The 72,089-nt window shown below is 30.9% G+C and overlaps 4 protein-coding genes, 1 non-coding gene and 1 pseudogene across 11 annotated transcripts; 4 read left to right on the forward strand and 2 right to left on the reverse strand.

Annotated features, from left to right (window-relative positions):
- Positions 1–31,168: 31,168 nt before the first annotated feature.
- On the reverse strand, positions 31,169–33,772 carry LOC111304097 (Ribosomal protein S5 domain 2-like superfamily protein). The gene is made up of 8 exons (XM_022900615.2): positions 33,459–33,772; positions 33,257–33,370; positions 33,069–33,169; positions 32,958–32,978; positions 32,524–32,596; positions 32,369–32,436; positions 31,920–32,052; positions 31,169–31,551 (listed from the first exon to the last, which is right to left on the reverse strand). Exons 1-8 carry the CDS (start codon positions 33,562–33,564, stop codon positions 31,439–31,441), a joined length of 729 nt encoding a protein of 242 aa, XP_022756350.2. The 5' UTR covers positions 33,565–33,772; the 3' UTR covers positions 31,169–31,438.
- Positions 33,773–37,219: 3,447 nt separating this feature from the next.
- Positions 37,220–39,075, forward strand: LOC149515397 (uncharacterized). The gene is made up of 4 exons (XM_089742430.1): positions 37,220–37,294; positions 37,447–37,563; positions 37,677–37,856; positions 38,812–39,075. Exons 1-4 carry the CDS (start codon positions 37,220–37,222, stop codon positions 39,073–39,075), a joined length of 636 nt encoding a protein of 211 aa, XP_089598556.1.
- A 4,041-nt stretch (positions 39,076–43,116) lies between these two features.
- LOC111302538 (putative glycosyltransferase At5g03795) lies at positions 43,117–45,227 on the forward strand (annotated as a pseudogene). Its single transcript, XR_016326877.1, has 4 exons — positions 43,117–43,259; positions 43,358–43,488; positions 43,704–44,052; positions 44,522–45,227. The product of XR_016326877.1 is annotated as a putative glycosyltransferase At5g03795 (transcript).
- Positions 45,228–45,596: 369 nt separating this feature from the next.
- LOC111302942 (uncharacterized) lies at positions 45,597–51,930 on the forward strand. Of its 6 annotated transcripts, XR_016326546.1 has the most exons (6): positions 45,657–46,067; positions 46,404–46,517; positions 46,611–46,681; positions 49,358–49,600; positions 51,120–51,444; positions 51,533–51,930. XR_016326546.1 is itself a non-coding variant. In XM_089741981.1 (5 exons), exons 1-5 carry the CDS (start codon positions 45,876–45,878, stop codon positions 50,689–50,691), a joined length of 612 nt encoding a protein of 203 aa, XP_089598107.1. In that variant the 5' UTR covers positions 45,597–45,875; the 3' UTR covers positions 50,692–51,008. The 6 variants fall into 6 exon arrangements, 5 of the variants coding, with proteins under 5 accessions (XP_089598107.1, XP_089598108.1, XP_022754593.2 ...); XM_089741981.1 differs by lacking the exons at positions 51,120–51,444; positions 51,533–51,930 and adding an exon at positions 50,679–51,008 and having other exon boundaries at positions 45,597–46,046; XM_022898858.2 differs by lacking the exons at positions 51,120–51,444; positions 51,533–51,930 and adding an exon at positions 50,679–51,040 and having other exon boundaries at positions 45,656–46,067.
- Positions 51,931–61,590: 9,660 nt separating this feature from the next.
- On the forward strand, positions 61,591–64,122 carry LOC111304099 (ethylene-responsive transcription factor TINY-like). The gene has a single exon (XM_022900616.2). It carries the CDS (start codon positions 62,332–62,334, stop codon positions 63,109–63,111), a length of 780 nt encoding a protein of 259 aa, XP_022756351.2. The 5' UTR covers positions 61,591–62,331; the 3' UTR covers positions 63,112–64,122.
- A 3,265-nt stretch (positions 64,123–67,387) lies between these two features.
- Positions 67,388–67,595, reverse strand: LOC149515398 (small nucleolar RNA U3). Its single transcript, XR_016327197.1, has one exon. It is a non-coding gene; the product is annotated as a small nucleolar RNA U3 (small nucleolar RNA).
- Positions 67,596–72,089: the final 4,494 nt, after the last annotated feature.

The raw sequence follows: 72,089 nt of genomic DNA on the forward strand, positions 1-72,089 counted from the left end.
AGTGAAATTAAGAAAATCCCCTTTAGAGGTATTTTCATAATTTGACTTTTTCAAGTTTCATGAAAAGCTTCAGATCTTTGTTGAATATTATTTAATAAATTTTAATGCATTTAGAATCTTGATTGCACCTCAAAGGAGTTAAATTACTAAAATGTCCTTTAAGGTTATTTTCGTAATTTAACCTTTTTATGTCAGTTTTTCATAGAAACTCCATATTATAGTTAAATATTATTCTATGGTTTTTTTTGTCTATTAAAATCATGAAAATAAAAATTAGGTCATAAGAGTTTGAGACAATCTTGAACAAAGCTTAAAAGCATTTTAAGGGTAAAATGGTTTTTTCTCATAAGGTAGCAGCACTAGAAGTCAAATTGTGTATTGTACTTTTTTATAGTCATTGATCTTAAAAGGGTTTAAGCCTTAAGGTCAAGATTGCATTGCTTGATTACTAAGCTTGAGGGAAAAGACAGAATTACTATGGCCATTAGATGGAAATTGATTGAATGGCTAAAAAATGGGAGCTTAGCCTTTAAATATATCATAAAAGGTTGAAAAAAGAGAAGAGGCAATGGTTATTGGAGGCGTGAAAACCAGGAAAAAAAAGAGTAAAAATAAAAAAATTAGAAAAAGCTAAGAAAGTGTAACTTTCTTCCCTTTCATATATTTTCCATATAAGCTTTCACATTGATTCATATAGTTTTCTTTTATCTATATGATTTTCCAAGGAGTGATAACCCTTTCCATGGTTGTTCTCTTATACATTTCTCTCTTGATTCAATAGTTCAACCTACCAAGCTAATGGTATGTTTGAAACAACAAAAAATCAAAAAGTAATAAAATCTTTGTGAAAAGTTCATGGCCTAGGGTTTCCACGTCTTGGTTGAAACTCCCTATTACTTTTTCTTGTGGTTTGCTTGCTTGGCTTGAAATATTGTAAAGTGTTTTTGGTATTGGAGATTCTTATTTTCATATTTGTTAACCATTTGATACTATATGTTTGTTGTTTGACAATGAAATGTTTTTTAGTGTTTTCATTTTTGGTAGTTCTACAAATGTTTGATAAAAATCCTTTGACAATAAAAAAAGTTTTCTAAGCTAGTTTTCCAAATATTTGAAGTATATCCTAGCAAAAGTTTATGGTTGTAGGAAAAGCCTTTGGAAGCATTCTACCAGGCTCTCCTTTAGCATAGCTGAGACTTCCATGCAAAAAAAAAAGTTTTTATGGCTAAATGTTGTCACAAGGTAACTTCTTGCTTTAGTTCTTTATGGAATTCAATGTTCTTCGAGGGGTAAATTAAAATTTTCAGAATAAGAAGATGGAATTTGTAAGAATTTTAGTGATTTTAAATTTCTTTTCCAAATGTTTGTTATAAATCCTAATATTGGGTACATTGCCTATGTTCATTGGTCAATACAAAATTACCTTGCCATGGCCTTAATGGTCTCGGCCTAGGCCTTTCCCACCATGGCTTGGCCAAAACCCCTTTCCCTTTATTGTTTCTTTCTTTTTTTTTTTGGTTAATTTATTTTTGCATAGTTAGTTTACAAAATATTTGTGAAATTGCCTTAACTATTGGTTTTCCTATTTAATTCCACTTTGTGCATTAAGTGTTTACATGTAGTATTGATACCATGTTTATTAATTGTCATGTGCATTATTCATGGGACAATTGAATAACCATCAAGCCCTAAATGATTTTCAAAAACCATGGTTTTTTGCTTTGTTTCAAAAGTTCACCTAGAGATTGGGGATTATGGTAAACCTTAAACCCTAAAATTAAACCCAAAATTCTAAGCCAAAACCTTAAAACCAAACCTTAATGCAAACCTCAAAACCAAATCATAATCCAAACCCCTAAACCCAAAGTCAAATCCTAAACCCTAAAGTCAAACTTTAAAACCAAAGTCAAACCCTAAACCCAAATTTAAACCCTTAAACCCTAAAGTCAACCCTTAAACCACAAAATCAAACCCTAAAAGGGCTTTTGGCTCATGGATTTTTGGACTCTGGGGGAAAGTTTAATCTCTAAGAAAATGTGATATCGGAGGAAAGTAGTCATTTTTAAAGCATCCCATTTTCAAATTTCTTTGTTTGGTTAGGGGGAATATGAATTTATTAAATTATGTATTTTTACCATAATATCCTTACAACCTTGAAAAAAACCTTTGATTTTGTTTTAAAAAAATGAACAAAACAAATGATGTCTTTATGATTAAATGAATGAAGAATTTTATATATTGTTATAAAATTAAAATTGTACCAATTACTAAGTTTATATAAAAAAATGCAATAATTGATATGGAATTTTAAAAAATATCTATACTCAATTACGGCGTTTAATTAAAAGAGACATCATAATTGCTTACATTTAAAAAATAACTATACACAATTATAGCGTTTAATTAAATAAAATGCCATAATTGCCTACTTAATTACTTATTTTCATTTAAATTATTTTCATTTAAATAAACATCGTAATTGACAAAGAAACGTTGTAATTAACTTAACAAAAATGGTGTAATTAACAAAAATTTTAAAATACTTAATTACAGTGTTTTAATGAAAAAAAAGCTATAATTGATTGCAAAATTTTAAAATTTTAACAAAGAAATGCCATAATTGACAAAAAAAAAAAAAAACGTTGTAATTGACTTAACAAAAATGACATAAATGCAAAAATTTTAAAAATACTCAATTATGGCATTTTAATTGAAAAACACTATAATTGATTGTAAAATTTTTAAATTTTAAAAAGAAATACTGTAATTGACAAATAAATGTTGTAATTGACAGTAAAAAAATGCTGTAATTGACAAAATTTTAAAATACTCAATTAAGGAGTTTAGACAAAAAAAAATCATTGTAATTGATTATTAATTATGGCATTTCATTATTAAAGCACTAACTTGACAATTACTGCATATATGTAATATAAATGACAATAATTTATTATAGAATATATGAAATTAAATAAAAGAAATCTACCAATTGCTATGTTTTATTCAAAAGAAATGCTGTAATTGACTTAACTAGAATTTAATTTCATTGCCAGACTTGCTTTTCAAAAGGGTAACATAGAAAATATTTTTTATTGACAACAAATGTGGAACTCGAGCAACTTTTCACCCAGAATCTTTTATTTTGGAACTATGGGCATTATTGAAAATCTAACATTTTTACAGGAATCGAATAACTTTGAACCAAACATGAGAATTAGATACCCATAATCAAGATTCTAGAGGAAATTTGTTTGATTCTTCTGAACCAAATGCCCCATAAAGTCAAGCCCTAAACCCTAATACCTTAACCCTAAACCCCAATACCTTAACCCTAAACCCCAATACCTAATCTTATACTTAAATCCTAAACCCCAAAATATAACCTAACTCTAAACCCTAACCTAACCCTAAATCCTAACCTAAACCCTAAGGTAAACCTTTAATCCTAAATCTAACCCAAACCATAAATCTTACCCAAACCTTACATTATTTAAACCCAAAAACAAGCTAAACCCCAAAACCTAGAACTCATTTCAACACCCAAAGCCCTCTATAAATTCAAAGGATTTGTATGAAAATCTCATATGAAATAATCTATTCCTGAATGTTACCTAAAGGAATGGGTACTTAGGAAATTTTATTTGATTAAGCTTTTCATATAATTCCCTAACCTAAAATAATAATAAGACTAAATAAAAAAGAAAAAAATAAAAATGGCATCTTAAGTATAAATGGTTACACCTAAACTCTACCTAGAGATTGGAGAGATGGGGGCCTCTTTATATTTAACGACCTGATTCAAATTTTCATCTCACTATCATGCATAACATACATCTGTATACATTTATTTTTAGATTTTTATTTGCATTCATTTCACACATTTATGTCTTTATTATTACTATTTATTTGTTAATCGTAGTATTATCAAAATTTTTTCATAAAATGTTTTCATGGAAAATGTTATTTAAAAATAAGGATTTTGAATAAAATTAAAATAACATTCCCAAATAAATAATTCCTGGTACTCTACTTAGAGATTGGTGAGTCACTAGCAATTATCATCTATGAAAAATGTTATCTTCATTTTAAAGGAATGTCATGATGAATTTTGGACAAAAAGAGTTATCTTTAAATTCTATCTAGATGTTAGAGAATTTTAAGATAATTTTTTAACCTAAAAATTTTCATAGTATTCCTGAATAAGGTTTTTTTTTTTTTTATCAAATAAAATTGATATTTTAGAAAGGAATTATCATTAAATCTCAAATTGAAACCCTTTTTATCTTATACCAAAGGATAACGCCTAATTAATTGGTACATTTTTAAAAAAGCATTATATGGGTGCTAGTTTTTCCCTAAACATAACCGAACTTTTGAACCCAAATTTACTTTCAAATACCAAAATATATATTTTTTTATAAACCTTAAATTTAATTTTGATTTTATTAAAAAGATAGCTTTTTAGGTGACTAATCACACTTAATAAAAAAGATTGGTGGTAGCTTTTTTTATTTTAATTATGAAATTTCACGTTCTTTGGTAGGGTTCATAGACCTGTATGTTGAGATAATCTTCAACTTTATGGATTTATGAGACAATCAATCATCGTTTAACTCATTGAAACTCTTATTTTTCATCTATCACTATTAGAAATTTGTTCAACATTGATGGAATTTTATTGATAGAATTTTTATGTCAATAGTTATGACAGATTGCGGACAAATTACTAACAAATCATAATTATAAAAGAACCAGAGAAAAACTAATGAAATTTTGATGGAATATCGATAGAATTTAGTATTCCGTAAGTAAATATGAGGCAAGAGTTTAAAAAATTGGCACGAGAATTACCCGACGGAATAATCCATCAATAATAGGTTGATATCAATATTCTTAATGGATTACTAATGGAATATTTTATCGATAAAAATTTTTCATAAAAAAAATAAAATTAGACTAAATTATGCAGTATAAAAAAAATTAATTCATAAAATTTGGTTACTAATGGAAATTCCATTAATAATCCGTCGGTAAATACTATAAAACCTAAATTCCCAAATCCCTTTCTTACTTTATCCCTCCCTCATCGAAATCTCTAAATCCCTTGAATTCATTTCTCCTTGACCCTTGTTGCTCTCCCCTTCCCTTTCCAAATTGTTGTCATGCTATTGCCAAAACAAAATTGGTGTTCCACCTAGTGAAGTCGACTGCCATCCTTCATTTTGATCCAGTTGTTGGCAGGTATATTCTCTCTCTTTTTTTTTCTTTTTTTATGTGATCTTGATACTAGAATAAAAAATAATGTCTTAATAATATATCACAATAAGACTTGGTGCTTTTTGAACTTTATGAAAATTCTAGGTTTATGTCACCGAAATATTGTACAATCCTTATTTAGTAGTTGTCTTTAAACTAGGTAGATTAGTTTAATGAACAAAGTTAATGCAATCATCAGTTTTGCTAGTTTCTTATCATAATTTCTTCCATTATTTGGTTGAAACTAACTGTTATAGAACTTTGTGTTATGTTCATTATATATAGTTTTCTTATATATTCATAATACATTTTCAAATGTATTCTAAAAATATCTCTTAGTTCAAATAATACATGGCATGAATCAGAGTAGGTATAATTGAAAAAGAAGATTAGTATAGCAATTATTTGATAATTTAAATAAGCTTTGGCTTTCATAAACAAAATCGGTGGTAGCATTTCTTGTGATTTATTTTGGTTTAATTGTTTTCATTGTTCAATGTGAGCCATAATGATTACTTGATTTGGATGTTAAGCCTAGCTTAGAATCTATTTGTCATAATTTATCACTTAAGGTTTGATTGAAAAAACTTGTAATTATGAATTCCATGATGATTCAAAATAAGAAAATGACTTCTTTTTCCTTTTTATTTATCATGTGGATGTATAAGTAATTGTGTATTTGAAGAAATTTCCATAAATTCATTTTTTCTTGAAATAAAAAAGAAAAAAGATTATGATGCGTGATTGTAATGTTCATGTTTCTATTCAATCAACTTGAATTGCTTTTTCTAATTGTAATGTGTTAAATGGCTTATAGTACATGCTTATGTTTAATAATATGTATGTATGTGTCAAATGGCTAATGGTTATAGTGTTATGTGTCATTTGGCTGATAATGATGCATGCCTGTTTGTGTCTTATGATGTATGCCTACTTGTGTCTAATGGCAAATGGTTATAGATGCTATGTGTCAAATGGCTTATGGTGAGTGATTGTGTTTGATGATGCATGTATGTATGTGTCAAATGGTTAATGATGCATGTGTACGTGTGTCAAATGGTTAATGATGTATGCTTATATCTAATGATGAGCGTACGTGTGTTAAATGGGTTATGGTTATAAATGTTATACATCAAAAGGTTGATGGCGTATGCTTGTGTTTAATGATGTGTATGTGTGTAGGTCAAATGGTTGATGGTTGTGAATGCTATATGTCAAATGGTTGATAATGCATGCTAGTGTCTAATGATGCATGCGTGTACATCAAATGGCTGATGATGCATGCTTACGTCAAATAATTAATGGTGCATGATTATATCAAATGGCTAATGGTTATGAATGTTGTGTGTCAAATAACTTATGGTGCATGCTTGTGTCAAATAGCTAAAAGTTTGTGCTTATGTTTGATAATACATGCGTACGTACATATGTGTGTGTGTGTCTGATGATCTTTATTATCCCATTAATTATGAAATAGCTATGTGAGATGAGCAATGTTTAATATCAGGTTTGGTTATTATGATGCTAAAAGCTTGCTCTTAGAATCATTTTTTGTATATCTATTTACATATGTGAAACAAATACTTTTTCCCTTTGATTCTCTTTCTCAAATTCATATATTTAGGAAAATCATACATGCTTTTCATTTTCATTTTAATGAATATGCTTTTTTTCATTCATTTTCATGGTACTTACTTTTATTATTTTCCATTTAATTGATTTTGAATGTAGAACAAGCTTTAAAGAAGTGTCTCAAAGAAAATATCCTACAGCACCTCGAACTACGTTGAAAAGTCTAGTATTTGAGGTATTCTTCAATCATTTAAACCAAAAATATATTATTTTTGTGTTAAACATTGAACTTGGTTGTAAGGTGTTGTTTTTAATATGCACGATGAATTTTTTAAAAATTTTTGTGCCATTGATGAATTATTTGTTAAAATAAGCCGATAATTACCTCATCTTATCTTTTACATAATATTGTAAAGTATACCAATAATTGCTAATATGGTTAACCAATAACAAGGTTGAACACTTTATAGGACTTCAATTATTTTTATTTCAATTTAAAAAACTAAAAGTTATGTTTTTTGAACATTTATGATGATTCAATTAGGGTTCAAAATGGACAATGATCACATTTGGATGTATTCTTATTTAGATGTAGATGGCTACATTAGTCAAAACCTCTATGATGGTCTGGAAGAATTTAAACCAAAAATATATTATTTTTGTGCTGAACATTAGACTTAGTTGTGAAGGTGTTGTTTTGTAATATGCATGATGAATTTGTAAGTTTTTTATGCCATTGATGGATTATTTGTTAAAGTAAGCTAATAATTACTTCATTTTATCCTTTAGATAATTTTGTATGTATATCAATAATTGCTCATATGGTCAACTAATAAAAACGTTAAACACGTTATAGGACTTTAAGTGTTTATATTTCAATTTAAGATACTAAGAGTTATGCTTTTTAAACCTTCATGATGATTCAATTAAGGTTGAAAAAATGGACAAAGATTGTTCTTAGATGTATTCTCATTTAAATATAAATAGATATGTTAATCAAAACTTCTATGATGGTGTGGAAGAATTTATTGGATATGCTTTTTTTCAACCATACTTTGTAAGTAACGAGAAGATTAGGTGTCTTTATACCTAATGTGAGAACAAAAGGTTTTTAATAGTAGACACTATGTATGAGCACTTTTATTATAAGAAGTGTACTCTTGGTTATACAAGTTGGGTCTTACATGAGGAGCCAGAATGATTATAGATGTTATCTATCCTGATTTTGGATGGATGCTTCTCATGCAAGTGAGTTAAAAATTAATGAGAAAGATTTGAGTGTAGATGCGACAAGCTTTTATTCTTTGTTAAATGATATAGATGAACCATTTTGGTCAGACTGAATAAAGCATACAATCTTTTTTGCTATGTCGTAACTTTTAAATTGTAAATCAAAGTTTAACATGAGTGAGTCATATTTTAATCTTCTGATAAGCATAGTGAAGGATATGTTGCTAATAGATGATAAATTACCAAAAAACTTCTATGAAATGAAAAATAATGACAAAACTTAGACTTGGTTATAAGAAAATTCATGTATAAGAAAACAATTACATGTTATTTTATAATGAAGCAGCAAATTTAACATATTGTTTGGTATGTGGTTATCCGTTATATTTAGAGAATAAGTCTAGTGGTGAACAAAAAACAAATTCTTTATAAAATCTTACATGTATGCCACTAATACGGAAGCTTTAAAGACTTTATATGTCAACTAAAATTGCTAAATATATGAAATAACATGCCTATAACCAAAGTCATGACGATGTGTTTCGACATCTTATTAATGGTGAGGCTTAGACACATTTCAATCGTAGCCATGAATCATTTACACTCTAAAATGTAAGACTAAGATTTTGAGCAAATGGTTTTTATCCATTTTGTCCTAGTGTGAAACCATACTCTTGTTGGTCAGTAATGTTAGTGGTAGATAATTTACCACCATAGTTGTATATGAAATGAGAATATATATATTTGACTATGGTCTTTCCAAGAAAGAATAGTTAGGGGCGAAATATAGATGTTTCTTTAAGATCTTTAATAGGTGAGTTAAAATTATTATGTTTGAATGTTGTTATGATGCATCATGCTTATAAAAAAAAAACAAAAGTTTTATTTAAGGATAGCTATTTTATAAACAATTAATGATTTTCCTGCATATGGTATGTTATTTTGATGGAACACTCATGGAAACTTATCATGACCTTATTGTATAGGATGAGAAAAATCTTTTTGATTGGCTCATGTTAAGAAGCCTTACTTTTTCGATTGTCATTATTAGTATTTGCCTTTTGATCATCCTTCTAGAAAGCAAAGATATAAATTTCAAGAACAAGTTGAGTGTGACTTCCTTATTGTTCCATTATTAGGTAAAAAATTTTTGGCTTGGTTAGATAGCTTTCATGATATCATATTTGGCATGAAATGTAGTGATCAGTTGTTAAATGATTTTGGTGATAGTCATAATTGGGTGAAAAAAAGTATATTTTAGGAATTGCCCTATTAACATACTAATTTTATTTGGTACAATCTTGATGTGATGATATTGAGCATAATATCTTTGACAATGTCTTTAGTAAAATGATGATGTTAATAGCAAAACCAAAGATAATATAAAGGCTAGACTAGATATGAAGGTGTATTGCAAGCAATCTAAGTTGAAATTCGTTGAAAGGAATAAGAAAGTTTTCATGTCTAAAGCTTTTTATACTTTAAACAAAAAGTAGAGAAAAGATGTTTATGCATGGGTTAAAAAATTAAAACTTCCTGATGGTTTTGTATCAAACATAGCTCGGTCCGTAAATATAGCTTATTGTAAGTTTTATGGGATGAAAAGTCTTGATTACCATGTTTTCATATAATGATTGCTCCTAATTGCCTTGCATGATTTGTCTAACTCTATTTGGGATGCAATTACTAAGTTATTTCATCTTTTCAGATTTGTGTTTTATTGAAATACATGTAGATTATAGGAAAATATTGAAAAATAATATTATACGAACAATTTGCAAATTAAAAAAGATTTTTTTTCTCTAGGTTTCTTTAATTCTATAAAACATTTATCGATTCACTTGCCTAAAGAGTCAAAAATTGGTGGACCTATTCATTATCGATAGATGTATCAATTTGAGAGTTAATATAGTTTAGTTGTTAGTCATTAACATTGATTTAATTTTCCTTCAATAACATTTACATTGTGCTATGATGATGACTAGGTTTCTTCATCATCTAAAAAAAAATGCACCAATCAAGCATTTGTTAAAATATCTATATGTGAGGCATATGTTATCGATGAGATATCCATTTTTTGCTCATTCTATTTTGATCCATCAACAAGATTGAATCGAGTTTCATGTAATAATGATAGGAGAGTCATGGAACCTAGAGGACATTTTTCAATTTTCACTCATCCTGACCAAGCATTAGGTCCACAAGATAAGTCTCGATGGCTATTAGTGGATAAGCATACCACGACACACTTATATGTTTTATTAAATTACGAAGAGATAAATCTTTACATTAAGTATTATGTTGACTCTATAATATATGTTGCTAGTAAATTGATAATTTTTTCTAATTTTTAATTGACAATAATAAGATATTTAATGACTCAATGAAAAGAGAATTTATGTATATAAGTGATGCAAAAGTAGAGAAAGTACATTGTAAACACCCCATTTTGTCTGGGGTTAATTTTTTAGGATTTGGCTTGGTTTTCGTTAAATTAAAAAAAAAAAGAGTTTGATTTGGTTTGTTGTCTAGTATTTTAATTGAAAAATGGAATATATTGATCTGAAAGGTGGACTTGGATTAAAAATCTAATGTTGAATTTGATTAGGAGATTCAAACAAAGAAAACATTTTCCTATTGTAATTTGTATTAGAGTCCTATAAAAAGGTCCCATTAGGATGAAATGAAAACAATACCAAAAAAAAGAGGTAGAAAAATCATAAAAGAGTCTACAAGAAAGTTGGCAAGAGGCAAGCAAAAATCGTGGGTCAATTGGCATGAAGTTTCTGGCAGTATTGCTTTCTTGTTGATTTTTTTTTTTGTTTTGTTGTGAAAAGTTGTTATTTAGACTTTAGGATTAGTTAGGAATTAAAAAAGGTTTAGATTTGGAGAAAACAAAAAATAAAAAGAAAAAAACAACTTTGTTTTTTTCTTCTGGGTTTTTTCTGGGAAAATATGGGATTTTCTAGGTTGGTTTAATTTTTCGATCAATTTTTTGGTGACTTTTTTTCGAATTCTAGAATTTTTTTATCATGATCTGGGTTTGCTTAAAGTTTCTGACTAGTGTTCAAACCAGTCTAGAGAGAAGTTAGAGGGCAATTTTTTAGAGAGAAAAAGCTAATAAAAAAAGTGAAGCAAAGAAAATATTTTGAATTTTTATACCTTCCCTAAATAGCACCATTTAGGCTTAAAAGAATTTTGAGAAACCATGCCTGACCTATCTACAACCTGCAAATGGACCCAAGGTAAGGTCTAACCTATTTACATGACTTTCCTTTTCTATTTTCTTTGTGTCTCTATTTTTTTTTCTTTCTTTTCTAATTTGATTATTTAGTTATTTATTTATTTATTGTAATATTTACATATTTGTTTAATTAATTTGATAAACAAAATAAATTATTAGGGATTAATAAAATTTCAGCTAATGATGAAATTTTAAACAAGTTAAGGGAATGTAATTTTCTTAAAAATTTCCAAGTGAGAGAACTTTTTCTAAATTCGATCAAGGCATTGGAGGATTTAGAAATTGATTTCAATATAAGAAATTTTATTTATTTTTAACTTGAAAAATTAAAAGTAGGAATAAATTTTGATGATTTTATGATTGATTAAATTGTAATTTTGATTATTGTACTTTTATTGATTTGTATATTATATTAAATTGTGTATATTACTATTTTTTTTCATAAAATATTTAATAAATCTAACAATAAAGCCACTACAAGGAGATATGCATGTTACTTGAATGCTCTTGAGGTGAAGAATAATTTTAAGAGATCGACCGAAGTGTTGGACAAAACCTAAAAAAAGTCAAATATTTAAATATTGAAACTAACAAAAACACATAAAATAAATATTAGAAATAAGTTAAGACCATTGAATTAAGGCTAAAAAAATAATGTGAAATTAATTGGTACCATTTTAGGATGGGCATTATGGGGGTGCTATAATTTTTCTTACATGTAACCGAACTCGTGAACCCAATTTTGCTTAGAAAATCAGAACCTAATCTTTTTAGGGACCTTTAGTCGAGCTTAAGTTCTCTTTAGAAGGTATAGCTTCACTTAGGTGGCCAATCACACCTAGATAAAAAAATATTGGTGGGAAGTCCATGTTTTGTGTTTAACATGTTGGTTCAAGGACTTACACATTATGATAATTTAGTGACTCTACTAGAAACTTAGAGAGTCAAGTCAATTTTTAATCTTAGATTATTTTAAGCCTTATGTGAATGGTTTTAATGTACTTATTTTTATTATTTTTCATGTTTACTAATTTGTTTGTTCATTTTGTTTTATCTATTTTTTGAACAGGAAAGTTTGTTTAATTAATTTTATGTTCCTTGACACACATTGCATGCACTTCATGCATTAAGCTCTCTACTTGAGTTTTGTCTTCTTTTAGGAGGGAGTAAGCACTTATACTTTTGCAAGGTGATAATTTCTGTGTGAGCTAATGAAAACTCCCATTCAAATTAAACCCTCTCTGTTTAAAGCCTATCATGTGTGAAGATTTGGGTGCCTTACTAATCTGTAATGGACGATGATAAAGGAAACAATTTAGGACCTTTACACTATCAAAATATCCAAAACCTGCATATAAAGTAACCTAAGAAGCCTCCCATAAGATAAAGCCATGCCTATCCATTTGTCTAGAAAAACCTAAATTAGGACAAAAAAAGGAACATCCTAACCTTTGTGTTTGTTGTAGTTATTTCACTTGATTCTTTTTAACATGCATTTGCATCATTTAAATGTCATAACGAGTAATTGCCATATAACAATTTCTTAACAAAAAGTTCTCACTTACATCCATGGACCACCTAAAGCAATTTAAGTTTATTATTCCACCAAATGAGTCTTTAACCAACCTGAAAGTTAGATTAGAAGAAGTTCAACATAAAGAAGGTGATCGTTTACTAGCTAATTACAATTTTACCATCCCAAAAAGAGTTCACCTTGATCTCATGAAAATTAATCTGACTAACCTTACTAATATTTAGAAGCTATAGGATTGCACAAAGAAAGAAGTTTTCCAAAAGAAATATAATTTAGCGTTACTTCTACAAGTAGCTATAGATCAACAGCTTATTAGAATCCTGATGCAGTTTTGGGATCCTTCTTATAAATGCTTTACATTTAATGAAGTCAACATGGTACTAACAATTAAGGAGTATTTAGTTTTGCTTCGTTTTGATTACCAAAATTTTAACAAGGTGTATTAGAAAAACAAGAAAAGTGGGTACTATAAAAAGCTCACTTATATGATTGGTGAAGATGTACAAACCATTGATAACTATGTGAAAGAAGTAAGGGATGGTAAATTCATCCCTTTGAGTGTTTTACGAAATTTCATTTACAAGCACTATAATGATGAAAAAAGGCATGAAATTAGTGGCCTTAGCGATTTATGGGTTAGTGATATTACTAAGAGCTATTGGATATATTCATGTTGTAGTAGTGGACTTCTTTAAACAAGTTGAGTACTATATAACTCCCTCTCCTGCAATATTGGTAGATACACTGAGATCCTTGAATTATTGTTGATGAAATGGGAAAGGACACTTTTTTAGAAGTGCACAATTATTGATTATTTTGGCTAGAAGTCACTTAAAGAACAATGAGGGTAAATTTTGTAAACCATACTTAGCTTTCAGTATTCTTGTTAAGGAATTTGTGAGAACACTTAGCCTGAACAAAAATTTAAAGAAGAATAGGTTTCATTTTTGTGAAAGCTCACAAGTCAAGATGTAGTGCGAAAAACAGCATACATGCCGTATAAGTCAGAACTATATGGTTGCAAAGATAAGCTTTGGGTTCCTCTCTTAGGTTTTTAGGGAGCGATTAGTTATTCTCCCATCATAGTGCAAAGATAGTTTGGTTATGAATAATTTATTCCAGCAACATTTGGGCTCAATGCATTGGATTTTTCATATATTGAGACTAGTGCTTCAATGAAAATATCCAAAACTATTCAAGCCTAAAAACAAACCAATAAAGGAAAAACAAGAAAATGCATAAATGAGACTTCCCTAGAATATGTTGTATGGTTTATTAGGCAAGGAAAAGACATTGTGGTTCCTCAAGAATGAAATCCAAGTTCCCCACCAGTTGCCAAAAGAAAGCTTTAGTTAGAAAAGAATGATTTAGAGCATGAAAACAAGAAACTTAAAAAAGAGATAGAGGTTGCAAAATGATCTAAAAAAGCAAGATGAAAAGATTCAAAAGGTTGGTCGAGATCATGACATACGAAAGGAATTTTTAAAGATTTAGATGAGATATCTTTCTTTGTAATCTCTGACTTTGAATGCTTCAAAAAAGAAAATGAAAAGTTGTAGCTAGAGCTACAAAAATGGAAAAATGAGCATCTTAAGATCAAGGAACATAATGACTCACTTTTAAATACTATTGTAAACTTGAAAGATTACTTATAAATCAACAAAAGGCCATGGTAGAACTTAATAAAGAGTTTGAGCAGCTTAAAGTGTATGCAAGATTCAGAGAAAGGGGTGAACAATGGAAGAAAGCATATCTAAAGAAGTAAGAACACTTGAAGCACCTATTCATACAAATTAGAAAAGCTATCTACAAGGCAATAGCAATGAAAGAAAGGGTCAAAAATTTAAAGATAGTTGTACAACCAATTAGGATGCATGGATAATTTTTATTGAACTTTTTAAAAAAGATACAAAATCAACTTCAACAAATCAAGAAGTTTCTTTGGAAGCCAAAACTTTAGAACATCTTTATGTAACTAGGAATTTTAGGAAGTTTTCTTATGCATTAATCAATATAAGTAGGCTAGGAAATTTGTTGTTTAGTTTTCTTATGTTTTTATCAATGTAAGTAGGTTAGGAAACTCTGTTCTTAGGACCTTTTCATGGATGTTACATTGGAAAAATAATTGAGAGCCTAATGTTAATGATTGTTATGTGGCAATTACTCAAATGCATGCATTCTTACATTTCATACATTCATATGCGTAATAAAAAAAAAAAAACTCCTTCAAAGTGTTGGGATGATTTTATTCTCCAAAGTATTGGGATAATTTTACAATCTTTTCCTAAATAATAAGATAGCATCCTAATTCTAAAAATTATGGTAATCATGATTAAAAGATAGCTTAATCATAAAAAAATGTCCAGCAACCTACTTGCCACAACTATAATACTTGTACTTAAACAAAACTTGTGGAGCAAGAATAGGGTAGTCAAATTAAAAAAAATGGAGAAAGCTCAAATAGAGATTAAGGGGGAGTTAGAAGAAATCATGGACATGTTCAATAAAATGAATAAAGAAAAGGCTACATAGAAAGCTCCTACTTTGCAAGACCGCCCATCCCAATATGTTGTGGACCCTTTATATCCACCTGGGTATAGTCCATACTAACCTCAAACTTTTCAAAGGGCACAAGGACAATAGCTTCTTTTTTTTGGGACATATCTATATGCTTATCCAAGATTGTCAAAAGCTGTTCCTTAAAGAACATTTCAAGCTTATACTAATCCTACATTTACTAAAAAAGTATATGATCCTGTTTAATTTCTTGATTTAAATGATCCTAAGGAATAAGAAAAGTTGAAACTAAATGTCTCTAAGGTAGTAGAAGACTCATTTTCTCAAAAGATAAATCTATTAGAAAAAAGACATTAGGCTATTGAAGGAATGGACTTTTATGGGTCTATGGATGTTTCTAAATTATGTCTGGTGCCTGATGCGGTGATCCCTCCTAAATTTAAAGTTTCTAAATTTGAAAAATATGATGGAACCAAATGACCTCTAACTCATGTTGCCATGTTTTGTCACAAGATGGCTACACATACTTGTAATGAAAAGCTCACAATCCATGTGTTTCAAGATAGTCTAACAAGTTCTGTTGCTAGATGATATGTTTAGCTTGATAGAACTCGCATTTGGTCATGGAAAAAGTTAACAAGGTTATTCATTTCTCAATATCACCATATCTTGGCTTCTAATCGACTATCCTTATAGAATATGGAAAAAAAAGCTACTAAAGGCTTTAAAGAGTATGCCCAAAGGTAGAGGGATGTTGTTGCTCAAGTTCAACTACCTCTTACAAAGAAAAAAACTATTGTCGTATTTGTCAGTACCTTGATGACTCCATACTATAAAAAGATGATTGGTAATGCTACCAAAAATTTTACTAACATAGTGATCTCCAGCAAAAAAATAAAAAATGCCATTAAACATGGCAAGCTCGATGTGGGTGAAACAACTAATGCAAAAAAAGGTGGTGTACACAAGAAAAAAGAAAGTGAAGCTCAAGCTATAAGTTATGATAGACAATAATACAAAAACTTTACCCATTATCCTCAACCAATGTATCAAACACCTTATCCCACTATAAACACTATAGCATCTATCTTTTATTCTTACCAACCCATGCCATAATCATATTTTCAACCCACTTTTCGACCATCCATACTAAATCTTACCAACGCACCCTCCCCTAAACTAGTTTTAAGCACTAACAAAACAAGTGGTCAAAAAGGATTGTGAGAAACCTAAGAAGTTACCTTCGATCTAATTTCTATAACTTACACAAAATTTTACCCATAATTGTTAGAAAGGCACTTGACATCACCTTTTTATGTAAAACCTTTGAAACCACTATACCACAAGTGGCACAATCCCAATGCTCAATGTGATTATCATTATGGCAATGATGGTCATTCTATAGAAAATTGCACTACCTTGAAACATAAGGTAAAAAAAGTGAGTAAAGATGGATTGTTGAGCTTTAAAGAAAAAAGAGTGCCTAATGCCAATGGAAATCCATTGTTGAACCATACTGACGTAACCATTAATGCTTTGAGTAATGACAAAGCTTGTTATTTTAAGCTGAGAGTGGATGAAATAAAAACCCTATTAGCTCAAGTATGTGATATTTTGCTCAAAGCTAACATGTTTCAACTTGCAAACCAATGCACCTATTATGGAGAATATGATTCAATTTAGGTTCACCAGTATCACATAGAAGCTGTAGGACATTCTATCTATAATTGTGATCAATTTTGACATGAATTGCAAAAGTTGATGAATTCTTCTCAGATTAAGTTCTATAAAGAGTGTATAGATTATTGGTTAGTATAATAATTAATGAATTTGCATCAGGCACAAATTCAGCTTTGATTCCAAAGCCAGTGACCATTTTTTATGAGAAAAAGACAAGCCTATGGTAGAAGCCCTACCTAAAAGCTAATTGTCACCTTTCATGTGCCTTACCTTTTTCCTTACAAGAATGATAAGGCGGTTCCATGAAAATATGATTGTGATGTGGTAGTTTTAGGTTAACCAAATAAAGATATTAAGCTAGACACTGTAAATATAACTGAGATAGAGGACATGACCCAAAGTCAGAGGTGTTAAACTCTCAAAATACTGAAAGAAGTGAGAAAAAAAAAGCAAAGGTTAAAGAAAAAAAAAGGAAAAATAATCCTATGCCAGTTCCTGAAGTAGAATATCGAAAGCCAATTTAAAAAATAAGGCTTGTGAATTCCTAAAGCTAAATAAACATAGTGAATATAGTGTAGCTGAACTCTTTAGTAAAATGCTACCCAAAATATCATTGTTATCATTATTGTTGAGTTCAAAACCCCATTATAATGCCTTACTTAAGGTTTTTAAATTAGCCTTTTGTATCACATAATATATCTATTGAAGATGTCATTCATTTAGTTGAAAATTTGGTGGTTGTAGATTACACAGCCTTTAATGATGATGAGATTCCTCCAAAGGGAAAAAGAAGTACTAAGGCTTTTTACATCACCACTAAATGCAAGAGTTATACCATGGAAAATGTTCTTATTACTAATGGCTTTTCAATTATTGTAATGCCTATGTCGACATTGGTTAGACTGCCAATTGACATCCCTTATATGAAAACTAGTTAAATGGCAGCGCAAACCTTTAATGGAGCTCGAAGAGAAGTTATGGGGGGAATCAAAATACCATTGCAAATTGGTCTTTATAGCTTTGACATCAAATTTCAAGTGATGAATATCTCACCATCGCACAGTTATCTATTGAGACAGTCACGGATTCACATAGCAAGTGTTATGCCATCCTCACTATACCAAAAGGTCAAGTTTATTGTGAATGATCATCTTATTTATGTATCTAGTGATAATGACTTGCTTATAACCAAGTCAATTACTATTCCATATATAGAGGCTGCAAATGAGGTTATTGAATGCTCATATAGAGCCTTCAAGCTGGTTAACATTGCTTATGTGGGTTAGGGGTCTAAGTTGTATTTTTATTGACTGTATGCAACTACTGGAATGGTTGTCAAGCAAACTATTAGAAGGGGTTGGCATCCTAGACTAGGGCTTGAAAAATATTTTTAATGGATCAAAAAGCCACTAATGATAGTCAACAATAATGAAAAATTTAGGTTGGGATACAAGCTGATGAGGTTGGATAGGAAGAAGGTGATAGAAGCTAAGAGAGATAAAAAAATTGCTAACTTAAAAAGATGTCAACCAGGGCCAGAATGAATATCAATCCTGACATGCCAGAAGGTGATGTTAATGAGTTTATAATGAGTTTGAAAGAAGTTTTTGCTAACCTTTCTATTCGGATGATAGAGGGTAAAGTGACTAAGGGTCAAAATGAATATCAGTTCATGTATCTATGTCTTTCAAGCAAGGAATTAAAGAATTGGAAGATGATAAAGTTGCTAGTTATCCTTGAATTTTCTAAAAAGTAATGTAGTGAATGGAACCCTAATTGTCAACGTCCAATGGCATTTAGGGAATCTTTTATGTATAGGCTACTTTATTCTTTATCATTTTAATAAAAATTAGGAATGATACATTTCATTCTTTATCATCCTTTTCATGCCAATGCACTTTGCCAATAGACTTCTAATTTTTATCCATTTTAAGGTTTCCAAATAATAAAGATAATGATGATAATAATCCAGGGTTCAATTTTGAAAATCCAATTTAAATTGGTGAACTTAATAATGAAAATGACTCATATGACTATAACTTGCCTCTTGATTTACTAAGATTAATAGAATAAGAATGAAAATCAATTAAGCCTCATTAAGAGGTTATAAAGATGATAAATTTGGGAAATTCTGAAAATGTAAAAGAAGTTAATTCGTTTCCTTTAGCTAATAGGTGAGGACAAGAAGAATTACTTTGTAAATATGTTGACATGTTTATGTGGTCATATCAAGACATGCCTAGGCATAGTACTGAAATTGTTGAGCATAGACTACTTTTGAAACTAGAATGTAAACCAGTATAATAGAAGTTTAGGCACATGAAGCCAGAAATGTTGTTGAAAATCAAATAAGAGGTGAAAAAACAGTTTGATGCAGGCTTCTTAAAAGTGACCAAATATCCATAATAGGTAGCTAATACAATTTCAGTGCCTAAGAAAGATGAAAAAGTTCATATGTGTGTAGATTATCGAGATCTAAATAAGGCAAGTCCAAAAGATAACTTTTCATTACCACATATTGATACTTTTATGGATAATACTCTAAGGCATTCCATGTTCTAGTTCATGGATGGCTTTTTCGGGTATAATCAAATCAAAATGGCCAACTATGACATGGAAAAAACCATATTTGCAACAATGTGGGGCATGTTCTATTACAAGGTTGTCTTTTAGATTAAAAAATGCTGGTATTACATATTAAAGAGTAATGGTAACTCTCTTTCATGATATGATGCATAAAGAGATAGAAGCGTATGTAAACAATATGATTGCAAAGTCTCAAGAAAGAGAAGACCACATTGTCAATCTCATAAAATTATTTGAGAGATTAAAAAAATTTCAGCTCCAACTAAATCCTGCTAAATGTACATTTGGTGCCATATCTAAAAAACTGCTAGGCTTTATAGTTAGTAAAAAAAGAATTAAAATTGACCCTGACAAGATACAGGCCATTCAGAACTTGTCTCTTCCTCACACATAAAAGAAAGTACGAGAATTTCTAAAGAGATTGAATTACATTTCCCATTTTATTTCTCAACTCACCCACAAATGTGATCCTATTTTCAAACTCTTTCGTAAGAATAATCCCAATGAAAGGAATGATGAATGTCAAGAAGCTTTCGACAAAGTGAAAGAATACTTGTCAAACACACCTGTGTTAGTGTCAACTATTTCAGGAAGGCCAGTGATTCTATATTTGACAGTATACGAAAATTCAATGGGATGTACACCTAGACAACAAGATAAAACCAACAAAAATGAATGAGCCATTTATTATTTGAGCAAGAAATTTATTGAGTACGAGTCCAAATATTAGCCAATAGAAAAGATATGCTGTGAATTAGCTTGGACAACTTGTAGGCTTAAACAGTATATGTTATACCACACTACTTGGCTTATTGTAAAATGGGATCCTCTCAAGTACATCTATGGGAAGCCGTTATTGTTTAGGAGGATTACAAGATAGGAAATGATACCTTCTAAGTATGATATTATATATGTAACTCAAAAAGAAACTAAAGTTAGTGAAATAGCTTGAGTTCTTAACAGAACATGCTATTGATGATTATAAACCAATAAAGCTGGGTTTTCTTGATAAAGATTTGATGAATGTTTTTCAAGTCGACGAGGGGAAATTCTCAAGAAGTCATGCAAAATGTATTTTGATGGAGCTACAAATGCTTTGGGTCATTGAATTAGGGTAGTTCTAATATCTCCTTATAGAAATTATTACCTAATTACTGCAAAACTAAATTTCAATTACACAAATAATGTTGCTAAGTATGAAGCTTGTGTTATAGGTTTACAACCAACAATTGAAAGAAAAATCAAAGTCTTAGAGGTTTTTGGATATTCTACCCTAGTTATCTATTAGTTGCAAGAGGAATGAGAGATAAGGGATTTAAAGTTAGTTCAATATTGCAAGTACACTTATGAGTTGATCAAGCAATTTAAAAAAATTCAATTTGAACATTTGCTTGGAAAAGAAAATCAAATTGCTTAAGCACTAGCTTATTTGGCTACTATGATCAAGTTAGATGCCAATATAGAAATCCAACCATCAAACTAGTGAAAGATTCAGTAGCACATTGTTTCAATGTTAAAAAAGAAGTCGATGGAAAATCGTGGTACCATGATATCTTACAATATATTAAGAATCAGAGTTACCCTAAGCATGCAATTGAGAATGATAAAAGGATTATTAGAAGAATGGCAATGAGATTCTTCCTTGATGGAGAAATTCTTTTAAAAAAATCGAGATCAAATTTTTTTGAGATGTGTGAATACTATTAAAGCTAAAAAAATCCTTAAGGAGGTCCATAATGGAGTTTGTATGGCACACATTAATGGTCATATAAGGGCTATGCAGATTATAAAGGTAACCTATTACTAGTTAACCATGGAAAATGATTGTATTGACTATAAAAGAAAGTGTCATAAATGTTAGATCTATGTTTTCAAGATCCATGCGCTACCAAATACTTTCCATGTTTTAACTCCTTCATTGTCATTCTCTATATGGGGTATAGATAGGGATGGCAATCCAACTCGTCTCCGACGGGTTCCGACCCGACCCGACCCTATGAGGTCGATTTTTTTTTAATTCGGGTTTCGGGTCGGGTAAGGTTAGGAAACAATCGGGGTCGGGTCGGGTTCGAATTTTAGGCAAACCCGACCTGACCCGATATTATATAAAAAATTATTTTTTAATTAATTATTTAATTTTTTATTTATATATATATTTTTATATAATGATATTTTTAAATATTTATATTTAAAAATAATATTTTATTAATTTTGGGTCGGGTTATGTACAGTTTATATAGTATTGGATCGAGGTCGGGTTTGGGTATGAAAAAACAAAAAAAAATTTGGGTAGGGTCGGGTTCGGGTTTAATAACGCATAAAGTCGGGTCGGGTTAGAGGCGAGCAAAACCTGCCCCAAACCCAACCCGATGCCAACCCTAGGTGTGGATGTTATTGGACCTATTGCTCTGAAAGCTTCAAATGGGTATAAGTTCATTCCTATGGTGATTGACTATTTTACAAAGTGGGTGAAAGCTGCATCATATACTAGAGTGACACAATCAGTAGTTTGCAAGTTTATAAAGAAAGAAATTATTTGTAAATATGAACTTCTAAAAAGGATTATTTTTTATAATGCTAAGAATTTGAATAATAAAATGATGTAAGAAATGTGTGTCCAATTCAAAATTAAGCATCACAATTCAGCACCATATCACCTAAAGACTAATGGGGCAATAAGGGCCACAAATTAAAATATAAAGAGGATTCTGGATAAAATGACTGATACCTATAGATTGGTATAAGAAGCTACCTTTTACTTTGTATGCTTACAGAACCTTAGTTTGTACTTCTACTAGAGCAACCCTATTCTCACTAGTGTATGTGTTGAAGTTGAGATTTTTTTTCTAAAAGTCTTTAGGGAGGTTGAATTAGAAGATGCAAAATAGGTCTTAGAATGCTATGAACAGCTAAATCTCATTGAGGAGAAGAGGCTTACGACACTTTGCCATGGTTAATTATATAAAAAAATGATTAGAGCTCATGATAAAAAGGTTTGCCTTCATCATTTTCGAGAAGGTGAATTGGTTTTGAAAAGGATTCTCTCAAGTTAGCATGATAGTAGAGGAAAATGGACATCAAATTGGGAAGGACCATATGTGGTGAAAAAGTATTTTTATGAGGGGCATTAATCTTAGCAAAAATGGATGGTAATGATTTACCTAGCCAAATAAATTTTGATGCTGTGAAGAAGTATTGTGCATGAAAACAAAGAAAAAAGAAAAAAATAGAAGACTCAAGGTGAAAACCCAAAAAAGATAGTTTGAGTCAAAAGAAAGATGTCTAAGTTGAAAACCTAAAAAAGTGGCTTAGATAAGGAGAAAGTGTAGCATCAATTGGGAATATCAAAATATAAGGCAAGGATGGTTTAATGGGCTCTGAAGGATTAAGACCATCAGTTGGATGGGCTTTTAAGAAAGAATCTTGGATTTATTTATCATCGTTATTGATTTATTTGGGAAGCTGTCCCTATTCATACATTTACATTTGTTGCCTTATTTTTCAATAAGAAGCATTTTTCTTTCTTTATTCCATTTCCATGCCTTTATTTTCTTATCTTTTATTGATTACTTTGTTTCTACCCATTACTAGATTTGTTGCCATTTCTTTCAATAATAAGTATTTTTCTTTCTTTATTCCATGTCAATCCCTTTGCTTATCCTTTATTGATCAGAAAAAATGGATAATTGCATCGCATTCATCATGAAATTATAATGATAATGAATAAATAAATGATAACATAAAGGATCTCTACATTACTTTGAAAAAATATAGAGATAAAGGCAAAAAGAAAAATGAAATGAAAATAAAAGGCCTGGTGAGACATTGGTACTCAAGATGTTTAAGCTTTTGAAAGAAGAGATTATGAATAATGAGATTTAGATTAAATAGAGATTGTGAGGCTATTATGATTTCATAAGAGATTAAAAAAGAAAGATTTGGGAACTCGAAGAATAAAGGCATTAGAATAATCTTGAAAACCTTTTGCCACAATAAGAGTTACATTCCTAAACATTGCATTCATAAGCATTGCACTCATGTAATTTGTTTGATAAGAAATTGTGATCTTGAATCTTGGAATAATGGGAGTGTGAAATGCTTTTACTTGATTTTTTTCCTTGGTAGGGATAATTTTCAGAGATAAGATTTTGATTCCTAATGGAAAAATTTTTTGAAAAACAAATATAGTAGTGATCATTGATTAAGAAAATATTTTTTGCAAAAATAACATCTTTTGATGAGATTTTGATCTTCGTATGAAGAAAGCCTTATGAAGATAAAGTTTGAAACCTTTGGATGAAGAAAATGACTTTAAGAAAAGTTGGTAAACTTTGGTTAAAGAGCTTTTCCAGTTTTTAAAATTTCATAACCTTTGTTTAGAGGAGCATTTTGTGTTGAGATTTGTAAGACTTTCGAGTGTAATCTCTAAATTCTCTGGGTAATATTTGTAAGTTCTCTAGGCAGAATGTTTAAATTTTTAAAGTTGTTGAGATTTTGTTTAAAGAAGCATTTCAAGATGAGAATTATAAAATGGTGAGGCCTCTATTTAGAGAAGCCTTTATATTTTTTAAAAGTTGCTGAGCCTCTATTTAGAGGAACCTTTTATATTTTTCAAAAGTTATTAAGCTTTTATTGAGAGAAGCATTTTATATTTTTTAAAAGTTGTTGAGCCTCTATTTAGATGAGCTTTTTATATTGTTCAAAAAGTTTGATTTTTTGTTTAAAAAAGTATTTTAAAAAAAACAACAAAAAAGCAAAAAAAAAAAAAAAAGTCAAGTTGATTGTTTGGATATGTAGGCTATTTACATCTTTACGCAATTTTTATTTTACAAAAAATGCCTAAAAATGCGCAACTATAAATACTCCATTTTATCTAAAGTTAATTTTGTAGGGTTCGACTTGGTTTTTATTAAATTACCAAAAAAAAAGAAAAGAGTTTGATTTAGTATGAAGTCTAGTGTTCTAATTGAAAAGGGGAATGTATTGATTTAAAAGGTAGACTTGGATTAAAAATCCAAAGTTGAATTTTATTAGGAGATTCAAATGAAGAAAACATTTTCCTGTTATAATTTGGATTAAAGGCCTATAAAAATACCCCATTAGGATGAAATGAAATAAAAAAAAGCAAAAAATTCATAATAGAGTCAACAAGAGAGTTAGTAAGCAAGCAAGCAAAAACCGTGGGTTAATTGGTATGAAGTTTCTCGCAATATTATTTCCTTGATGATTTTTTTTTAGAAAAGTTGTTATTTAGACTTTAGGATTAGTTAGGAATTAAAAAAGGTTTAGATTTGGGGAAAACGAAAAAATAAAAAAAAAAACAATTTTCTTTTTTTCTTTTGGATTTTTTCTGGAAAATTTTGAGATTTTTTTGGTTAGGTTCAATTTTTCGAACACTTTTTTGGTGACTTTTTTCCAACTTTCAAAATTTTCTGTCGTGATCTAGGTTTGCCTAAAGTTTTTGACCGATGTTCAAACCAGTTTAGAAACAAGTCAAAAGTAAGTTTTCTAAAGAGAGAAAGCTAATCAGAAAAGTGAACCAAAAAAATTTTTGGTTTTTATACCTTTCCTAAACGGCACCATTTTGGCCTAAAAGAATTTTGAAGTCCCGCTCCTAACTCATTTGCAACTCGCGCATGGACCCAAAGTAAAGTCTGACCCATTCGCATGATTTTCCTTTTCTATTATTTTTGTATTTTGATTTTTATTTCTTTCTTTTCTATTTTGATTATTTAGTTATTTATTTCTTTATTATTTATTTATTGTAATATTTATATATTTGTTTAATTAATTTGTTAAATAAAATAAATAATTAGGGATGAATAAAATTTCGACCATTGATGAAATTTTAAGCAAGTTACGGGCATATAATTTTTTAAAAAAATTTTTAAATGAGAAAAAATTTTTTAAATTCAATCAAGGCATTGGAGGATTTAGCAATTAATCTCAATTATAAGAAATTTTTTTTATTTTTAATTTGGAAAATTAAAATTGGGAATAAATTATGATGATTTTATGATTGATTAAATTGTAGTTATGATTATTGTATTTTATTGATTTGTATATTTTATTGAATTGTGTATATTACTATGTATTTTTTTCATAAAATGTTTAATAAATCTAACAACGGAGCATTTTCAAGGAAATGGGCATGTTACTTGAATACTCTTAAAAAGAGGAATATTTTTAGAGGATTGACCAAAGTGTTAGGAAAACCTAAAAATATATCCAATATTTAAATATTTAAATTTAAAAAAACACATAAAATAAATATTAGGAAAAAGTTAGGACCATTGAATTAAGGCTAAAAAAATAATGTGAGATCAATTAGTACCTTTTAGGATGGGTATTGTATGGGTGCTATAACCTTCTCTACATGTATTCAAACTCTCGAACCTAGTTTTGTTTAGAATACCAGAACTTATTCTTTTCATGGACCTTTAGTCAAACTTAGGACCTCCTTAGAAGGGATAAATTCACTTAAGCGACCAATCACACCTAAGTAAAAAAAATATTAGTGGCGACTCCATGTTTTGTGTTTAATAGGTTAGTTTTAGGACTTACACGTTATGACACATGTGATGCAAGATTTTCATTATGGTTAAGACAATTTGTAAGTTTAGAGCATTATACCATATATGAATATGAAATATATTTTCATATAAATTTAAACAATGATTAATTTTAATATTTTACAATTAGATTGGTTAAAGAGCAAAATGACGAAATTGATTGTCGTCTGGTTGAGATAACTTATGGCCCTGGATGCTTGGTTAAGTGTTTCAAAAGCTACTTTGAGAATGGTTTTAAGTTTCATATAGCTAATAATGGCCAAACTCGTAAGACGATGAATTATAAGGTATGTGTGAAAAAAAGTTGTTACAATGATTATAAGCGTGACTTTTATGGTATCTTGAAAAATATCATTGAGTTAGAGTACTTTGGAATAAGGAATAAAGTTATACTTTTTAAATATCATTGGTTTGACATGGAGAAAGGTGTATGGGTAGATCCTCATTATGATCTTGTTGAAATTAAACACAGTTTAATGTTTGCTAGCAAAGAACCACTTATCTTAATTGAGCAAGTACATCAAGTTTCCTATACAAACTATCCTTTTAGAAGAAAAGATTAAAAATATTGGTGGGTAGTGTTCAAAACAAAAGCCAAGAGTACATATCAACTTAGTAATATTAATAGAGATGAAGAAAAAACAACTTATTCAAATAAAGATGTGTACCAAAAAATTGAAGTTTTTATTCCATGAAAAATTATTATCTCAAAAGAACTTGATAATCCTACAATCCTTATTGTTGGTGATTATGAATGTATAGCTTTATTATAAGAGATTTGAAAAGAAAAAAAAATGAAAAAAAGAAAAAAAAAAAGAAAAAGATGATGAAAATAATGATGATGATGTGACGCTTTTAATCTCACATTAGAAGAATATGTGAATATAGTATGATACATATATAAAGATTTAAACCAAAATCTGTAAGGTACCTTTTGTAAGATAAAACTATGAGAATTTTAGTCAAAACGAACAATACCTAGCAGGTTGGGTGTGAGTTTCCACAAATGGTATCAAAACGGCTATCAATCAATAGGCATTAAGTGATACATTAAGTGCTACACGATGTGGAGTTACCTTTAGAATCTCAATATTTGGTGTGATCTTGGTCCTGTGATTAAACTCAACTTGACAAGGCCGTCAAGTTTTAAGGAGAAAGATTGTAATACCTCTAATTCTACATTGAAAGAATGTATAGATATGGTATGATATATATATAAAAAAAGAGAGATCTAAACCCCAATCTGTAAGGTGCCTTTCATAGGACAAAACCTTGAGACCTTCAAGTCAAAGCGGATAATACCTCACAAGTTGGATGCAAGTCTTCATAGATGATGATGAAGCAAAAGATGATGATAATGATGATGAAACAAATGAGTTTGCTTATTCTAGTAATGATTGATGTATTTAGTGTAACTTTTAATGTTATATATAATATTTATTTGATTTGGTGAATATATGTAACATTAAATATAATATTTGTTTTGGCCTATTTTAATTATAATAGTTTATATGCTTATTTTATAGTTTTTGCTTAATTCATCTAATGTTGAAATAACATAATATTAAATATGTTTGTTTTTTCTGTGTTTTTAGAATACTTATGGAATGTTTTTGTTCTATATGATAGTTATAATGGGACATAGTGGAAAGAGCTTTAACACTTGAGGTGGATATGTAGCAAGATCAATCAAAATGATACATGAATCGAGTCATCTTCAGCACCAATAATAAATGATCTACCTATTGGGTCATCTATAGCACTAATAATAAATGATCCTCAAACAGACCATGAAGTCAATCCATCACTCATTGATGAACCACTTATTAAGAAGTCAATAAATGGCAATCTTAAAGAAAAAGAAATGATAACAAGACAGAGGACTAAAGGGCAAACAAAGGTTTACCTTTGCCTATAGATTTAGACAAGTGAATGTGAATTACTTCGATAGAAATTATGAGATATACTTTTTACTATTAATTTTTTCTTATCGTTATATTTTTTAAAACAATACGTGCAGTTTAATTAATCTTAGTAACAAATGGATATTGATAGTCGTTTTGAGCAATAATTGGTTAACTTTACCATTTCAAACATAATTCAAGAGAATTTTATTGGTATTTAGCCGACATGGGTTAAAGTTCCTACTTTAGTGAAGAATTTAATGTTTGATAAATCTAAAATAGTAATTGGACATTTCTTTTTTACATATATTTATTTTATTTGAATGAAAAGTTCATATTCATGTTAACTGCTTATTATACTCTTATTTATTACGTTAGGAACAATGTTAGTAGGTTGAATTAGATAATGCTCTAGTTCAATGTGCATAAAACAATATTTTCAAGAATCGATTGAAAGACTTGTTGTCAAACGGGAAAGAATTAACGATGAAAGAGCATGGAGTTGATAACATCATACATTGTAGAGGGATGGAACAGAGGTGGATCATTGCTTCGATTTGGGATACTCTTATTAAGAATATATAGAGCACTCTAAAGTGACAAATATATTCGCCAAAGCCAAAGCAAATCATCGAACACAAAAAAAAAAGTATTACGAAGCACATTGGTGGTTTGATTGCATTTTCTGGTCATAGAACATGAATGGTATGATATTTTTTCATGAATTATTTTTATCATCACATTTCAATTTTATATAAATTGCATTGTTAAATATTTCATTGAATATGTCTCTAAATGAATACAATCAATTGAGATGCAACAAGAACCCACATTTAAAGAATGTTCAATCGCACTTATAAACATTTAGAAGAACATGGTGATTTCATTAACATGTCCAAAGTTGTCAGTGTATGTGACTTTGTAATGACTTTGTTAATGCTTTCAAGTTGCCTTGCTTTATTGAACTAGATAATGTCTTGTGTGTAATGAGATACATATATTGAAATTATCAGATGGGTTAAAGCTACAGGCTATGGCTTTAGATTTTCAAATAGATCTAAGTAGCTACTTTACTCCAGTCAGTCCGATGTTGTAGCAACATCTAACTTAATTTGTGATTTATCATTTGTACCTCTTCAACCTTAGATACAACAACAAATTGACGAGTTAAGGCCTAAGCTAAAGGTTAGGCTTAGGTTTTTCTTGAATCAGATTATACAATTGATGGGGTGTAGACAATTTCCTTTAACACAATCAAATGTAACTTCTAAACCTGATGACAATAATGTAGATTCAAGATAAGAAGATATAGGATAATGACATGTTTTTTAGAACTTGTATTATGATGATTTTGGTTGTTTTCAAATACTATTTTATGGTTTTCAACTTTATAATTTGGATTGTTTTAGAATTTCAATGGATTTGAACTTTATGATGTGAATTTAACTTTATAATATGTAGATTTGATCTTTATGCTTTTAATGACTAATAGATAAATAATAGACTTTTAAAAGAATCACATATGTTTTATTTTTAATTTAAAGGTTTCTTAAATAATTACAAAAGGAATTAATCAAATTATCGATAAAATTTAGATTTTACTTTTGGATTTTATCAAAGTAATTCTCAATTTATTGATGAAAATCAACCTTTACTAATGGATTACCAAACAATTACCGATGAACTACCTACAAATTACCTACAGATTATTATCAGATTTTTGACAAATTACCTACAAATTACCCATGAATTACTTATAGATTACTGATGAAAATCATCCTTTACTAACGGATTACCAACCATTTATTGACAGATTATTTATGGATTACCAATGAAATTTTATCTTTTTCAATTAAATTTTATGGCTTTTTTTAAAATAATATTTACTAATAGAATAATTATATTACCGATGGAATTTTAAATTTACCGACAAAATGTTATTATCAACTCACTTATTATTGACAAAAAATTTCAATTGGTAAATATTTTACTAACAAAAATTAATCTTATACTGACAATTTTTTATTGGTAATACCCTAATTTCTATAGTGTATTTGCACAACAAGTTTAAGTTCTTTATTTTTGACTTGGAACAAGAATACCGCAATAATTATAATTTTTTTTTGTTTATTTCTACAATTAATAAATAATAATTTTATAAATAACATTTTATTAAATTAAAATATAATTATGAAAATAGTAATTCATCACTTATCTATAAGTATTTGGGATATTTTAAAATTTACAACAGATGAGAATTTTTATTACTTAAAATCAAGTGATTATAATATTTTCTTTTTCATCACTCATCTTCGTTTCAATGTGTTATTTATGTAATATAAATCAATTTGTAATTTCAATTGATTAAAACAAAAAGTGCCTACTTATTTTATGCGTGTAAAACATTTTTGTAGTGAAATTTCTTACCATGGTCCATATTGTATAATGAATTTTATGCATTTTTTCACCGTACTTGCTCTATGTCATCATCAATTTCAACTATAGTGTTGCATTCTTTGCAAGCATACCAAGGTTTCTATGAAAGGAAATTAAATTTTATAGTATTCCAAAATAACAATTTGATAGCATTAAAAATTATAATTGTTTTTTTTTTATTATTATTTTTACATTTGTAGCTGCAAATGATATAGATCACTGATTTGTTTTAAAATAACTTTCGATTCTTCTATTTTCTTCTCAGACATTATGTTATCACATTTTTTACTTTTATAATAAGATATCCTAATAAATAAATTAATTTTTTACATTAATTAGTATAAAATCATAATTTTTAATTCTAGAATAAGAATATTAGAGTGCAATACATTTAAAGAAAATAAGAATTTATCATTCTCTTAATTTCTTTGCTTTTCTTATTGAAGATTAACCATGATGGACGAGATAATGAATGTGTCTAATTAGTTGATAGGCACCTGAAAAATATCCAGTAAGGAAATGATAAGTTTTAGAAAATTTAAACAATGTTAAAAAATTTAAGTTTATATATAGTTAGTAAATGATAAGTTTTAAAAATTTTAAGCAATAAGAATTTAGTAAAGGTAGGCTATCAATCTAAGATCAAAATTTATCCTCTTAGGAATATCACATTCATTAATCAACAACAGTACTGACAAGAACACGGGAAAATGGCAATATCACAATTCAGAAACAATCAGGGCAGAAACTAAATTCTTTACATTAAGTTTCTAACACAATTTGCTCAGAAAGGCTGTGAAAGTATGTAGGAATGAGAGCTAGAAATCAGAACAACAATGGCATGAAATCGCACAAACTGGTGTGATTCCGTAATTGGGATTTATATGCCTGAAACTCCTATTCACAGTCACCCAGCTTTAGATGTATCAGTTGAGTGCTGTTGCAAGCTCCTCCTGAGAAAATCAGACAACTTGACACTCGCAGCACGCCCTCGGTCTAGACAGTAAAAATAATCATCCACTGGAACAAGAGTTCAAATAAGAATCTATTAGAATGAAATATGGCATCACACATGTTTCAAGCCCAACTAATACTTCAAGCAGCCAAAGACAAGATTGTAAAAGAAAAAACAAAAAGATCACAGTTGTTAAAACACCCTAATCACATCTAAGAAATACTTCAAAGGCAAGCAATTCTATTTAATCCAAGATGGTACTAGCATTTACCAAGTTCTTGCTCCATAATGGTAACCAGTGAAAATGATACATTCTATTTTGACAGCAACCTTATATTTCCATAAACATAACAATTTTTTCAATTACATGTGATTCCACAGCCACAAAGCAAAATTAATTTGGAAAGGATAGGCTAATAGACTGAAAAAGTACCTGACATTGTGCCATGAGTAACAGATGTAATAATCCCATGTTCTATGGGTTCACCTTGTACACTTAGTGATCCTTCAGGAAGGACTGAATGGACTGAGTTTGGGAAGACTAAATAAGCAAATGCCTTCATTTTCTGCTATTATGAAAGACAAGAACGTAAGAAGATAGGATAGAAACAAGATTTGTATCTGTTACACTCATGTCAGCAGCCAACTACTCTAGATTCATTTGTCTAAAGCTGCACTCAAATATTCCAGATGCCAGCTACTGCTGTCAAATTATAGTTTCAGTGCAGGATATTTGAATATCATTGGATAATTATCTAGGGGAGAATTTATACTCTTTTCTTTTCCTCTTTTTGGGGTTTAGAAGTTTCACACATGAGCTAAATTCTATTTAGAGAAGAAATTTATAAGAAAATAAATCAAAAAAAGGAATTCTGTAATAACCTGCTCTTCTAGCTTGGTGGGATCCAATATAACATATCCACTCTTGGCCACACAACAACATATTGCAACTGCACTATCCAGCATAAAATCAGTAAGAAATTAAGTACTAATTATTAATGAAAACTTGAATATGACCACATCTCTGCATTGCTTACTAGCAAGATGCTTCATAGGAATTCCTGCATCTACAAGGGCCAAACATGCTGCATTTATGGCACTAGGGAGAAGCTATATGAGATAATATCAAGGATTACCATGATATCGTCAAGAAGATGCATGATATATCTCTCACTATATACTATCAACATTGGTGTGGAGGGGGGGGGGGGGGGGGGACCAAACAATCACTGAACTATAATTTTAAGCAAAAGTTACTCATATGAAATCCCTAACATGAAGACTCTATGGGGCAGCATCATTGGCTCATTAGAATCATAGTTTTCTCTATGTAAATTCTAAGTGTATCCTAACATATATCAAACAAATATTACACTATAAACACTGGAAGCCTAATCTTTGGAAAGCTGCAAACTAGGGAACAATGAAATGAAGTTGTAAAACAAGAGTAAGGGAAATGCATAAAGGATACAGCACCGTCATCATTGACAACCTGCGACAGAAAACATAAAAACTCAATTTATGAACAATTCGACCATAAACAAAATGGATTTTTTTACAGAGAGTTAATCAAATAGCCTACCTGAATTATAATTGATGTTGTAGTATTTGGATTAACAGTCAAAATACAAATGCTCAGCAGAGTTCTCTTCAATATCATCTCATATTCCTTTTCCTGTTTCCCTAAAAGCCAATGGAGATATTCCGGAAAATTCCCAACGTACCACACTTCAAACGCAAGAATAATTAAAAGGGGTTTTAAGAAATTACCTGTTTGTCCTGTTTTAGGCTTCCAAATAACTTCAATGCAAGCTTTCTCAGGGTTCTCATTCTTTTTAGTTCCAGCTTTCGGCCCATAAACAGCAGCAAGTACTTTCGTGTCTCCTAATTAAAATAAAAAAAAAAAAAAGCAAACAGATTTATAATCGAAATACTATGATTTCCCAACAAAACTTTTTATAAGAGGAAGTACCTTGAGACCAACTGGCAGAGCCATGAGCACGATGGAGAATGTTTCGAGAACAGGCGAGAGGTCTCAACTGGTTCTGAGTGCGTCCGTCTTCTCTATCGACCTCCATTGTTCTATCTCTCTCAATAAACAAGCTTGTTTATCTCGAATTTTACTTTAATTAAGTAGAGATTAAGGAAATGGAATTTCGAATTGCACACACGTCCAACTGCGAGAAAATTTTGTTGTTTGTAGAATTAGGGTTACGGATTTAGAATTTGGGTTTTTTTTTGGTTAGCCGCAACGCGTCGGGCGGTCGGGCAACGGGTCAACGGAGATAAATATTCGACGTGGTTAAAAGTTTTTTAATATGGGTAAGCTATGAACCGGATTGATTTTAAAATATCGAAGATCAAAATTAATTTAAAAAAATCAAATCAATTAACGTATTTTTAATAATGAAAAATAACTGAACTAAAGTCGATGAAAAAGTCAAAATTTTTTATCATTCTTTTATCATTAAAATTGAACAATAATTTTATAATAATTTTTACTTAATAAATCTCAATTTATAATTTTGTTATTAATATCTTATTTTTATTTTAAAATATAAATAAAAATATTTATATATTTTTTATATTATATAATATATTTAAAATTTGATTAAAATAAATTAATTTTGATTATTAATTTTAAAAATAAAAATTAATTGAATTAATTAATTCAATTATTTTATTGATTAAATTATTTTACTTAATAAATCATTATCTAAATCAAATTAATTATAATTTAATCGAATTCAATTGACTGTGGTTCTTATTGGCAACGCTTATGCTCACTAGTTAGAACTTTGGCAAGTGAAAACATGAAAAAGGAGGCATGTGGGGAAAAGCGGAAACAAATTCCTACAGTTTCGTCCACTTATTGATTAATCAGAGTGTCTCCTGTATTTGTAAAATGAAGATAAAACAAGAAAACTGAAATATGGGAATTTTCTTTTTTATCGTTTTCCATCGAAACAAACAGAATTTAAGAATCCGCATGGACAAGCAGTAAAAATTTAAGCCTATAATCACGCAAATCAAACCTCAATGGGCCTCAGAGATACAGGAAAACCAGTAGGGCTTCCTTTGTTTCTTGGTATGGTACTTATTACAAGGAATCAGCAGCAGGTTCGAATCTTTCCTAGAAAACTCATTTGCCGGTCCATGTTACAGGTTAGAGTAAAACAAAAAAAAAAAAAGGCCACTAGCCCAACAAGGAAGTCCAGTCCAGTAGTCATTGGTCGTTTAGTTTTGGGGATGTTTAAAAGTTGGTTAAGAATACCTCAGTAATGTTATTATCAAAGTGATTAGTTGTGGGAGAATTAGTTATATAATGTTGAGTCGTGGAGAGTATTAAGGAGGATGCCATCGTTGTATGCAGATAATTTTCATTTTCTAAAATTCAAGAATATTCCTCTTCTCCCTTCTATCTTTTTTCTTTTATCTCTTTTTTAGCTCATTCTTTGCATTTCACTATTTATTCCTCATTCTTATTAGTTGGTCGTATCATTGGTATCAAAGCCAGTGGTTCTGGCCTGGTTGACGGAGTCTCGACGTGGTTACAGAAAAAGTGGGTCATCTTCAAAAGGAGGTCGACAAAACTGATGCCAAGTTAGAAGCTGCTGCTAAGATCCAGGAGAAATTGAGTGTGGATATACAGTTGGGTATGGAGAAAATGGAGGCACGACTAAAAAAGATGTTTGACCAACTGGCTACAAGCTTGAAAGGATCCCAAAAAGGAGCAGAGATTAATGAATCTTGAGAGGAAGTTTCTTCCGTGGCCAAACTAAAGGAGATCTAGGATGTGAGTACCACCAAACAGTTTACATCTCAGATGGACCTTCCCTTACTTCCTAGAACACATACCAAGTAATCCAACCTTGAATGCCCCCATTTTGATAGAAGAAATTTCATAGGTTGGCTGCTTAAAATCGAATAGTTCTTAAAGGCATATCATACCCGAAAGCATGACAAGGTCAGGATTGTGATGATGCATCTAGATGAGAAGGCTCTTCAATGGCACTAGCATTATGTGAAGAGTAAAAGTAAATTTACTGATCTTCTTTGGCACCAGTATGTGACTGAATTGCAATCTAGATTTAATGAAAATTAATTCACAAATCCTATGCTTAAACAGGCTAGTTTACAACAAACTCAAATCGTAGAGGAGTACTATGATGAGTTTAAAGGATTGTTGAATATGATACAATTGTCGGATGATCATGGTTTTAGCATATTCATTAGCAATCTAAATCTAGAAATATCTATGTCTGTCAGAATATTTTATCTAAAAACCTTGACACATGCCTACAATCTAGCCAAACAAATGAAGTCACTACTATTTAACTTACCTTTTACACCTTACAAAAATTCCTTGCCAACTTCTTCTTTACAAAACCAGGTGCATGACCCTTCTAAACCATCTTACTCCCCTTTATTACCTACACCAAAGTCCTTTTACTTAAGCTATAGCCAACCTGCTAAGTATGCGACACCAATTAACACTTATAAACCAAATAGTATCAAACTGAAGCCGATCTCAGCTAAGAGCAATAAACTTATTGTTAAAGATGAAAGGGATGAAAGGAGGAAAAAGGGGTTGTGTATGTGGTGTGGAACCAAGTTTTTATCAGGCCATAAATGTATTTGATTTCAGTTGTATCAGTTACTGGTGGATGAAAGGGTGAATCCATTCAATGAGCAGGAAGAATTTGTGGGCTGTTTGAAGTCTCTAGATGAAACAAATCCTAACTTGTTTGAAGGAGTGAATAGACCCACCATATCGTCGCATGCCTTAAATGGTAAAGTAGGCCCACAGACTATGAGAATGCAGGGTAAAGTAAAATATCAGTCTTTAGTGATTTTGGTGGACTCATGAACCACTCATAATTTTTTGGACCAAGCTATAGCTAAAAAGCTGGAGTGTAAAGCTTCGCCTATAGAAAGTGTAAAGGTAACAATGGCTAATGGGGATTAGCTGCTAGTCACTCAACTCTGCAAGGGTATCACTTAGCAAGCTCAAAGACTACTTTAGTGTACTGACTTCCTAATTTTACCTTTGAGGGGTTGTGACGTAGTGTTAAGGGTTCAATGGTTGCAGACACTAGGTCCCATTGTGTGGGATATTACTAACCTTACTATGCAGTTTGAAATGGGGGCAGTTGAGTACAGCTTACAAGGATTGATGGAAAGAAAGAACCAGGTAGCTACTAAGAAATAGGTAGCCAAGCTGAATTTGAATCATAACAGTGCTTGCTCGATATGTTAATTGGTATACAAGCAACTCAAATGTCGCAAGCTACCTGTGACCCTAAAATGAAACTTGAGTTACCAATAGAGCTATAGGAGTTGTTGACTATTTTTCATATGCTATTTGAGCTGCCTCAGGGGCTACCACCAAAGAGAACTCATGACCACAAAATACCCTTGAAAGATGAATCAGCTATTCGAATCAAAGCATATAGATATCCTTTCTTTCAAAAAATTGAGATTGAGAAGCTCGTTGAGGAAATGAAAAAGTCTGGCATTATTAAGGACAACACTAGTTCCTTTGCATCCTTAATGGCCCTAGTGAAAAAGAAGGATGGTTCATGATGGCTGTGTATCGATTATGGGCAGCTCAACAAGTTCACAATCAAGGATAAATTTTCTGTTCCTCTAATGGAAGAGCTCTTGGATAAATTGACACGTGCTAGTTGGCTTTCAAAGCTTGATCGTAAGTAAGGATATCACCAGCTACGCATGGCTGAAGATGACATTTATAAGACCGCTTTTAGAACTCACCAGGGTCATTATGAGTTCTTGATATGCATTTTGGTCTAACTAATGCACCATCCACATTTCAAAACGTTATGAACAACATTTTCTAGCCTTATCTATGAAAATTGGTACTGGTCTTCTTTGATGACATTTTGGTGTACTCTGCTAACTGGAAAATTCATTTGAAGCATTTTCAACTGGTGTTTCAGGTATTAGGGAAGATTCAGTTTTATATGAAGCTGTTTAATTATGAATTTGGTGCGACTAGAATTAAATACTTGAGGCATGTAATCAGCCAGCAAGGTGTGGCCATGGATGATAAAAAGGTTGTTAAAATGTTAGACTGGCCAATCCCAAGTAACATTAAGGAATTGAGAGGCTTCTTAGGTCTGACGGGCTACTACCAACAATTTATCAAAAACTATGGTTCAATTGCCAGCCTTCTGACAACATTATTAAAGAAGAATTTTTGTGGAGTGAAGCTACTACAAAGGCTTTTAAGCAGCTGAAAAAGGCTGTAGTAACAGTACATGTACTAGCATTACCTGACTTCAATTCTACGTTTGTGGTGGAGTTTGATGCGTCTAATGTTGGCATTGGAGCTGTCTTAAGTCAAAATGTAGACCTATTACCTATTTCAGCAAGGCATTGTCTCTCAAACATCAGTCTCTTTCTGCTTATTAAAAAGAGATGCTGGTTATACTAAAGGCTGTGAAGAAATGGAATTCATATCTAATAAGTAAACGATTCTAGATCAAAACAGACCATAAAAGTCATAGATTTCTTTTGCATCAGAAGACTCATACTACAGCTCAGTAGTTATGGATAGCAAAAATGGTGGGGTATGATTTCAAAGTGATCTTCAGAAAGGGTGTAGCTAACAAGGCGGCTGATGCATTTATCAAGGAAGTCTGCAACTATGTTATGTGCCATGACAGTGATTTATAGTAGATTATTGGAAAGAATTAAGCACTCTTAGGTAGAAGATCCAAACATTATCAAAATACTTCATAAGGTACAGAAGGTTAAGGATTCTACTTCTAAGTACACATGGCAGAATGATCAGCTAAGAAGGGAAAGAAAATTGGTAGTTGGGAAGGATATTGAATTGAGGCAAGATTTGTTAAGTTATTTTCATGATTTAACGGTTGGATGGCATTCAAGCATGGAAGCAACTATGAAAAGTTTAGCCAATGTTATATATTGCAAGGGTATGAAAAAAGAAGTTCGTCAGTATGTAAGGCAATGTACAGTTTGCCAATGATACAAGATGGATACAACGGCCATGTCTGGGTTGTTGCAACCATTACCAATACCTGAGAAGGTATGGACTAACATTTCCATAGATTTCATTACAAGGTTGCCAAAATCTTTTAGCAAGGAAGTTATTATGGTGGCGGTGGATAGACCGAGCAAGTATGCTTATGTCATTGCATTGGCTTATCCATATTGAGCTTTCACAGTTGTTCAATCTAATTTGGACAGCATCTACAAGTTGCATCGTGTACCGCACAGTATAATGTCTGATCGTAATAAAGTGTTCACCAGACTTTTTTTGGTGAAATTTGTTCAAGTTACTTGGCACTGAGCTCAAGATGTCCACCGCTTGTCACCCTCAAACTGATGGCCAATCCAAGGTAGTCAATAGGTGTCTAGAGACATATCTCAGGTGCATGACCGAAGAGAGACCCAAGGATTGGTCAAAATGGCTTCCTTTGGCTGAATGGTGGTATAATACATGCCATCACATGTCAATACAAACTACTCCCTATGAGATTGTATATGGTCAACCTGCTCCTATACACATGCACCTTATTTGCCTGAAGATGCGAAGGTAGGAGAAGTAGACAGGAATTTAAAGGCTCGAGAGATAGCAATTCAACTCATGAAGTTCCATCTAAATAGGGCCAGGAATACAATAAAGCAATAAGCAGATAAACATCGTTTTGACACGCAATTCTATAAGCGTGACTATGTGTATGTCGAACTACAACCTTATAGGTAGATTTCAACTGTCAACTGAGCATGCCTTCAGCTTGCAGTAAGATTTTTTAGTCCCTACAAGGTGCTGTCACTAATTGGTCCTGTAGCTTATAGACTGGAGCTATCCTTACTGCCCGCATTCATCCAGTGTTTCATGTATCTCAGCTAAAAAAACATGTTGGGTAGAAACCAACACAATTTTAGTTGCTTTTACTCAATGAAGTGGGTTGTTAGTTAAAAAGCAAGTCTATAACCTTACTCGATAAGAGGATGAACAAGAGGAAGGGCAAACTGGTGAGAGATGTTGATCTATCAGAGTAATTGTTTTCCAAAAGACTCCACATGGGAAATTTTGTTAATCTACAGCAGAAGTTTCCTTCTTTTAACCCTTAAGGACAAGGATTTTCTACAAAGGAAGTGCAATTTTACAGGCCAGAGTAAAAAAATAAAAAGGGCCACAAGCTCGACAAGGAAGTCTAGTCCAATGGTCATTAGTTGCAGGGATGTTTAAAAGTTGGTTAAGAATACATTAACAATGCCATTATCAGAGTGATTAGTTATGGGAGGATTAGTTACAATGTGAGCTGTGAAGAGTTTTAAAGGGGGTTGCGATCATTGTATGCAGACAATTTCCATTTTCTAAAATTTAAGAATATTCCTTTTCTCCCTTCGATCTTTTATCTTTTATCTTCTTTCTTTTTCTAAGCTCATTCTCTGCATTTCACTATTTATTCTTCATTCTCATTAGTTGGTCGTGTTAATTCACTTCTATCCTCTAAAATATGCATTTAAATTTAACTCTTCATTCTTTTTCTTCATTGGGTTTATGTTTCTTGATTCCTTTGAATTAGGAAATTTCTTCTCTTTCTTTATTTCATTGTTCGTTTTGTTGCCCCTTTTAAGATGCTTGCCCGTATTGATTACCACTTTCTCTAGTAGTCTAGTTTATGGCTATTAAAGCAGAAGGCTTACCTTACTGATGGCTATTACACTTGCTCTAGTTTTAGGAGTTCAATATTTTAAACTTCCATACACTGAAGTTCTTACATCTCTCTTTGTTGTTGGCAAGAATGGCAGCTAATTTCCAACCGGATGGTCATCATCGAAGTCTGGGATGGTTGATAACGTGACACTTTCAAAGGGTTTAAACTCTACTCATACTTATGCAATTATGAGACAGAATAGTGTAGAGGTCTCAAATATAGACAAAGAAACTGCTCAAGGAAATGAATTTGAAGAGAAAGACAAGAATAACAAGAATGTTTATGTATCAAAAAGCAATGCAGGTTCAAATAATTCTTTTGGTTTATTATTTAATGGAGCTCCATCATACAAACTTATAGCACCAAATATAAGCTCCATGTTGGAGAATGGCGACAGTGTAGTAAATGGTCCTCTCGTACGTGCAGCGCCAGAACAGAATGTTATTAAAAATTATAATACTTCATCTAATAGTGGAAGCTTTGGTCATCATTTCGCACCACCTGCATCAACATGATAACTCCATAAAATAGAGTTATTTAAAATTGTTTCTAGTGCTTAATAAATGGTTTTTGCTTAGTTTTCAGCTAAATTATGATCTTTTTACTCCTAACGGGGCTTAATTTTTTGTTTTGTAGAAATCTTGAAGAAAAGAATGAATTTTGAAGAATCTTGATTGTTTTCAATCAATTTTGGATGATTCTTGATCATAATATAGATTCTTGAAATGTTCTCATCATGTTCTTGATGAATCTTGATTTTCTTGAAAATTGTGGAGTTGAAGAATGGGAAAAATATTCAAGATTGGTTTTGTGGAATTTAATGGAGTTGAATTTATGCAATCTTGAAGAAAAACAAAGAAAATTCATTCAAGATTCAAGTTAGGTATTATAATGGAGAGAAGAATTGTAATTTTGAGTGAATACAAGTTCATGATAACTTATATAGATACACATGTATGAGATAACTAATGAATGATATGACAGCAAGTCTTTTTTTATTGATTAAGAAAGATGACTTAAAAATGATGTGACATGATCAGGTGATAATTATAATTGGTTTTTCTACTTAGATTTGGATTTCCTATTCTTAGTAGGATTTGTTATACCTAATTCTACTGAGAGTAAGATTTGCATGAAGCTGTGAAAAGAGCATAGAATAGATGGCATTAAGGAAGAGTTCTACATGAAATGAAGCTATAGTTTTCTCCAAAATTTCAAATCAAGCCATGGACTACAAGAACCATTTAATATTGAAGGAAGTTTCCAGAAGTTTATACAACATAGCCGAATGCACTTTCTTTGGTATGCAAGATTTGGTTTTAAGCTTTATTTTATGCATGATTTGAGTTGATATATGATGGATATAATCTACAATACAAGAATGGTCTATAAGTTTTCTTTTTAAAAAGTTCTTGTTGAAGCTAATCATAATAAACATTCTTGAATTCAAGAGTTCTTGTTCAATCGAAAGTGTGCAAGCTACTTCAAGGTTCATCTTGACCAAACACTCTAGAGTTTTCTTAACTTATAAATACATCTTTTAGGTCTTGACAATGAGATACAAGGGATTGGGTTGACAAACCAACCTTATTAGCTATCTTAGATTTTTTTTTTTACTTTTCTTGCCTTCAAAACAAATTCAGTTTTAAGTTTCTTGGTTCTTTAAGTTTCTGTTTTGTTTAAGTTCAGTTTATGCACATTCTTTTCAAGTTTTAATTCAATTAAATTCTATTTAAAAAACCTTTTTTCAATTCGGTTTTGCATATATTTGATTGATATTAGGTTGAAGATTGATTTTGCAATCGGTTTTGGATCTTGATTTATAATTTGCATTTTTTGCTTTAATTTTTGTTTAATTGGTGCGGTTTGGCTACTGTTTTGATTTTAATCATTCAATTGCAAGTTTCAATTATATATAAGCTGTTGGTTAATGATTTTAGGCTTAGATTTAGTTTATGTTTATCCTTGCTTGCATATTTTGCATGTTTAGGGTTTTAATCTAGTTGATTTGCATAAGTTTTTGCATGTTACATTCAGTTTTCCTGTTCTGCTATTTAAATCAGTTTCTGTTTTGGTTTTTAGGTCGATTTTAAGTTTGATTGTTGCATCTTTAATATTGGTTCATATTCGGTTTAAGGTTACTTGATTAAAGTTTATATGCTTTGTATGAAATTAGGGTTTATTAGTTTCAGTTTTTACATATTGGTTTAATTTCGATTCTGTTTTGGTTTATTTTAATTTGATTGCATCTTCTTAGATTAACTTAAGTTTGATTATAGTTTAATTGCATGTTTTAATAACTGATTAGGGTTAGATAAGTTTAAATTAAATTTGTTTCAATCCTCTGTTGTTTAATTTAATTGGTATCGATTAGGTTTGTTTTAGTTTGGTAAGTTTAATTCTTACAATTCTGCATGTTATTGAGTTTGTTTAGTTTATATTATATTATATTTTTGTTTAATTGCTTTATATTGCTTTCCATTCTTATTAGTTTGATCAGTCTTGCATGTTTAATTGGTTAATTAGTTTTTGCATAGCTCTATAAGTTATAATCACTTGCTGTTGGCATTAGCTTTAGTTTGATTTCATATTAGTTTATGGTTATTGCATGTTTTAGATTTAATTTGCTTAGTTTATATTTTGTTTTACATATTTATTTGAATTCTCCAAGTATAGGTGTGAGTGAAATAATTTTGGTATTTATGATCTCATATACATAATCTTTGAGAAAACGATATTTTTCTTATCATTATATTATTTGTAAGATTCTGAGCACTCAACACTAATTGTTTCACCATCCATTCCGCCAGATACAAAATTAAGAAGCTCTATATCATCTTTGAACACATCATCAGTGGGCAAAAATACCACAGTTATGCTTAAAACGGATAAAGATCTCGATTTGCTCGATAACATTCCTTTTCCATCTGGAAATGTTTATTCTGAAAGTACAGTTCCTGCAGTAAGGGAGAAAGGATCCAAGAAGCCACCACAGATTGTTGTCTCAATATTTGAGATGAATTATCTGCTGCTGCAGAGTCATGCTTCACTCAGTAGTATGTATAGACTTATATCTGAATTGATCAGGTCGGCATTGAAGTCAATGCCAAATTCTTTTTAACTTACTTTATTTCCTGATATGTATTGCCTATAGGCGCCACCAAGGTCGTCAAAAGTACAACAGGAAGTAATTTTTGCAAAATCACAGATTCTACATGCACCTTTTATGGCAAATGATTCTGGACTTTACCCATGTCTGTATCGTAACGTTTCCATGTTTAAAAGGTATGCCTTGCTCCAAGTTTTGATAGGAGAATTCCCTTTTTTTTTTTTTCTTTCACTCAGTTTTGTTTTGTCAAATACATAAGAGAAGTTTATCCATCTCTGTTTTTTACTTTGTTGAAGACTAGGATGAATAATTGCCAATAATTGAGAAGCTTTGTCAACCCTATATGTTAAATACATTTGTTTCATTACTAAAAGAATGTTATAATTTGCAGAAGTTATGAACTTATGGACAGTATGCTCAAGGTTTACATTTATCAAGAGGGAGAAAAAGCCAATTTTCCATCAAGGAATACTGGAAGGAATATGTACATCTGAGGGATGGTTCATAAAGCTCTTGGAAGCTAATAAAAAATTTGTCAATAAAGACCCCAAAAAGCTCACTTATTTTACTTAGCATTTTTTTCGTGGTTGTTAGAATTAACACTTTATGTACGCAATTCACACAGTTGAAGCAACTTTATTAAGTACATGAGAAACTATGCGGACAAGATTGCAGCAGAACATCCTTTCTGGAACAGAGCCATTGGAGCCTATCATTTTCTTGTTGGATGTCATGACGGGGTATGCTTTTCCCATTCTTGTTTAAATTACCGTTCAGTTATACTTATAGGAAGCATCTTGACACCTCATTTATCGATATTACCCCGGCTTGTATAGTGTGCAATATTTAATGTTTTTCTTATATGCATAAATGGCTATCTGAAGGGATAGGAAGTTTGCTTCAAACATGATGGTTTGTTCACCTCATAAAATATAATTGATGATCTCCTACATGCATTTTCTTTTTTAGAGATAACATCTCTTTTCTAAGAGTTGGCTATGTTTCTAGTCATTATTATTTAATAAAGCATGAGAAACTTTTTTATGCTCAAACCTAAACGTTTCTAAAAGTTGAAAGACCATCAAACATAAAAAATGTATAGTTTAACATGGAATTGAAAACTACGTGGACAAATTATTTCACATTGCATTTTTAACTTTTATCCCCCCTTTTAAAATGGAAACTATCTAAGAAACTCTATGTTCTCAGTCTCCAGCTGAAACAAGGGAAAGTTTGCACAACAGCATCAGAGCACTTTGCATTGCTGATATCGAAGTTGGCTTCACCTTAGTTAAGGATGTTTCTCTTCCAGAAACATACGTAGGCAACCCTCCTTGCCACAGGCATATCCTTCGTTTCTTTGCAGGAAACATGCATGGTTATGTGAGACCAATTCTGTTGAACTACTAGGGAAAAGACTCTGACATGAAAATCTTTGGCCTCATGCTTCGTGATGGGCACCACAAACTATATTGAGCATATGAAAAGCAGTAAGTTATGCCTATGTGCAAGAGGTCACGAAGTGAATAGCCCACGAGTTGTAGAAGCTATATTCTATGAGTGCATCCCGGTTATAATATCTGACAACTTTGTGCCACCCCGTTTTGAGGTTCTAAACTGGGAATCATTTGCTGTTTTTATCTTGCAAAAGGATATTCAAAATTTGAAGAACATACTCCTTTCCATTTCAGAAGACAGGTATATGAAGATGCATAAAAGGGTGAAAATGGTGCAACAACATTTTCTCTGGCGTGCCGAGCCTGTAAAATATTATTTGTTTCATATGATTCTTCACTCCATTTGGTATGATAAGTGTTTTCCAAGTAAGAACCGCATAAAATTGTTGTTTCCTGTTCTGACTTGTTAAAACTTGCCTGCTTGTATAATTACTTTCATGTATAATATAGAGTTACCATCTGAGTAAAAACAGAGCAAATCTACTTGTTGATTTGCTTTTTAACAGATCTGTTAATCTGGGATTTTTTATTTTGGTTTCTTCCTCAGACAAACTTTGTTTCTCTCTTTTTTTTTTTTTTTTGATAAATTCATGAAAAACATCATAAATGGATACTTCGAAACGGCAGAAGATTTTCTGCTTTTATAATACCGGGTTTTTGTCATTGATATTTTCGATAAGGTCTAAGATTTTTTCTAGCTAAACGCAAAACTTTCCACCACGTGTCCCAACCGAACACTATCCAACGACGTGTCCCAACCGTCCGTTACATGGAAGTTAGTGCAGAGGATAAATATGTAAATCTATAGAAACGGTAAGAAAAGAGAAGTCCTCCCTTACGTAAACCTCATGAGCATGTGAGAATTGACAACCTTAAAAAGCCGTTAAACGGCAACAACCAGCTGAAGTTTCAACTTTCAACTTTTCTTTCTTCATATCTACCAAATTTGTTTGCTTTTCTTTTTTTAACATTTAATAATTTAATAGGCCAAAAAATAGTAAACAGATTCTTCAATGGAGACAAGAAAAAGAGGGTAAAAGAATTGATTAGATCAGGTTAGCAAATTGGCAAAGAATTGAAATCTGAAACGTAAAAATTTTCTAGAAATGACCACAGAGACAAAGGCCAATTTAGTTAAGGTCAAGACCGGTGGTCAAGATGGTTCTTCAAAGGGTAAGTTTGATGCTGCTATGAACAGGAAGAAGATTGAAAGCTCCAGCAAACAGCTTGTTGATGCAAAGCAAAAATCTGTGTCAACTGTCACGACAAAAACAGAGGTGCCCATCTCAAATTTCCTGGTTAAATTATATTTATTTGGATTTGTTGGTTTTTATTGATTGTTTCCCGATTTGATGATTTGGGTTTCACTTTTTGCTAGTGAATTGTGAATTTCTAAGATTGGTTTGCTTATCTATAGTAAATTTAATGTAGGTTTGATTGACCCGGCTTTGGCATGTGCTATAAAATGGGTTTTTTGGGTCAATGAATTTTATTAATCTGTGATGAATTGGGTGATTTGGCAGTCTATCTCTATGTATTTTGGTTGTGGACATCTAAAGGTTGTCTCTTTTCTTTCAAGATGTATGAATTTCTTCTTTTTTTATTTTTTTCCTTTCTTTTATCAAATTTTTAAGGTAAAATCGAAGACAAGTTCAAGTTCATCAAAAACGGCTACAACCACCAAAACTAAAGTTAGAGAGAAGAAGGTCTATACTTTGCCTGGCCAGAAACATGATCCTCCTGAAGAGGTTGTCCTCATACAATCTCAGATCTCTGCATTTTTCCAGAAACATGTCTCTAATAATTGGTGTTAATGCTTTTTTTTTTTTTTTTTTTGACAGAGAGAGCCATTACGAATATTTTATGAGTCTTTGTTGAAACAAATACCAACAAGTGAAATGGCAGAATTTTGGTGAGGCTTCCTTCTTCTAGTAATACTTCTTGCATATTATTTAACTTTATAAAGAGCACAAGAAATGAAAATCTGCAGTTCTAGAATCTGGAACTTGTTTTACTGCTCAAGTCTTAGATCATGAAGGTCAGTTAGGTTTCTTTGCAGTAACTGTTTGAAGTTTTATATGTTGGAGAGTGTCCCTGACTCCCGACTAACAATGTAGGAAATTTTTATTTATTAGAAAGGGAATCCTTGAACCAGTTTCATGTTGCTCAGGTCAAGCCTAAGACATCTTCTTGATCCCTCGTGAAGTTAAGGTCATGTTGCACTCATCCTCTATCTTTTGATAGTGGAAGTTAGTTCTTTTATGTGATGATTTGTGGGTAACTTTAGATGGAAAATATTCTGGTTAACCAGGAACTAAAGTTATGGACTTTTCTGTTCATATATTCACTGGCTTTTAAGTGCCAAATTGACTTGTGATGCAGGTGAGAAGAGATAACAAAAGAATGGAAGTAGTCTATGTAAATCTCTCTCTCTTTTGTTATTAATAAGTACCAAGAAAAATAGTTTTGTTTCTTCTTTCCTGTATCACATACTCAAATGATGATAATTTTATTACTTGTTTTGATGTCCATGCTGAGAGCGGGAGATTTTGTGCAAAACTACAATACGAAGGTCTCTGGTGTCATGCCAATTTCAATCTAAAGATTTTGAGAGGGAAAAGTGGCACTTGGTTTAGGAAAATATGAAATATGTTTTTTTTTTTCCCTCACTTGGAGTCTTTTTAAAATAGATGAGAGAAAATTGATGGTTATCATTCTCTTTTTGGTACTTAAGGCTGCTAAGATTTGAACTCTGGTCACTGGAACAAATAATCCAGCACTCTAACAAGAGACCAAGTGGCTGTTGGCGATGGTTATCATTCTCCATGGTACAAAAAGGGAATATTTTTTCTTTTGCGCTGATAGAAAGGCCAATTACTTCTCTGTCATGGAAAAGTGCTTCTTAGATCCTTCTAGATTGGTCTATGGTTGTAGAGATGATTACACAAAGGTTTATGTTTATCTTCAACATATACACAAAGGTTGTTGGAGATGATTACACTGGTCATGACAGCATTGCTTGGGAGTATAATGATCAGCCTTAAGCCTTGCAGCTGCATTCTTCTCTTCTCTTTCGAAAAGAAGAATTGATACTAAAAGTAGCTTTCACATATTAAATCAAATCTGAAGCTGTTCTCTTCGATATAGGCATTCTCTTGCTATGCCATGCTTCTCTTTTGTTTGCTAACATCTAAACAAATGAATTATGCTATTGCACATTGCTTTACCTTATCCATTTTTGCATTAGCAGGGTTCTATTCTCTGACGTAAGATAGATTCAGTTAATTGTCATCATTATATTAGTCTTAGTAGAAAGAAATATAACATTGTTTAAGGTAGAGAGACATGGATTGGGTTTCAGGTCCAACATCCCAGAATCAGAGCTGTAACCACCTGAATGGATGAAATGTTCTGAAAATGGTCATATTATCTGTGAAAGGGTCAATCTATCCTTATCAAAATAGCCTTTTCTGACGTACCATGAATCCTCAAGGAAGAAAAAATTGCATTGCTTCAGGGACCAGAGAAGTAACGGCTCCAAGCTTTCTAGTAAAACAAAATTTACCATCATGAAGGTTCCTGCCATAGCAAGGCTTTCTGTAGGGCAGGCCTGTCGCCATGATGGTTCACTGTGCCTTTTGTAGCTATGATGCTATCTAAACAAAGATATGTCATTTAAGCCTAATTACTGAACAGTATTGGTGCCATCATTGACTTTTTATAGCTTAAACTTGTAGTATGTTTTCCTGAGCTTTGGTTTTGCCATGCAGTTGCTTCGTTCTTGTTAGCCTTAAAAATCAAAGGGATAGCCTATTTCCACATCAAAACTTGAGATCTATGTCTGTACATATTATCCTCACTTGTATTGGCAGCAGATGGGGAAAACATATTGTAACCTTTCCAAATTTTCCTCATATTTTCTGGGGCAAACTTTCCACTCAGATAATGTACATATTCTATGGTTGCTGCTTAAGACATGAATTATCAGAGGAATTTTACTTTTCCTTTTTTCCCCATTGATCCCTGACTCCAGCATAATATTTACATAGATCTAACATTTTCTCTAATAGCATCTTTTTAGTTTGTTGAAAATAAGGCCACAATTTTGTTGGATTACCATTTTTGCAAGGAACGACATAAAGTGAGCAATGTTTCTGCTCCTGCCCAACAATGTTACTGTAATTCTTTTTGTCTTGTAATTCCTTGGGTGTTAGATATGGAGAATGGATAAAAAAGGAGCTCATCTACCAGATACCAACTGGTTTGAGTTGACTTTAGTTCCCTGGATCCAATGTACAGTAGATGTAACATTTGCTATGTAGTTAGTTTGTGAAAGATACGTGCAAATATTGTGTTAGATTGCTCATCTGTAAACTGCATTCTTGGATTTTGATTGCCTTCGACATGAATACACCACCAGAAGATTGGTCCTACAATAGAAGGACTCTATTTACGCTAAAGGTATTTCCAAAATATACATTGGATGAAGCATCCATGAGTATTCAAAAAATGGGCCACTCCTTTTTGTTTTTCCAGCTTGTCAATAGAACTTGGTTAAATAGAAGAAGTAACATGGTTCAGTTTGCAGGATGATGGAACATGGCTTATTGTCCCTTGAAAAAGCCAGAAAAGCTTATGAAAAAAAGCAGAGGAGGCAGAAGGAACTTCGGACTGGCACTCCAATTAAATCTTCAAAACCAAGCAGCAAACCTGAGAGTTCACAGAAGCAGCAGCTGGCCTCAAACAATGGAGATGTAAAAGCCAAGAAAAGAATCAACAATGCTATTGATGATGATGATGACTTCATTTTAAGTCCCAAGAGAAGGAAAGGGTAAGAGAAAAGCTCCCCACTGTCTGTAGTGCTGTATTTCTAGGAATAACTTCATTTAAATTCCTTTTACAATTAACTGCAAAAATGCGGGCATTGTGATTTGTGAGAACACTAAAAATAATAGAGTAAGACATTCTTTATGTTTTCCGACTTATGGAAATAATAACCAAAGACAATTTACTGACATGTTTGATGCTTGCTTTTGTGTTTCATGATGTGAAGATCTGATTTCATGTTGCTATCATACTGAAGGAAACAAAGGCATCAAATTATGCTTGCATTTCACTGTAATTAGTAATTTTTAAATGCATTGAGTTTGTTGTCATTTTAGGACACATTTTCATGGTTAACTGTGAACCTGACTGAGAAACCTCCCCCTCCAGTGCTAGCCATTTAATCTGTCATAGGAAGAAAAACAAGCTTTATGGTGGCTCTGCCCCTTGTATGCATGTATGCATATAATCCTGGTCATTATTTTCTGTAGGACTATTAATGGAAGATGAGGGGATTGTCACATGACAAATCTGGACTTTCTATGGAAAAAGATCCTCTCCTCTGCTAAAATATAGTGAAAATGTCCACAACTTACATTATACTGCACACATTCTTTTAAACAAATCTAAGGTCAAAATTTGTCTGACATCATTTGACCTCTCTTAATTAATTTTGATCTATCTTTATATTTAATTTAAGGCCACTAAAACTTCAACCATAGATTAATTTCAAAGTACATTTATTAACCTACGATGAAACAATGGGCATCTCCACTACTTTTTAGAAGAGGATCATTTCCCTTCTTTTATTCCCTCTGTGATGAATAAACCCATTTCTACACCTCTGAAAGATCAGTAACATATGCTACGATAATTTCTGTAGATTAATTGAGGTTTAGTTTCTGGAAAAGACTTCTGAAACATGGTTTGCTAGCTAAGCGATCATAGTGGATAAACTAGATGTGGTTCATTTAATTAGTTAGACATTTGAGTAGAATGAACAATATATAATAAATAGGACATGATCAATAATATCTTTGATAAGTGGAGGACAGATGACTAAACTAGACTAAATTTGACAATAGGATAAACTACTGAAAACTATTGGACTGCAAAGCCCCTATTCCATGCATTCTGGCAATGTGTTTGGTGAGGATCATCATCTCCACTAGCTCCATAATGCTGCTTGTGGAGTGAAGCTCCAAGTTTCGTAATGCCACACTGGCAGGTAAGACAGATCAGTCATGCTTCAAATTGAAGAGTGTACTGAGTACAACCACATGAATTGAACGTAAAAACTAGAGAAATTAAAATTATAAATGAAGAAACATCTTGATCAGGTCTCACGCTTGATATATATATGATGAATGTGTAGATTTTAAGCTGCATATTCTCCATGTATGGGCTGCGTGTATTCATAAACACCAGCCTGCACAAGTCTGCTTGCACATGAGCAGCATGTGAATTTACAGATTTGTTCGATATGAAGATTACAATGGAGAAATAGCTGATCTCGGTTTATTCAGGTCCAACTTACTATGCAGGAATTAATGAATAGAACAAACTTATAACTTGAATCATCTGTGAATGGGCAATGCATGTGACAAACAATCGGTGAAGCTGCTGATTCAGATCATGGACGTTGGTGTTCTCTCTACTGTCTCTATTGAAGTGCACCAGCCATTAAAGATTGCCAAAAGTAGTAAGCATCTTTTTACTGTTGGATGCAAAGCGATGAAACTTTTCTGTGCGTGATTTTTTTAGTAGGTATCAGGTTGGATGGTATATTGAGTGATCTGGTATACAACTACACCACGCCAGGTGAAAAGAAAATGACTGACTACATAGAAGGTGAACTAATTTATTAACTATGTTCGGATACTCCAAGATTTTGTTGAACAATTATGAACATAAATACGACTGAATACTTCATTTTTAGGATACAAGAATTTGTGGGATTTGACACTCCAGGCTGGTTGAGTGGCTGTCAATCCTGAATGAATATTAAAAATTATAGGGAAAATGTATTCCCTGGAAAAATATCTGAAGAAGAAAGGAAGCATCACACTAATGAAGGAACCATGAATTAATGTTCACCAATGGCAGACTGGGCAGTAGAATGCAGCCGATTAAAGAAATGGTTTTGGGGGTCCAAAACACCAACTCAAGGGACAACTAGGGCTGCAAATACCTGGTTTGTGGACAAGAAAACTTTTGTCGTCTATTCTGATTATGGCCCAAAAATTTATTAGAACTGCACAGGTAATGCTGTTATTTCCTTTGATCATTGACTACCCTTAGAGTTGATACAACTTGGCAACAATTTCGCCACACTCACTTCTTACCTCTTCAGTTTGACGCTGCCAATCTTTCTTTATCAAAAAGAAAAAAAAAATGATTCTAGTTTTGGGGAATCCTGAATGAATGGTTAAAGTTAGCAGATTCATCAAACTTTTGTAGGTTTGCAATGTTTTCACGATGATCCTGCTGCTGTAAAAAAACAAAAGCTTCTCTCCTCCGATGACAAATATGAAGCAAACAAGATGCTTGGTACTGTCGACTTTTCTCAAATTATTACGCTGATTTTAACTTGTTCATTCAATTTCTTTTCTGCATAAATACTCGGAAAATTATAAAAAAAGGAAAAGAGAAAAGCAAAATACAATGGCGAAAAAAGAGAAACCCTTTGATTATCCAGTGTACAGACCATGACATGATTTTTTGTCTCATAGAAACAAGATAATAAAATAAGCAATGGACACAATCGGAATTGTGCTGTCCTTGTGGTAATTAAGGTTTTACAAAGTCTTCCTGTCTGAATCCGTAATCCATCAACATGATCATCACCCCACCAAAACATGAACATCCGGCCAGAACTGGTTTCTCCAGGCGCAGTTTTGTGCTAAAACAGTTAATGTACTGCAAAATTCAATCTTTCTTACTAAAAGATCAATGTCTGCGGTACATGCCTGTTGATCATTAATTAAATCTGCGTGTGATGGCAGCTGGTAAAAATAATTTCAAAGTTCACCTTCCTCGATCTCTCTCTTTTCAGTTTGGCAGTGGAAAGTTAAAAAATGAAAGCCCTGCTGACTTGATGGGTTTTCGTCGTTTTCACATTCATTACCAACTCAGCTTTCTCCTTTCAATTATTGATGTTTTGTTATGATCCAAGCTTGCCAATGCCTCAAATTTTTGGTGGCCCTATTTGTTCAAATTTCACACAGTTTTTACATCAGTTCATGGAAGATAGAACAGCTTATCAGTAACGTACCAAGAAAAACCCAAAAAAATTGAAGTCATAAATTCATGTTCATCTTAATTTACATATTAGTATTTTGCATATTTATACATACACAAGCTAGTACCTTAAAACTATATAATAATAACAAAATGAAACAACCAACTTTTTCCATATTAATTGTAATGGGTAGATATTAGGTGCGTCAATTTTTGTTCTTGGTGCACAGGGCAAGATTTTGCTGTACGCAACCACCGGTTTTAGATGCATTTGATCCGTATAACCAACCGTCCTAATGACAGGTGCGGTCTGATGAGTACTTTCTCTATAGGTGTTTAGGCCTCCAAATCTCTCTCGTGTGACTGCTCTCCGATCAAAATAAAAGTAAAATAGCTTAATTGGTCTAAAAATGCTAGTAACCATAGACTGAGAAGGTAGTCCATTATCACTTCAAAGACAATTATATCCCTGACATATTAAAATGGAGTAAATTTCACCAATAGTCATTGAACTTTGATCATAATCTCAACTACATCACTGAACTTTAATTTATCTCGTTAAAGTCGTTAGAGTTTATTTAATATACCGGATTTAGTCACTTGACAGCTTCCATCCAAATTTATTGATAAAAAAAAATGATGTGTCCAACATATTTATGGGCACATCATCTGTCATATCTGCTAATTAAATACCTCTAATCTGAAAAAAAAAAAATCAGTTTGATTTTTTCTTTCTCTCTAACTTTCAACTCTCTCACTACCTCTCCCAAAAGAAAATCAAGCCACAACCATACAATCGGCGGCCATCATCCTCCACCACTCCGATCATTGTCCCTGATTTGCATTCATCTCCCAGGTATCTTCTTCAAAGTCGTCGATGTAGGGAGTTTTGGAACCTTTCTGGGAAGCTTGGAACAAACAAGGAGTCCTTGGACTCTAAAGATTGAGCGCACATTTTCTGGCAACAGTAATTTAAATTTCATACGAGATTTATTTAAAATTTGTTAATATTGATGGATAAGAAGATTTACAAAAAAAAAAATTTTAAAACAAAAAAGATTTTTAATAGATAAATTAATATGTTTATAGATAGAGTTTTTATAGTATAAAAAAAAGATATAAGAGAATTATAAAATTTTATTAGATAAACATCGTATATAACTATTGAAAATTAACGTTTTTATTTGTATAAATATATATATATATATATGAATGTTTACGAATGGATTAAAAGAAATTGAAAGGGTTCACATAAGAATGATGATTATTTTATTTAGGTGAACTAAAAAAAATTGAGATGATTTACATAGGTATAGATGTACATGGATATGTATTATTTTGATTAAGAATACTTATTGAATTAAAAGAAATTGAGAAATTTTATAAGTATTGATTATTGAGTACTGATTGATATAAATTATACATTTGTAATTATTTACAATTTATGAATCTTTTTTTCATCCATAGATATAAGTTGGTTAGACTTGAATATTTATGAATTGAGATTTTTTGACCTAACATATTTAAAGGGTTAAAAAGCATAGGAATGTGCAAAAAGTATCTTTGACTATTAATTTGTAGAGATAGTAAGAATTGCAACAGGTTATGTGTATAATTTTTGCGAAGTCAAAATGCAATAGATTATATATGCAAGAATTTTGTATATTTTGTTTGATGTTTTGCAAATTAGGATACCGACATTCTATTTTATCTCAATGGCCCAATAATCACAAAATCAATCAAGAAGGTAATATCTGAGAATAACTTGAATTAAAATATACCATATTCTTTCGTTTCTCTCGTTTTTGGTTAGGATAGCGTTCTGAGAGCAACCATGAATTTTTTTTGGTTTCATATTTTCATCTGCTTAATGAACTCCTTGTTTGTACATGGCAAGGGATTACTCTTTCTTCGGTAGAAATCAACGCAGTAGGCAAATTTTCAAGATAAAACAAATTTGAAAATCTTATTTGTTATTTATTTTCACTCTGACTCAATTTTAAGGATTTGTCAATTTTTGCAAATTTAAGGATTTTCTTAGATGTTTTTGATGTTTTAACATTGAAACAGAGGGAAATTGATGGAGGAAAGGATTTCTAGGTTTGATTCAGTGTTGGTAGAGGCCAAATAGAGTTCGAGGGGAGGATCAATTGGGTTTCGGATTAGATCTAGACTAATCTAACTCTTTTTGTAAGAATCCAACATGAAGAAGGGAGAGAATAGATTGAAAGGAGTTTGAAAATGAAATTTGGTGACGTATGGGCGTCTACGAGCGGTGGAAGACAACGAACAGAGTGTTGGAGGACGATGGCTGGTGACTGCATGCTGGTGGTCAGATTTTCTTTTAAGAAAGGGTAGTAAGAAAGTAGAAACTTAGAGAAAGAAAAAAATCAAAATGATTTTTTTTTCAGATTATAAATATTTAATTAGTTAATATTTCAGATGATGTGGCAATAACTTGGTAGCCAGTTGTTTTTCTGTCAACTAATTTAAATGAAATCTGTTAAATGACTAAATCAAGTATATTTAATAAATTTTAGTGATTTTAATAAGATAAATTAAAAATCAATGATAAATATGAAATTATGGTCCAAGTTCATTGACCATAGGTGAAATTTACTCGGAAAAATGAATTAGCTTTTTACCCCCTCAAAGATAGCTTTATTTAGTCGAATTATGCGAGCATCTCCAAGCAAAATCTGGAAAAATCAGCACTAGGACATTAAACACTCGTAGGTGGTGTAGCTCGTTTCCTGGTAGATACGACATATAGGCCGGGTCGCATTCCCCTAATCCGGATACGTGGCCATTGATTCATATTCCAAATTAGTCGCATGGTGGATGCACCTTTTGTGGTACGGTGTTTGTGCACATTTTAAAAATTAAAAAATAATAAAATTTGAAGAAAAATTTTGTAGACGCTTTTAAAATTTTTTTGAATATCTTTAAAATTAGAAACTAAAAAATTTAAAGTAATTCTTTTATGAACATTCTTTTTATCGATAAAATTAATAAATTTATTAATAGTTTATATATATAATAAGTGGATAGTTCAAAAAAATTTTAAATACGTCATTAATTAACTGAAAAAATATATAAACCTACGTGTAATATATATATAAGTGATCAATTGAGAGAAGAAATTAAAACTGATTATATGTTAATGTCTGGGTCCATGTTTATACCAATCAACAGCTCAGTTGTGTAGGAACATTTTCAACTTCTTTTGAAACTACACCGTTCGGAAAAACAAAAGAATGTAAGCTAGTTAGTACCCGGCACTCACCACATTTATTACAAAAACCATACCATAAAACTTTCTTGTACTACATATCTGGAAACCTGACCAAAAAAAAAATCAACAAGGCTAAAAGAAAAAAAAACCATTCTTCTGGCCCTTCTATTCTATAATGCCACATTGTGACTTTGAATGACAGGCTCAATGAAGGGAATCGATCCACTACAGGCTTTATGTCAGAATTTGACAATTTTAGGCTTTAAGTCGGTAGCAAAGAATCCTTTTGGGATTGGATCATGAAAATATCTGCGGGAGTTTGATGTCCCTTTCAACTTGATTTAATTTGTCTGATCGAAATTTGATGTGTGAACTTAATCTTCTTGTTAATGAAAATCGGCACTTGGCATTTCACTTGTGGAGATGCATTCCATTGCAACTCAAAAATATAGCCATAAAATCGACTTGAGAATTTAATGAGAGGAGAACATTTAGTTTATGCGTGGCAAAATTTAGTTGAAGCTTTAATTGGCTTGCATTTCCCTGTTATATATTATTCATTTTAATTATGATAGTGTAATATTTTACAATTATATCATCAAATATAATTGATATTTTAATTAGAATAATATCTAAAATTATGATACAATTATGAGACTGTATGTAATATTTGTAATTAATAAATTTTCATGTATAAATATAGTAGATCTGTGTAATATTTTTCTCAAACTCATGAATATAAAATTATTTCTCATTTAAAATGGTATTAAAACTTAAATTTTATACTATATAATTACAAAATATTTCAAAATATTATATTAACAAATTAAAAGTATCATATAGATAAAAGTGTAGCAATGAAATTATTAAATTGTTTTAAAAAAAATGAACCAAGCTTATAAAATTCTGTTTTGAAATGTTCTAATCTATATTTATGGTATGAATTTAACTTCAAACATTGTTCATTCAAGTACGTAACTTCAATAACTTACTAGAGAAAAGCAAGTCAAGGAATAAGAAATTTTATCATTTGCGATAATACCTACCGTATTAAATCATATGAATCACAAAGGTCAGTTGAGGGAGGCTGGCTAGTTTATCTATAACTACATGAATTTCGATGCCAAGGAAGCAGGCTGGAGCTCGAGGAGGGCTCGATCACAAAACGTAACCAATCCTTAGCGATTCCATGTGGGGAAGGGACCCCTTGATTTGCCAAAGAGAAGTCATTTTTAACATGTGGAGCTCCTTCATTTAATTTAATAAAACAGTTAAAAAGCATTTTTTTATTTTTCAAATAATAACACGTTTCAAGCCAGCAAGGTGGTAAATCGTCCCGGACCCAGATGATGTGGTGTGACTCGACTCTAGTGGCTATCAACTTAACTACACCACCAAACTATGCATGATTTGGACGATCAACCATGAAACTTTTGGGTCCCTACAGCAAATATAAGAATGATCTCTTTCTTTTACCAGTGAATCGAATGTAATTTCTTTGCATAAATCATTGATAAAAAGAGATTATAAAAGTTTTTCTTTATTGGGTTAATTTATCACTTTAAATATGTGCTACAAAACAAAAGTATGATTATCTCCTGCCTTTTTTTAGTAGATATCGAATTTTATCCGAATATTTCATATTAAAATTAGTAAATAATAATAATAATAATAATAATAATAATAATAATAATAATGATAATATTGATTAAATAATAAAATAATAAATAATAAAATTTTTTTAAAAAAATTAAAAAAGAAAAAAAAACAAGACTAGTGTACGACGTCGTTGTCATCTCTGACCAGCCAACCTACTGTTATCACCTACTCACAACCCTATAAACACTCCAACCCTATAAAACGTCCAACTTTCTCCCCTTCCAAACTCTTGGACACCCAAAAATTCTATTTAGCCATTACCAAGAGACAAAAACCCAGAAACCCTCAAGTACCGATCCTTCTCACCCTCATTTGACTCTCACTAGGCTTTCAAACATCCACACTCCACAAACCCAAGCTTACCTAGTGCCACACAACCACTCCCTACACCCTAAACCACCATACTAGCACCCTCGAGATACCCATTCAAACCGAGTTTTTTCCCTAACCTAGTTCCCTTTCAAATAGCCACAAATATAAACAAAAAATACTAAAAAAAGAAAAACACAGTCCTTGCCGTAGGTGATGAACCCAATGCCAAAAAGGTACTTGCAAAAAATATATATCAGTTGTAATTTATAAAAATAAAAAATAAAAAAAAGACAGAAACTTTAAGCTCAGATCTATGTCGATCAAGGCTATTTTCTACGAAAAAGAGATTGGATTTGAAAAGATCGCATTGAGGTGAGCTTCTGGAAGTTTCTTAGTGTTTTTTGACCACCGGCGGTAACCATCGGCAACAGTTGGCATGATGACCTGCGTAGCGACGTAGGAGATCGGACGCCGACAAAGCCCTTGGAGTTATCCCTGAAGCTTTGACTTTTTTTTTAGGCAAAAGGGGTAAAATAAGCTAAAAAAAATTTGGTTTTATATAGAAGAGTAAAGCCCAAAATGACGTCGTTTTAGATCAAAGAGGATATGCACATGGATTCGGATCCGACCTGAGGTCCACACACTTGACCTAGTAATCTATCCTTCAGCTAACCTTGAATCGGTATGATCGAACCGCTTGCCGAACTGCCTCCATCCAGTTCAATCAGATCGAACCATCGAATGACCCAGATCGGCATTAATCAGACCGTTGATCGGTCTGGTTCAAGCTTTTTTTTTTAATTTTCTATTTTTTTATATTATTATTTTTATTATTTTGAGTTTTTATTTTTTTAATATTTATGCATGATAAATTTTTAAATTTGTTAGAATAAATATTTGATTGTTTTAAATAATAAAAAAATAAAAACAAAGTAGGATAATACCTAAAAAAAAAATAAATGTGCTAAAAATAATATTAATAATCTAAAAAATAATAAAAATTGAATAAATTTTTTTTTTATTTTCGCTGCCTAGATGTTGGAGGGAAAAAAAACATGCTTCTACAAATAATTCTGCCTAAATGTTGTGGAATTATTATAAAAATTAAACTGATTAATTAAGAAAAAGGTATAAAAAGGATAATAAATAATAAAACAATAATAATAATAATAATAATGAATTTTCATAAAAAAGGGAAATATATGAAAAAATTTTAATTAATGTTCCAAAAGTATGAAAATCGAACTTATTCTGAAAAGCTACCTAGATATTGGAGTTTTTAAGGATGTTCACATTTTCTTTAACCTTAAAATCCAAACCTTAAATTTCTAAACCCTAAATCCCTAAAACCCCGAAATCAAAGCCCCAAACATTGAAAACCCTAAAATCAAAATCAAAACTCCAAACCCTTGAAACCCTAAAATTGAAACTCTAAACCCTTTAAACCCCAAAACTAAACCCTAAATTTTTTAAACCTTAAAATGAAACTCTAAAACCTTTAAACCCTAAAATGAAACTCTAAAACCTTTAAACCCTAAAATGAAACCCCAAACCTCCAAACTCTAAAATTAAACCTTAAACTCTCGAAACCTTAAAATCCAAAGCTTAAAAGCCTTAAAACTCAAACCAAAACCCCAAAATCAAAATCTTCAAAATCCTGAAACCCTAACCTTTAAAACCTCGACTTAAGCTCTAACCAAGACCATCCCAAAATCCTAAGGACGCACATGATAATTTCACTTGAAATAATTTGTTTTCGAATGTCGCCTAGATAATGGAGTATTTAAGAAATTTTATTTCATTAAGTTTTTCATGCCAGTCCTTAATTCGCTTTAACAATAAAATGATAAGTTTTGATAAAAAAATATAACAATAAAATGGGATCTTAAATATAAACAGTCATACCTAAGCTTTGCCTAAATGTCGGAGAATAAGGGTGGTTTTATTATATTCAAGAACCTTACTTTAAAATTATATGTCATTACTTTACGTAACATCCATTAACATATATACATCATCATGTTATTCGTGTTGCATTTCTTTGTCTGTAGTTTTATTTACTATCTGACAATATCATCATTTATTTTCTCATATGAAATGTTTTACAAAAAAGAAATAAATATTTAAAAAAAAATTTGATATTATAAAATAAAATAAAAATAACATTTCGAAAGAAATAATTCTCAATACTTTACCTAGATGTTGGGGAGTCAACAATAATTATCTTTCACTAAGAATGTTATTTTCATTTATGGAATATTACGTTCAATCTTGAGCGAAAAGAGTTTATTTTAAATTCTACCTAGATATTAGAGAATTTTAAAATAATTCTTTAACTTAAAGATTTTTTTCGATATTTCTAAATAAAGAATTTTTGTAAAAATGTTTTTAAAAAATGAAAGGAATTCATATTAAATTTCAAAACAAAAACATTTCATCCAACATCAAAAATAGCGCATGATTAATTGATACTAATTTATGAGCGTGGTAGAGGTGCTAATCATTTTCCACACATAATCGACTTTCGAACCCAATCTGATTTTTATAAACCAAAATTTATCTTTTTAATAAACTTTAAATCCACTTTTATGATTTTATTAAAAAAATAATTTTTTTGATAATCAATTATATTTTAAAAAAGATTGATAGTGACTTTCTTTTTTATTTTTTTTATTTTAAAATTCTTTATGTCTTACTATTTTAAAATGAAGATACCTTTGAATTTAATCCATGTGATCACTTTAACCACCGAGGCTTTCCCTATTGATCTCTGTATCGAAGCACCTTCAGTTTTCGGTTTCTTCATTTTCTTCTTGTTTATTTTTTTCCCATCTAGCTCTTTCACTTTATTCACATGCAATGGTTCGCTTCCTAATGTCTTGACTCTTCCATCGGCATTTTTTCTACTACTTATTATAGTATTTGATACATTCATTTACTATCATTGTCAAGAATGTGCTTTAATCTGCCTTGCACCCAGGCCTCACGATATTAATTATAATAGTAAATGACCTGAAAATCAATGATTCATAAAAGAGGATGAAGCAAATTCTGGTAATTTTTCTGCACCATTTATTCATCTTTCTCTTTTTTGAGTTTTGCGTTTTCAAAAACTTAGTTAAAAAGGATTAAATAGACTTAAACATTTCGATTCATTGGGTGGCAAAAAATCAAGAATAGCATTTATTCTTTAATTGGCCGATCGGACCTTTTGAAGATCTGTTTGAGGCTGTTCTGCTGCTTCCAACCTGCGACCCCAATTAAATGTAGGCCTCAAGTTTTTGTATGCAAGTTGATATTAAAAACAGAGTTTAGTTACCTTATCAAGAATCAATTATCAGAGGAAAAAAAATCTATATAATTTTATAATGAAATAAAATCATGCAATATGACCTGACAGCACTGTAAACCCTAGATTGCCATCTCACAAGATATATACTTTTATGAAATAGTTGCATATATATCCTATGCTATTCCTACCAAACAAACTAGGGGAAACTTGCGATGGAGAGAGATGTGTGAATTATTGAGACAGCAGATAAGAGAAGGGTGATCATGGTGATGATGGTGTAACGAAGAAGAAGATAAGGGTCGAAATGAACATTGAGAAGGGGTGAAACTGGTAAAGATAGTTGAAAACAAATTAAATTACGGGGGTTGCGTGGTACTAGAGAAGGGGACCCCATTGTACCATAGGGTCTAGCACGGTGACCCATTTCTGTTGTGGGTCATAGGCTTACTCTGTCAATGCTTATAAGTGTCGTATGAGTCATTGGGAAATGGTCGGACAAAAGGCTTTGGTTGATCGGGGAAATAGCAAGATGCATGACCCCCTCCCATCCGTCTTTCCTTGCTTGGCTAAGTGCTAGCTGTCTCATCTTCAAAAGCCCACGCTCTTCATTCAATATTTCCACGACATTTCTCTCCGCAGAGAAAGAACAAAAAAAAGGACAGGTACTTCCCATTGGGTTTTTCTTCTATTTTGCTTCCATACAGAAGTCATTCCCCATCACTAAACATCACTCTCCATTAATCACTTTCCTTTCAATTTCTCTGTTCGGCAGTAAACAACTACCACTACCCCCCCCCCCCCCCGGTACTCTGTTTTTTGCCTGTCCTTAATTTTGCTTCCAAAATAAAGCCTCTTTGCAGCCGCCCCCCCCCCCCCCTATATTACTACACGCACTCTCTCCCTAGTTATAGTGTACTTTTCCTCCGCACGTTTAAAGAAACAATCCGTGGCGGATTTTGTTATAGCTCCAGTGGCTCTAACTCACCGATAGGGAAAAAAAATGACTGAGGAGCAAAATTCAGAGACAGAGAGCAGCTCCAATTCATTCTCTTCTCCTCCGACATCACCCTTATCTCCAGGGTCAACTCATTCACCTCCAAACTCAGCCCCTAGCTCAACGACCGCTTTAAACGGAAAACCTGAAACCACCTCAGGTAAAAAGATCAAAAGAATGAGGGATTCAAGCAAGCACCTAGTTTACCGTGGCGTCCGAATGCGAAACTGGGGCAAATGGGTGTCCGAAATCCGCGAGCCACGCAAAAAATCCCGCATTTGGCTCGGCACTTTCCCTACCCCTGAAATGGCAGCTCGTGCACACGACGTTGCCGCTTTAAGCATCAAAGGCAACTCAGCTATTCTCAACTTCCCTGAACTCGCTAACTGTTTACCTCGACCCGTGTCTTTAGCACCTCGTGACATCCAAGCTGCGGCAGCCAAAGCTGCCCAAATGGACAAGTTTGACTCTCCATCATCTTCGACAACATCAACTAATTCTACATTGTCATCGTCGTCATCACTGTCGTCTTTGGTTTCTCAGATGGACTTGTCTTCAGGGTCAGACGAGTTAAGTGAGATAGTGGAGCTGCCAAATCTTGGGACAAATTATGACTCGGTTGAGTTGAAGAATGAGTTTATGTTTGCGGACTCAGTGGATGGATGGTTTTATCCTCCACCGTGGCTTCAAAGCATGGAAGATTATGAGTATGTTTGTGATCAGTTAGTAGTGCCAGAGAGCGTTTTACTGAATGACTTCGAAGAAGGTTTGCTATGGGATTATTAGAGTTTTCATTTCCTTTTTGTGTTTGTGAACGTGAGTGTGTATCGTTTCTTTTTTTTTTTTTTTTTCTTTCTGGTTTTAAGCCCTATTGCTTTTTCTTTGAAGGGCTGAAACGCTGTCTTTTTTTCTTTCTTTCCCTCTGTTTATGTCATCTCTTTCAATGAATGCCACTTTACAGTGTTTAGAATGGGAAGAAGAGGAAAGTATCATAAAGTCTTCCCTTTTGGTTGGTCCCAACACGTTGAGGCCTTAAAGCGTTTCTTGCCTCTCTCTCTCTCTCTCTCTCTCTACCATAACCCAAGCCTGAAATCTAGTTCAACAATGAAAATTCTATGACTGTTCTTTTATTAAAAAAAAACTGTAAGTTTCTTTGAATATATATTATTATAGTAATAATAATGAAAGGGTATAGAGGGAGTCGAGTCATGAGTTGACCATGGAATCATCTTCTACAACAATAATTTGCAATTGGGAATAGGGAAAACATATATTAACAATTAATCTTTAAAAAAAATTTAAGGAAAAGAGAGAAAGGAAAAAGGAATGTAATACTCCATTGTCATGAATGCTGAGGTTGGCTTTTGGCGGATGGCAGATGGTGGAATACGGTGAGGTGTGAAAGTGACAAATTTCCCCATTAGGGTAACAGTATCTATCTAACCTTTTCTGCCTTTTTAACTTTCCACAAAAAATATAATCTCTTTGCTGTGCATCGCATCGATCTTAGTTGAACAGTAAGTAGTTGTGTTTTTCCTTGTTCGGTCAGCTCTGCTTAGATTTTTGTTCTTCTTTAGATAGGGTTAAAAATGGTGGTTACCTTCCTCCCATTGTCCTCGTGCATGCCATAGATTAATTCATTTTTCTTTTTTTTTTTTCTCTTTCTAGATATGAGACCAATCAAGGCAAAACATTTGTTAATCCTCGGCAAAGAATAATTTAAGGATGGATACTCAACCGATGTCAGGAATTTTGTTGCGTACGTCCTCGTTGAGTATTGTTTGATGTAAGGACTTAGCTTTTACTTTTGTTTTATAATCAGATACTAATAGAAAATTATATGATTTATTGATAAATAATTAAAATTAAAATTTTAATTTTAATGATTTGAATTTAAATTTTGATATATTTAATTATTAATAATGAGATGCTAATTAAATAACAATAATCCTTTCAAAACAAATCAATAAAAATAATAATTTATTTATTACTAATTTCCTAGCAAAACTCTAAATTAAAGTACGGTTAATATATAAAATTATAATAAGATAAAATAAAATGATATTATAATTAAGATTAGATTAAATAATATTATTTTATTTTATATTTGTTATATATAATGATTAAAATAAAATAATTTATTTGTTGGTTAAAATTATTTTTTAAAAATTTATATAATTTATATTATTAATTTAATTTTTAAGTGTACAATATATAAATTGAATCTTATTAATTAAAAATATTCATCTTTATTTTTAAAAAATCAAATAATTTTATATCAAAAGAATAATTAACTATTTTTATAATTATATCATTTTATATATATATAAATTAAATATAATATAAAATAATTATTATTTTATGCATAAAAACGTAATTTTAAAATTACTATATATTGAATATGGAGCATATTTGGTGGGGGCTCCATGTTTCCATTTCATGCTTGACAAATCTGGTGTAATTTTTATGGTTGGATGGCATGATCGCCATATTCACCACTCATGAAAAGTGCATTTAGCCAGATCACGCCCACGTACGCCCAATCCCACTCACTTTTTATCTCTCTAATCTTCTCTGAGGGGCTATATGGTACATTACACCAAAGGAATAATGCTGTCTTTTTTCTGCTAATCTGATTAATGAACGGGAACACATGTTTTGCTTTTTTGATGAAAAAAAAAAAAAAACAGAATAAATAAATTAATATTTGTGAATTGTTCATGAAAGTGATCAATTTCCAATTAGGATAAATAAATTATTTAAAAGACTGGCTTTATGTATCATAATCATCCATATCAACAGTCAATTATAGTTAGATTACAAATCAGGGCCACTTTTGCCAGACTATTTAGGAATAGTAATGTGACGGATTTTTATTTGTCTTAATTTTGACCTAATTTTATATATATATATATAATTTAAATTAGATAATATTTTTTTTAATATTCGAATCCGATTTCATTTATTATTGTATAAAATTATATTTGATATAATTTAATTTAAATTAATAAAATATTATTTTTTAAAATATAAAATATTATTTTTAATATAAATATAACATTAAATAAATATATAAATATATATAACTATAAAATTAATTAATTAAAAATAATTTTTTATATATATATCAAGTTGGATCAAGTTTACTTAAAATTTAATCTTGATTCGATCTTGATTTTTTCCTACTATTATCCAATCAGACTCAATATTCAATTTAAAAAATAAAAAAAAAATCTTAAGAAGTTATACGAATCGAAATCCATGATACAGATCGGATTGTCTTCCCTAATACTATTGAAGAATTGAACTTATGATCCCATACTTATCTACTTTGTCAACTGTCACGCAATCAAAATAGTAAAAAAACAGAATATGAAGTCTCGAAAAAAAAATTTTAAATCTTGAGATCTTATGCTTAAATTTTACTATTTTTGAGTTCGGTCAAATTTTATGCTAAAATTTTCTAATTATATAGTGGTTGAATCAATCGGTTGATTTGTTTATTTAATTAATTTTATACATAATATTTTAATATAACTGTAATTTTTCTTTTACTAGTAACTTTATAAAAAGCAAATAACCATGTGACATTATAAAAGTATAAATAGATATACTATTGGAAAAACATTACTCCCAAGGCAATGGAAGGGTCCAAGTACAAGATTTTTTTGGGTCAAATACTAGTATTAATTCCACACATCTTGAGTTATGTTCAACTTAGTTTAATACTATTGTTTAGTCTTTACGAAAACTGCTACTATTATGCAATATGACTAGCTTTCTATTATGGGTAATGTAAAAAAATGCTCCATTCTTTGCCAACCAAACTGCAAATGGATGAAAGCAGATATTCTTCAAGCGAAGGGGGGAAGTTCACTGTACATGAATGTCTGTTTCATCCATGTCAGATGTGAGTTTAGCTTTGATCTTATTTTTTGTAGAAAATGACAGAAATCCAGCTCTTGCAGATTTAAGAAAATATAATAAAATAACCCATTTTTCTGTGTGCTCATTTCTTTACTCTAGTTAGCCTTATGCAAGACTATTTTATAAAAATAAAGCCAATGAATGTTTATATATATATATATATATATAGGTAATGCTTCAATCCCTAATAGGCAATAAGATAAGAAGTTTTAATATTATAATTATCTTTTTTATTTTTAGATCATATTAAATTTTTGATTTATTATCAAATGATATTGTATAAATTCAATTCTACAATTCATTCATCTAAAATTTTATGTTTCAAGTAAACTTAAATAAAAGAAATCAAAAAAAAATTTATTTGAAACATTATTTATGAAATTAAAATGTTCTAATAGGTGAAACTAAAAAAAAAATTATAAAAATTTACAAATTATTAATTATTGACTTTGAAGCTTTTCATTGATAGCAAAAATATCATAAATAATTTTGTAAAGTTATCTTCACATTTCAAATATGTGATGCATATTTAATTTTAATAAGAGTAAATAAATAGTCAAAACAATACAATAACTATTAAAACCTTACATAAAACCGTGAAATATCTAAAAAAAAAAACTCTAAACATACGTCTATTCACGGGAGAAAAAAATAAAAAACCCAACCATATTTGAATCACTGTATAGAAGCCAACTTTTGTTGATGCCAAAAGCTCTATCATTCTGTTAAAAGCACAGTACAATTAGAGATTAAGCTAATGAGCATCAATATAATCTTTGAAAATAAATAGATTAAATTAAATATATTGTTCAATCTGAAAAACTTTTAAATCCATCTTTCAGTGACACATTAAAATTGGATATTAAACCTCTCAATATAGCCATCATTTTAAAAATTAATTAAAACACATAATAGACAAACTTGAAAAGCAAATAGAAGTGGTTCAGCAGCATGACCGAATAGGCAAAAAGTTTTTATCTTCCAATTGGACAATTCTAAAATCAGTTCTCCCAAATGCTTCTATCTATAAAACGTACCAGTTTTAACTTCTTTCATCAGTTTGCTTGTGCAGTACTGGCCATATTAAGAAAGCTTTTTACTCAAAACAACTAAATTAAAAAAAAAAAACGGGATAGTCTATCAGACAACCTTGTGACCATCCCAGCCGGTTAAACACCATGCTGAGAATGATCCTCTAGTGATCCAGCTGGTCTAACAGGAACCAGAAGGCTGTTAATCACGCTCTGATCACCAGGTCATGATTCATCAACTAGACTTGACAACAAATTGAATATTAAATCATAGTTTTAAGTACCTCGTGCCATATCTAGAAGCACCGTCTTATTTTCTTGGTTTGTCGTTACTCATAACAGGTCATCCATACATGCCTCTAACATAAATAACCAAAAAAAACCAGACCATAAACACGATTAGAAAAAAAATTTATAAGTAATCATGTCATAAGAAGTTGGAGATTTACTGGAAGACTCCTAATCTAATATCATCTTTTGGGCTGTTACCATTCCCTGACCCGCAGGATTTTTGCATATGTAAATTCATCTCATCAAGACCCAATATAAACCAACCAAAACAACAAAAATTTACATGATTGCATAAGCAACAACATGGAGCCAAAACTTCTGGGTTAACTTCAAGGCTATACCAAGTGCTTTAACACTCATGACCTGTCAAAGAACACTCTTAGAAATAACAATCCTTAAAAGAAGGCAATACCATTCACCAACAAAATTAAGTTTCCAACAGGCTGATACCGATGCATACCGAAATAAAACCCACGAAAGAGCAAACTCCAATGTAAACCATAATGTGTGTCTATCCATATTGTGGAACGAAGTGAAATATAAGTAGGGGTGTAACAGAATAGAGCTTTCAACGAATTTTTTGTGAACATGTTCCGTTTTTGTTCGTTTATGTTTATTTATTAAGCTTAACAAACAATATTGAATATTATTAGTATGTTCGTTTATTAAACGAATCAAACGTGAATAGTTGTCTGTTCATTCATTATATTCATGAATAAATTTGTTTACGGTTCGTTTAAAACTCGTTCGTTTATTATTGGATTATAATAATAATAATAAAATTACATTTTTATCCTTTACCTTAATCTTATTTTAAGATTCATTTATATTTGTTTAGATTTTGTTTATTTAGGATTTATTTGTTTAAATTTGTTTGGTTATGATTTGTTTATTATTGATGAATGTGTTCATTTATATATGTTGATAAATATATTCGTTTAATGTTCACAAATAAGCTCATTTAACTTAATTAAACGAATATAAACTGGACACAAACAATCTATTATTTAAATGAACAAACACGAACGAATAAAGTAATTTTTTTAAATAACACAAACTAAACAAAAACACTTTTAAAAATAAACGAACAAATATAAATATACATTCGTTCGTTCATGTTTGGTTCATTTACAGCCCTAAATATAAGTATAAAATAGCTGTTAATACCAAAGCTGTGTAAAAGAGGAACCTTACAAGAGGGTCAAAGAGGAATTAAGATCATTATCTTCCTTTGCAGTTCAAAAACTTCGAGTATAAAATAATATTCGGAGCTAAAAGCAAATTATTAACAGAATGCAATCTGGCTCTGTAGCAAGATCCCAAACTTCTGTTATAGATTCAATCTGACTTTCTGGGGAAGCATGCAAAACAATTGTTGTAGAGCCCATGACACACAAAATACATCCAAGAATCCCAAAAGTATGTAACCTTTCCCGTAAAATGATATGGGCAAGTGTTGCACTGCAAGAGAAATGATAATTAGCAATCAACAATAAAATGCCAAACCTGAATATCAGTGACATATTTCCATGCCTGATAATGATGCTGACGGCACCGACAGGAATTACCAGTATAGCTGGTGCAAATGATTTGTATAAGAATGCTAGTAAAGATGGCTTCAGCTCCAACTTCTTTCTGTACAGATGCTTGCTCTTCATCTTCAAAATCACCTTCAAAAGTTAAAAAAAATATATGGATGTTTGTGTAATTGTGTGAGAAAAAATTCACTTATAAAGTAACATTCCTGATGTGTTTGACTAAAGCAATAGCTGCCTGGCCTGTCTTATTTGTATAAACAGAGACAACTTTCCAGTGAAGGTCACCTGCACATAGATAAAATGTAAACTATATGATTTAAAATTATAAAATGATTAATTTTGCAAAAATGAATAAAATTACTACCTTTCCAAGTTTTTTAAAGAAGCTCACTATCCTTGGCAAGCAGCGCTTGACTATAGGCAATAAGGAAATCCTCTCCCGGGGCAAGTTCCTTGCTATAGTTGTGGTTTGAAATTTCTAATCAAGAAATTGATGACAAAAATAGGTTTGATAATAGAACCGAAGATGATATTTATAAAGATCAAATCAAACAAACAGGAATATCTTTCGAAACTGTTACAGAACTTATATCACAATCTAGTTTTATAGAATCTTTAAACAAAAGAACTATAGCTCAAGGAGTAACATATTTAAATTTTTCAAAAATAACGATAAATGATTATGAAAAAACCATAAAAAATTGGGCACAATCTATTACTATTGTAGTAAACAACTACAAAGAGATTAGGTCTAAAAAAATTTTTTTAAATTATTTTTATGGAACATTTCAAGGAGATGTTTTACAATTTTTGTGTAAATGGGAAAACTTTGAAATAGGAAAAGCTCAAAAAGGGACTTTGTTAAATCAAATAACTAAAATACTAGATTTGTTAAAAAAAACCTTACAAATCTACTAAAAAATGAATTTTTTGGAAGAATGGAACCTACTAATCAAAATAGCGAAGCTAGTTATATATTGACTAGAATACAATTATGTGACATAAGACATTTAGAAGAATTTTCCAAAAATTTTATTCATGAATACAAAAAATTGGATGAAACTCATTCCAAATTTTGGAAAGAACACTATTTTCATAAATTACCATCACCTTGGAATGAACTCTATAATCAACAGTATTTCAAATATTTAGAACTTCACAACCCTACAGCAAAACATGAACACTATTTAGATTCTATAGGAAATAGAACTTATTTTGCTTCTAAACAAATCATAGAACATTGCCTTTAAACGAAGGCTTCTAAGCAAGTAAAAAGTAAATTAAGTGATAAATAATGCACAAAAATACTAGAAAATGAATGGAATTTGATAGTAAATCTCAATCTAAAACCTATTCAAAGAAATACAAAAAGAAAAGAAGATATAAATTGGTCAAATGAAAGCCAAAAAAGCATAAATTTGACAAAAAGAAAAAATTTGTTAGAAAAAAAACTTCTAAAAAGAAATCAAAATGCAAATATTTCATTTGTGATGAAGAAGACCATATAGCACCTCAGTGTCCTAATAAAGAAAAAAAATGCTAAAAAAGTTATTAAAACTCTCGAAAAATGAGATCTAGAAATTTGTTTTGGAGAAAAAGTTTCTGAAGATGAAATTATATATAAATTAATTTCTAAAATAGATTATAATTATAATGATGATGAGTATATTTTTGTACTTAATACAAACAGCAATCCTAATAATCATACTATATCAGAAGTTAATAATCAACATAGTTCTAAAACTAAAGACATACTCACTGAAGAACAACAAATGACGAAATTAAGTGATGTCTTAGGATAAAATGTTACTATTTCAAATGAATTGTTAAAAAACTACAATCATTAAATAAAGATAAAATTTATAAACTTTCTGTCTTTTGAAACTTCAAACCATGGATAGAAAGACACATAAAAAATTTTAGTGGCAATACTATAGCTACTGATTCTAATAAAAAATCTATAGATATTCCTTTATTTACTAAAGAAAAAATCAAAAAAATTAAACAAAAATATCTTGAAGTTAGATATATACATTTAGGAATAATTGTGATAACTATAAAAGCTTTATTCAAAATTGGTAATGATATACCAATAATAGCAGTATTAATAGATAAAAGATTTGAAAATCCTATTAAAGCACTAATAGGAGGAATACAATCAAATCTTGTTTCAAGAGCTTATTGGTTTAAAGTAAAATCAAATTATTTTATTTCTATTAACGACCCATTAATAGAAGACTACCTTAGATTAAGAATAATGATAAAACAATCATAAATTAGGAATGTAGCTCATGATTTGTCTATAAACTGGACAGCTATCAATGAATTTACTAATCATACTTTTACATCTATTAGAGAAATAGATTCAAATATTATAGAAATATTTGAACCTCGGCCTTTTGATTTAGAAATCAAACAAAGATTAATAAATCTTAGAGATCTATCAGTACCCATTGGATGGTTATTAGAAGGTACTATAAAACCTGTTCCTTGTAATAGAATAATAAAACTTATAAAATTTTTTACATCAGGAAACAACTTATATTTTAAAAATTATAGAGAAAATAGTTCTCGTAACAATCTAGTTCTATCATCACCCTTTTTTATACCTTTATTGTCAAATAGAAGTAATGAAGACAATGAAAGTATTGCTAGTGAATAATCATTTGTTTCATATAGGTAATCTTTTCTTTCTCAACCTCAAGCAATAGGTACAAAGAATATAAATATTCTTATTTTTCAAGAGATACAAGTAGTCAAAATCAAGAAAAATTAGTTTACAAACCAGTAAACTCGGTTTTAAATTCAGTTTCTTCTAGAAATACTAGAAGAGATAATAATATTCAAAGTTTGGCTATAATCAAACAATATAAAATTGGTAATGATGAAGTAATTGCATTTTCAAAAAATCAATGAAAAAGGTATTATAATTATGTGGAAGTAGAATTTAGATTTAACAAGTATAAACCATATTCTT

The sequence above is a fragment of the Durio zibethinus genome, chromosome 13 (assembly GCF_047325235.1).
Source record: "Durio zibethinus cultivar Kanyao isolate XHJ-2024 chromosome 13, ASM4732523v1, whole genome shotgun sequence".
Taxonomy (NCBI): Eukaryota; Viridiplantae; Streptophyta; class Magnoliopsida; order Malvales; family Malvaceae; genus Durio; species Durio zibethinus.

Coding starts and splice junctions, on each gene's coding strand:
- LOC111304097 (XM_022900615.2), bottom strand. CDS start 33,564: ATGGAGGTCGATAGAGAAGACGGACGCACTCAGAACCAGTTGAGACCT. Junction 32,979..33,068: donor CAACATCAATTATAATTCAG/GTAGGCTATTTG, acceptor TTTCTGTCGCAG/GTTGTCAATGATGACGGTGC. Junction 32,437..32,523: donor TCCTATGAAGCATCTTGCTA/GTAAGCAATGCA, acceptor TGGATAGTGCAG/TTGCAATATGTTGTTGTGTG.
- LOC149515397 (XM_089742430.1), top strand. CDS start 37,220: ATGGCTGAAGATGACATTTATAAGACCGCTTTTAGAACTCACCAGGGT. Junction 37,295..37,446: donor AGTTCTTGATATGCATTTTG/GTCTAACTAATG, acceptor CTGGTGTTTCAG/GTATTAGGGAAGATTCAGTT. Junction 37,564..37,676: donor TGGCCATGGATGATAAAAAG/GTTGTTAAAATG, acceptor TTCAATTGCCAG/CCTTCTGACAACATTATTAA.
- LOC111302942 (XM_022898857.2), top strand. CDS start 45,876: ATGACCACAGAGACAAAGGCCAATTTAGTTAAGGTCAAGACCGGTGGT. Junction 46,518..46,610: donor AACATGATCCTCCTGAAGAG/GTTGTCCTCATA, acceptor TTTTTTTGACAG/AGAGAGCCATTACGAATATT. Junction 49,601..51,119: donor AGTCCCAAGAGAAGGAAAGG/GTAAGAGAAAAG, acceptor CGGTTTATTCAG/GTCCAACTTACTATGCAGGA.
- LOC111304099 (XM_022900616.2), top strand. CDS start 62,332: ATGACTGAGGAGCAAAATTCAGAGACAGAGAGCAGCTCCAATTCATTC.